Source organism: Phaseolus vulgaris, chromosome 9, assembly GCF_000499845.2.
Source record: "Phaseolus vulgaris cultivar G19833 chromosome 9, P. vulgaris v2.0, whole genome shotgun sequence".
NCBI classification, from domain to species: Eukaryota; Viridiplantae; Streptophyta; class Magnoliopsida; order Fabales; family Fabaceae; genus Phaseolus; species Phaseolus vulgaris.
Window position 1 is genome coordinate 31170107 of NC_023751.2, and position 72089 is coordinate 31242195.

General features: G+C 32.5%; 4 protein-coding genes and 1 non-coding gene across 11 annotated transcripts; 2 read left to right on the forward strand and 3 right to left on the reverse strand.

Annotated features, from left to right (window-relative positions):
• Positions 1–981: 981 nt before the first annotated feature.
• On the reverse strand, positions 982–24538 carry LOC137820687 (phosphatase IMPL1, chloroplastic). The gene is made up of 10 exons (XM_068624871.1): positions 24099–24538; positions 22639–22706; positions 16859–16992; positions 15232–15320; positions 13189–13246; positions 12807–12859; positions 12559–12657; positions 12370–12483; positions 8060–8161; positions 982–1214 (listed from the first exon to the last, which is right to left on the reverse strand). Exons 1-10 carry the CDS (start codon positions 24360–24362, stop codon positions 1116–1118), a joined length of 1080 nt encoding a protein of 359 aa, XP_068480972.1. The 5' UTR covers positions 24363–24538; the 3' UTR covers positions 982–1115.
• A 4748-nt stretch (positions 24539–29286) lies between these two features.
• On the reverse strand, positions 29287–41452 carry LOC137822884 (UDP-N-acetylglucosamine transporter UGNT1-like). The gene is made up of 10 exons (XM_068627901.1): positions 41209–41452; positions 37681–37757; positions 37427–37588; positions 37218–37351; positions 30921–31051; positions 30780–30824; positions 30585–30682; positions 30256–30363; positions 29583–29639; positions 29287–29495 (listed from the first exon to the last, which is right to left on the reverse strand). Exons 1-10 carry the CDS (start codon positions 41339–41341, stop codon positions 29421–29423), a joined length of 1020 nt encoding a protein of 339 aa, XP_068484002.1. The 5' UTR covers positions 41342–41452; the 3' UTR covers positions 29287–29420.
• A 7173-nt stretch (positions 41453–48625) lies between these two features.
• Positions 48626–52838, forward strand: LOC137822856 (zinc finger BED domain-containing protein DAYSLEEPER). Of its 6 annotated transcripts, none has more exons than XM_068627867.1 (4): positions 48736–48913; positions 49006–49055; positions 49471–49932; positions 50024–52838. In XM_068627867.1, exon 4 carries the CDS (start codon positions 50044–50046, stop codon positions 52612–52614), a length of 2571 nt encoding a protein of 856 aa, XP_068483968.1. In that variant the 5' UTR covers positions 48736–48913; positions 49006–49055; positions 49471–49932; positions 50024–50043; the 3' UTR covers positions 52615–52838. The 6 variants fall into 6 exon arrangements, with proteins under 6 accessions (XP_068483963.1, XP_068483967.1, XP_068483965.1 ...); XM_068627868.1 differs by having other exon boundaries at positions 48829–48937; XM_068627866.1 differs by lacking the exon at positions 49006–49055 and having other exon boundaries at positions 48631–48937.
• Positions 52839–53739: 901 nt separating this feature from the next.
• Positions 53740–53899, reverse strand: LOC137823251 (U1 spliceosomal RNA). Its single transcript, XR_011083104.1, has one exon. It is a non-coding gene; the product is annotated as a U1 spliceosomal RNA (small nuclear RNA).
• Positions 53900–57373: 3474 nt separating this feature from the next.
• LOC137822857 (uncharacterized) lies at positions 57374–71276 on the forward strand. Of its 2 annotated transcripts, none has more exons than XM_068627870.1 (11): positions 57374–58025; positions 58951–59018; positions 59456–59526; positions 59672–59950; positions 60886–61049; positions 61137–61192; positions 61465–61517; positions 61602–61719; positions 69724–69821; positions 70631–70710; positions 71011–71276. In XM_068627870.1, the coding sequence occupies exons 1-10, from the start codon at positions 57721–57723 to the stop codon at positions 70700–70702; spliced, it is 1284 nt and encodes a 427-aa protein (XP_068483971.1). In that variant the 5' UTR covers positions 57374–57720; the 3' UTR covers positions 70703–70710; positions 71011–71276. The 2 variants fall into 2 exon arrangements, with proteins under 2 accessions (XP_068483971.1, XP_068483970.1); XM_068627869.1 differs by having other exon boundaries at positions 57473–58025; positions 71014–71276.
• The last annotated feature ends 813 nt before the right edge of the window (positions 71277–72089 follow it).

The following is a 72089-nucleotide window of genomic DNA, read 5'->3' on the forward strand; positions in this document are numbered from 1 at the left end:
CACTCTACTCATTGTATCAAAATTCTATAACATATGAGTGGAGTGATTAAACCCTCTCAAATATAGTTTTTTTTTTTTTTGTTTATCTCTACTTAGACTTTTTCTCCTTTAACAAGATATCTTTAGTTGAGCTAAACTCTCCCTGTTCCCTTTTAAACTTTAAATATATCTCCCCCTTAAGGACCATCAAAAGATGAACTCAGATGAACTCTTCATCAACTGAAAGAAAGAATTACAGGAGCTTTTGAGGATGACGAGAGGCTTAGATCGCAAACCCAAAAGTTAGGCAGTCATATCGTGCCACTTGTTAGCTTCTCGTAATGTTTGATCAAGTACTGGACCAATACCAGTATATATTATTTTTCAAATATAGATATTTAATAAGGTACTGTTATACTTTTTCAGACGCTATCCAAACATTTTGAGTAGTGGGACCATAAACAAATTTGTAACATTAAAAGTATAACATAAACAATCATAATTTTTATCTCCGAATTTTCATACATATTCACCTCTCTTTGCAATTTTAAACGACTCAATGTTTATCATTGTCTGAATTTATTTTTAATTCAAATTACTCTCACACTGTTCTTCCCTTTCATTTTATTACAACAAAAGTCATTTTTTTTTATTCTCACGTAATTCTGTCATAATTATGTATGCCAGCTTTTCTTTTTCAATTTTGACAATGAGTACGGTTTTATTTTGAAAGTGCAGTTCTTTTTCTTTTCCATTATGTTTTAGAGGGTTCAACGAATTAATAGTGAACAGTTTTTCTCACCTTTAAATTCATTTTTCGTTAGTAAAGTGTTTGATAAAGAGAATAGTATTTATATATTTATAATAGAATGGAGTGGTAAAATAGTACATAAACGTATCATAGGACTTTGTGTAGAAGTAGTAATGAAGACGTAAAAGTAAGCTTGAAATGTAATAGTAGCAGGGTCAAACAATAAACCGTGGTGGAGACAATAACATCCGTACCTAAATATCATCTTTATTACCACAAACGTAAATGAATGTTATCATACAGATTTAGTGTATTTTGGATTTTACGCAAAATACAAAACAAAAGTCTGTGGCGGTTCCTGTGAACAAAAGCAATTATTGGTGCCTCAAACGTCTGCTCTGTAGTTCTCCGGTTTATACCACAATGAAAAATCAATTCCCTTGTTTTTTAATTTCTCTGTTGCAGGTCCAATTCTGTCCAGAAGCTGCGGGGTAGGCACATAAAATTGTATTTTCATTTGAGTTAGCAACAGTCTGTGAAATTCGTTCACTTCATTCAAGCTATTTTATATTCTATGCAAACAAATAAAAAAAAATAAGTGTGAAGAAAACTAATAACTGTGAAACTAGAAGGGACTTCAATATTATGGGAAGCCTAAATCTTAGATCAATTTGCATGAGATGTTGCTTTACTTATTTAGTTAGTTACAACCCCTTACTAGTTGTAGTTCTTGTTAAATTTACCGGTCTCTTATATCAATCTTAAGGACGTGAATATATTGACCATCTCACCGTGAACATCATCAATTAATAAAAAAGATCGTTATCGTTGATCAAAAGTTAATGTCTAATTTTGTAGTGTTCTTAAGTCAACTATCCATCCTTTCCCAAAGCAGATCTTTTGCGCCCCGACGGGTTTTGGAGCAGGTCTGGTTACTATACACCGATGATATTCAACATCTATGTGTTTGCTAGAATCTTATAAGTATCATTCTCCCTCAACGCCTTGATAGCCCCATAACTTCAATAAACTATTGCCTCATGCTATCACTCCTGCCCAAACACTCTCAAGCAACGTGAAACCTTTTTTATGTTGATGGTATTTGTATGGTTTTCCTAATGAGTTTTAACAGTTCGTGATTAGATTTTGAGGTCTCCAACCATGCCCACATTGAACTCTACTTCATCCATTGCATGTGCAGTGCAAGTTATCACTTGACATACCTACTTTTGTCCCTCGTGGTAATTCATCTGCCTTAGTATCTCAGTTTGATGACCACAACCACTCGCGCAAACTTGGCAGAGATCATTCTAGTGTAATCATTGTCACAAACTTTATCACACCATTGACCGATGTTATGTCTTACACAGTTGCTTTTTCAGTCGACTATTGTTGTTGCTGCTCAGGCCACCCTCCCTGTTCCACCTGATTTTTAGGCTCCTCCATTTCATGGTTCAGGACCTCCTTCCATGACTTCCTAAAATGGTGTGTGAAATGTCAAGCCTCCAATTTCTCTATTTCCATTGTACATACAGGCACCTTATCTGTTGGTCTGACACACTCTACTTCTCTTGGCCCTTAAGTCCTTCACTTTGATGCCATTAATCATACATCTAGTAATAAGTCTCTTTTCTCATCTCTTTCCAATTCTGGTATTTTATCCTTTGTCACTATGGTTAATGGCTCCCACACCCCCTCTTAAGGTATTGGTGTTGTCAATCTTCTTTCTTCTTTCTTCTTTCTTAAGGAATTTCATGAGAGGACCAAACATATTGAGTAGATTGCCACTTCATTGGAGAAAAGATTGTATATGGAGACATTACTACTTAGTTGTTAATTCCAATGATCAGTTGGAAAATGTCTTCACCAAATCATTATGAGATCTTAGAATTGACTATATTTGTAATAAGCTTGGTGCATATTCTACACACCAGCTTGAGGGGAGTGCTAAATGTATTTTTAATATATGGGCCCATCTCCTTGTATTGCATTGTACCATCTATATATAGACTATAGTATGCTCCATGGTTGTGATCATTCACAAGGATTCATCCATACGAATAGCCATCCTATATTCTCACAATTCTAACTCTAAGTTGTGAGTCACTACAGCTAGCTATATGGCTATCTCTTTGTATCTGAAAACAAGTTCAATAGAATTCACTTCTTCCTCTTTCATTCATGTATGTGTTCTTTTCCCTCTTATTTCAAATATGATACGAGAGCTTGTTGTGTAGGGGAGTGTATGGAAATGTATTAGAGATAAAGGAATTTGAGACATCATTTTCTAGTTTACTGCCCCTATATTTCTGGTTTCGGGCTGTAGTAAATAGTGAGGGCCTAATAAGTTAGCTGGTCAACTATCAGTTTGAGTCATCTATATATAGATATATGAGTCACCTCTCTTGTAACTAACTTTCCAATCCCAATCAATTCAGTTATATTTCAGCTTATTCAAATTTAAGTTTGTCTCTCTTGAAACTCAACAAAGTGATGCTTGAAATATAAGGATTGTAGTATTGTCTTATTTTCTTACAAACAAGAAAAGACATTTGTAATTTATACACTATTGGAACTCAGATTAGGGGGACGAATATTTTTGATAATTGTAGAGAGTGTTTTCTCTACTAGGGTTTTTCCCTGTATCTTGCGATCTTATCAAGAATCCACCAATTCTTGTGGTGATCATCCTTAGGCTTATCAAACTTTGTTTGTGACGCCTTCCTTTATTCAGGTTTTTATTGTTACTGTTTTGAATTTATTCCGTTCCGTAATCCTAAATTCCCAATTTTATTGTCATGTCTATTTGGATTCATATCCGTTGGTATTCAAAGCAAAGGTTTTAGTCATAATATAATTGTGCATCCTGAATTATTTTTTTTTTCCCTCATTACTGTTCACGACACTGTTCACGGTACTGTTCATTTTTTTTTATTTTGTTATTTTTTTTAAAAAAAAAAAGCAGAAACAGAAAGAAAAAAAAAAAGAAATAGAAAAAAAGAAAAGAAGAGAAAAAAAAAAGGAAGAAGAAGAGGAAAACAGAAATAGAAAAAAAAAAAACGAGGAAAACAGAAAAAAAAAATAGTTCTTATTCAGTGCATACTTGGTGTTTGTTAAAAGTTCTAAAAGTGTCCTGTCTACATATTTTATTTTCTCTATATATTGTTTTTGCTTGCTGTTTTTTTTAATTGTCTTGCTTGTTTGTTGATAGTGAAATTGTTCTTCACTATTTTGTTCTTTACTATTATTTTTAATTGATTCTGATTGCTACTTTTGAAAGTGATTCTGCATTGATTGCTTGATTCTTGTAAGAACCTTAAGTAGAGAAAGAGTGGTAAAAGGCAGTGTGATCATTAGAAAAAAAGCCTTATTGTGTGAAACACGAGTGTTGAGTGTAAACACGTGAGAAAGTGGTGTGAGGCCCAAACTTATTGTTATTTGTAATCTGTTTACTTGAGCATGGCAGGGGAACCGTCAGATAGTGGACTGTCTCAACTACAGATGCAAGCCTTAACACAACACTTGGAAAGGATAATGAAACAACAAAGTGATGGACTCCATGAGAGGTTGGATCAAATGGAGCAAGCACAACAAGTAAATCCAGAAAATAGAGGAGTAGATAGGAAGAGGAGAAGAGAAAATGATGGAGAACAAAGAACTCTGAGAATTGATGAATAAAATTAAATATTCCCACATTCAATGGGAAAAGTGATCCTGATGCTTACTTGGAGTGGGAAGTTAAAGTGGAGCATGTGTTTGCTTGCAATGAGTACAATGAGGAGCAGAAGATGAAGTTGGTAGCAGCTGAATTTTCAGCTTATGCTTTAACTTGGTGGAATAAATACCAAAGGGACAGAACTAGATATGAAGAACCCATGGTAGAATCTTGGACAGAAATGAAAAGGATTATGAGGAATCCAGCAAGCTACAATAGGGAATTGCAACTCAAACTCCAGAGAATGACTCAAGGAAATAAAAGTGTGGAAGAGTATTTTAAAGAGATGGAGGTGACCATGCTTAGAGCTGGAAAGAATGAAGAAAATGAAGCAATCATGGCAAGATTTTTGAATGGATTGAATCATGATATTAGGGATGTTGTGGAGCTGCAAGAGTATGTTGACATGAAAGAGTTGTTGCACAAGGCTAACCAAGTAGAACAACAACTCAAGAGGAAGGGAATCATGAGGAGTTCTAACAATAATAAAAATTTCAATTGGAAGGATAAGGCGATGAAGGATAAAGGAGTTCCCTCAAGTTCAGTCACATCTTCAAGTGGGAAGTCACCTCATAGATATAGTAACTCACCACCTAAAAGGAAAACAAGTGAGGTAAAATGTTTCAAATGCTTGGGAAGAGGACATTATGCTTCAGAATGTCCAACAAAAAAGAATATGATCAGTTTATCAAAGACACAAATAGTCAGTGAACCTTCAAATGAAGAAGAGAAGGAAGAGGTAGAGGTGGAGTTGGATACATCGGAGGGTGATTTGTTGATGATTCGAAGGCTTATGGGAAGCAAAATGCAAGCTTTGGACCAAACCCAAAGGGAAAATATTTTCCATACTAGATGTTCCATTCAAGGGAAAATATGTTCACTCATAGTTGATGGAGGAAGTTGCACCAATGTAGCTAGCTCAAGACTAGTTACCAAATTGAATTTGGAGACAAAACCGCACCCAAGGCCATACAAGCTTCAATGGCTTAGTGAAGATGGAGAGATGACAGTGAGTAAACAAGTGGAGGTGAACCTATCCATAGGACAATATAATGACATGTCTTGTGTGATGTGGTTCCAATGGAGGCAACTCACATTTTGTTAGGGAGGCCGTGGCAGTTTGACACAAAGGCTATTCATGATGGTTTCACCAATAAAATATCTTTCATGCAGAATAATAAGAAGATCATTCTCAAACCCTTATCTCCTAAAGAGGTGTGTGAGGATCAAATCAAATTGAGAGAAAAGAGAGTCCAAGAGAAAAGAGAGATGAGTGAAACACCTAAACAGAGCAAGAGTGAAACACATGAGAGAAAAATGAGTGGATTACTGAAAGTGAATGAACTGAAGAAGTTGCTACTTTCTAGCAAACCTCTTTATTTACCTTATTGCAAAGACAACACTTTGGTTGCTGACCATTCTAACCAAATTAATTTTCTTCCTAGTGTTGATTCTGTTTTGCAGGAAATCCAAACTCAAGTTGAAGAATTGATGAACAAAGGATGGGTACAAGAGACCATGAGCCCATGTGTTGTTCCAGTAATTTTGGTGCCTAAAAATGATGGTTATTGGAAGATGTGCACAGATTGCAGAGCACTCAATAACATTACCATTACGTATAAACACCATATTCCCAGGTTAGATGATTTAATGGATGAATTGTATGGTGGTTGTATATTTTCAAAAATTGACTTAAGGAGTGGTTGCCATCAAATTAGGATTAGGAATGAGAATGAATGGAAAACTGTCTTTACATCAAAATATGGATTGTATGACTGGCGTGTGTTGCTATTTGGGCTAACAAATGCCTCAAGCACTTTTATGAGATTAATGAACCATGTTTTGAGAGAATTTTTGGGCAAATTTGTTGTGGTGTATTTTGATGACATCTTGATCTATAGCACTAGTTTGGAATTACATGAGGAACATTTGTGTGCTGTTTTGAATGTTTTTAGAAAAGAAAAGTTGTATGGTAATCTTGATAAATGCAGATTTTGTACTGAACAAATTGCGTTCTTGTGTTTTGTGGTAAGTACCAAAGGAGTTCATGTAGATTATGAAAAGGTGATGGCTATCCAAGAATTATGTTTACATCATGTTGAGTTTGCTTACAATATGCTTGTTGACAGCACATTGAATTGTGATCCATTTGAAATTTTGTATGGATTAATCCTTTAACTCCAATATATTTGTTAACTATGCCTAACATTTCTGTTTTAAAGCATAAAGATACACAGGCTAAGATTGACTATGTGAGAAAGCAACATGAAAAGGTTGAAGCACAAGTTGAAGAAAAAGGTGAAGGTTATTATAAACAAGTTAACAAAGGAAGAAAGAAAGTAATCTTTGATCCTGGAGATGGGGTCTGGGTACACATGGGGAAAGAAATTTTAAATAGACAGAGAAAATCCAAGCTCCAATCTAGACGGGATGGACCTTTTCAAGTGTTAGAAATTATTAATGACAATCCCTACAAGATTGATCTTTCAAGTAAGTACAATATGAGTAGCACTTTTAATGTGTCTGATTTGTCTCCTTTTATTTCAGGTGATGAAGCTTTGGATTTAACTTCAAGTCTTTCTCAAGAAGGAGGGAATGATGCGGACATCGTCCAAGGTCTTTCTCAAGAGGGAGGGAATGATGCGGACATCCTCCAAGGTCTTTCTCAAGAGGGAGGGAATGATGCGGACATCCAAGCCCAAGGGCCACGCACAACAAGATTGAAGTATTAAAATAAAATAATATTATTATTTTATCTGGAATTAGGATTTGGACTCAGGACCAAGTACAGAGTATCAACCTAACCACTGGGACAAATGATCATGCTTGAAATATAAGGATTGTAGTATTGTCTTATTTTCTTACAAACAAGAAAAGACCTTTGTAATTTATACACTATTGGAACTCAGATTAGGGGGACGAATATTTTTGATAATTTTAGAGAGTGTTTTCTCCGCTAGGGTTTTTCCCTGTATCTTGCGATCTTATCAAGAATCCACCAATTCTTGTGGCGATCTTCCTTAGGCTTATCAAACTTTGTTTGTGGCGCCTTCCTTTATCCAAGTTTTTATTGTTACTATTTTGAATTTATTTCGTTCCGTAACCCTAAATTCCCAATTTTATTGTCATGTATATTTGGATTCATATCACAAAGTGATTACTTTCTAAACAAATATACTTGAGTGGTGGTATTAAAATACTAACTTCCTCCATTAATTTTAAATGTGATTAGTGAATTATGAATATAACACATTGTTTTTAGCCAAATGGTGCTAATTGTTTGACAAAGTTGATGGATAGTTGAATATGTTCTTTTCTTATACCCTTTGTTTGTGGGCAAAGATCTATCTTGCTTGCACTATGAAATACGATAGGGTGGGCTGTATATAAGGAAGCTTTAGCAGCACTAAGTTCTGTCCCTTTAAGACAACATTTGATAAACCATCCACAAGGATGGGAAACTAACATGAAAATAAATAGATTACTTGTCATAAACATCTCTCTTCAAATGATGATGAAACTTATTAGAGCACTTAATGTTTAAGGGCAACCTGTTCATCCTATCCAAAAGATACAACATAATATGTCTCCCATAAAGCAGACTCAGAACTAACCTCTGTATGGAGCACGCCATTTGAAACCAAAACAGATCTATCAAAAACACAAAATTTTCCTCCATCCATCCGAGAAACTGTGCCACCAGCTTCCTCAACCATCTACAGGTGAATTGAACAAAACTTAGTAGACAACATTCTCATAATTAAATGATTCTGTTAAGAAACTGGAATGATAAAACTGAATTTATTCAAGGTATTATTAGTAAATAAAAAATTATATACTTAAAAAGGGAGATAAAGGAAACAGAGTTCAGTTAATCCTATAAATTGAATACAGGTGCTAATTCCTTTTATTCTATATGATTCTTATGCTAGAAGAGAGCAGTTAGCACACAAGCCACCACCAATAACACATTTAAGAAAGGTGTTAGAAAGGAACCATGTAAAGCAACTGCTAGGTTTTTCAACAAAAACACTATATTTTTTAATGTGACAGTGTGAGGAATCCAATGCTATGTTCGATTTTCTTTTAAGGCATGACCTTGGATTTAAACCTCCATCCTATCATAAGTAGAGTCAAATATTTGAAGGAAGAAGTAAAAAATACATCACTTGCTTTACAAGCACATAAGGATGAATGGGATAATACAGGATGCACAATTATGACTGATGGCTGGACTGGTAAGAAAAGAAGAACAATAAACTTTCTAGAGAATATCCCAAAAGGTAACCGTGATTTTGAAGACCATAGATGCATTTGCAATATCCAAAACAGCTTAAAAGGTTTTTGAGATGATGAATAGAACTCTTGAAGTGATAGAGGAAGACAATGTTGTTCAAATTGTAGCAGATAATGCAGCAAACTATAAAGTTGTTGGTAAAATGTTGATGACAAAGTGGAAAGGCTACTTTGGAGACATTGTTCTGCACAATGCTGACTTAATAATGGAGGGTTATGAGAAGAAGATCCCAATTCATGAGGAGACAATTCCTAAAGATAAAACAATTACAACCTTTATATTAAGAACTTCTCTAATTTCTCTACTACAACTTTTCACAAAAGGAGGAGATTTGATTAGGTCGAGTATTACTCGTTTTGCCACATCTTACTTGACATTAGAGTGCCTTCATGAGATCAGGGGAGTTTTAATCAAAATATTATGGACAGAAAAAAAATTAAGGATGTGGTTTTGGATAAGGATTTTTTTTAGGAATATCATGATTTGTTTAAAAGATGCGATAAGTTCTTCGAGTGGTTGATTTGGTTCAAAATCTAGCCATGAGGTTCATTTATGAAGCAATGGACAAAGGTAAGGAGAAGATACAAAAGGCTTTTAATGTTGTCAAAAAAGGGGACGAATACATGGGTAGGACATGATAAAAGACCAAGAAGGAGGCTTGAGGCAATGATAGAAATCATGTATGTTCTCTAATTTTTTGTAAAAGTAGTCCAACAACGATTCTTTGCCTTTCTCTTAAGTGTTTCACTCTTTTTGGCGTCTTCTCTTCTGACTTGAGGTCAACAAAGGATTTGTTCCACCTAAGCTTCCACAACTCCTTAGAGGCTACCTTAGAAAGAGGTGAGTTGTCAAAGAAACACCGGTTAAACCAAATCACTTCCACTTAAGAATATGAAGAATACTTCAAAGAGAAGAGAGATGATGACAATACTTCAAAGAATTCCAAGAAAACAATAAACTAGACTTAAAAGGCAAATTTTAGAAACTAGCACACGAAATGAAGTCCTAAGGAATGGTTCTAGACTTGATTAGAAAAAGAAAATGCAAGTAGAATTAAAAAACAAAATACAACACAAATTGCAAATTCAATTTGAAATTAAACAAATTTTAAACTCTTAAGATACAATGATTGCCACTAGATATGATGTTAAGCCAAAGGATTAACTAAGTGTGAAGGTTTGTAGCGAAGAGTATTCTTTTGCTTTTAGTTGCTTGTTTTTCTTTTCTTTGCATCTTATATGTCTCGACTCTTTCTAGTACTTTTCCTTCTTTTTTCTGCTTTTCTTTCTTTTGTTTGTGAGACTATGCTTTGTTTTTCTCAATTATAACTCAAGAAGCAACTCAAATTGTTTTACTAATTCAATTCCAAAATCAACAAACAATTGTGTTTTTTCATGTTCTAAGCAAAATTATTCAACTACGTTTATCAAAATTGAATGTAGATCTGTCGACACACAATAAAACAAATAGGAACCAAATTCTAGAAACTTGTTAATGATCTAGTAGCAAATTATGAACTCAAACATGATGAACAAGCACATATATGTCTTGGTTTTATGGTTTGGATATGAGAAAAGATAACAAAAAATTTAGAGTACTTCTAATGGAACTAGGAACATGTAAAGGAACTAAACATGACTCTGGACAAACTATGATAATTTAAAAAACTCAAAAGCAAATTCCTAAGTGCTTGACCAAATAAAATTAGAATAAAAAACACAAGTGAAAACATGTATAAAGTCTTAAACAACATATAGATTGTTTCAAGAAAGATAAGCAAATGATTTAAACCAATCAAAGGCAATACTAATCTTGGCACAAGTAAAGAAAAAAAGGCTCAAAGCAATCAATGAAAACAAGACAAGAACAAACAAGACAATTAAGAACATAAGGAAAACCACAAACTAGTTACTAACCTCGAGTGGGATTGTTTTCATCAATTTCCACCAAAGGATAAAGAAAATAGAAAAAGTGGAAGAGATCAGAAAGAAGAAACCACTAACTTAATTGATAAGTTTGAGATGCCACAATCAAAAGAAATTGATGAGTCAAGGAAGATACTTTGAATTGAAAAATTCCAAAGATAAGAATTAAAAGTTTTATTTAAGAACCCAGACAGAATTCCTCACTCAGATGATTCAACTTCCAAAATGAGCAATTATGAGTACAAGAGTCTACAAAAAGTCTTTTATACTATGGACCTTGTACTCCTAGGCCCAATCACTAATGAGGCCCAACTAACAAACCTCTTAAAAAAACTAATGTCTAAAAAGTCTCTAACTACAAAGAATCATAGAAAACAATTACAAGGCCCAAAAGTGGCTCAATACAAAAATTACAAAACATACAAGATTTCTATCTTAGCCTCAAGCCTCCTTGGTCCTTTATCATGTCATATCCAAGTATTCATCAAAATGTATCTAATCAAATTGTGTGTGTATATATATTTACTGGATTTGAAACTACAACAGGAAATAACTCAATGTAATATATTTTGGTTTGTTACTTTCCTTTCCTGATCATCATTGATGAAAGGTGAGACAAGCAACTTCATAGGTCTTTGCATGTTGCAAACTATTTCCTTAACCCTCAAATGCATTATTGTCTTGGATTTAAAGTTGGTTTGGAAGTGAAACAAGGTCTAATGGAATCTCTAACAAGCATGGTGAAGGATACGAATGAACAAACTTTGATTGATATTCAAATTGATGATTTCAAAAGATGGGCTAAATACTTTGGTCGTCCCTTGGCCACTAGGTCAATTAATTTAAAGACCCTAATAGTTTGGTGGGAGTCTCATGGTCATGAACATCTAAATTACCAAAATTTGTCATTCATGCATTGAGCTTGGCTTGTAGCTCCATTGATGTGAGCGTAATTAGAGTTCCTTTGAGATAGTAAGTTAATATTAATTAAAAATATATCTCTACAATAGAATTACTAGTCTACTACTTCCGTAACATATTTTCCTTTACATTTGTTTAGGTCGACACAAAGAGAAGGACTAGGCACAATGAATGATTTTGTTTTTGTTATGACTATTCAAAATTAGCTAAGAAGAAGCAAACAAGAAAACTAGTTCAAATTAATATTGATGATGAATGGATTATGTAAAATGTGTGCATATAGGTGAATTTCATAAATCTTGTAGAATACATATATAAGGTAATGTGTAAGGTTGTCAAACTCGAGAGTGTCCATGGACATATCTACATTGTATCCCAAAGCTGACAACCAAGGAGTAATATTGCTTGTTGGGTGTGCCTTTCACTCGCCAAGTACTATTTTAACATTGTGGTAATCGATTTTGGAACCACTAGGTTGACCACCCTGTCCCAAGATTTTACAATTAAGTTAGTCAAAATCGAGATCTTACTCAAGATCGAAAAGGGAAGTATAGTTTGTATATTGAGAAGATCGTATTATGAAATTGAGCCTGTTCTTACTGAAGTTTTTGTTAAAAGATTTCCTTAATCAGTATTTGATTGACCATCATAATAACTAGAAGAGTAATTCTTTAATAAAAATTACTCTTTCCACGCAAATCCCAGACATGAATTTAGTCTCAAAGATGCAAGACTTACTAACTTTTCAGAATAACTTTCTATGATATAAAACTTAGCATACCAAAACACCAGCAGCCATATCCCATGGTTTTAGACGATATTCCCAATAAGCTTCTACAATTCCCAATGCTACATGACACATGTCCACAGCAGCTGCACCAAGCCGTCTTACACCCTAAACATCAAAGTCAATAAATTCAAGTGAAAGGCAGAGAAATGAGGTGCAATTTAATAGATTTCAGATGAATACCCTGCTGACATCCGTAAATTCTTTGAACAAATCAATGTTAGTAGCCCATGCATCATCATGATCATACCCAAAGCCTGTCACTAAAAGAGATTGTTCCACCTAAAACAAAGGGAGAAGATTAGTTATACAACAATCATAAAGCACCAGACAATTAGTATTTCAAATTGTTGCATAAAGGGTTGAAATCAAGTTGACCCAGGATCACTGTTCGCTTTCCATAATCAACATATCATTTTGTCAATAATCACCTTATTAGTTGCACTCACTTGGATCCTTTGGCCATTACAGAATGCTCCACCACCTAGAAGAAAACTATATCAGCAGAAAAAATTAAAATCGTTGAAAAAATTAGCATAACCCTTTCTGTTGAAATATGTTGGAAATTAGCAAATAAAATATAATGTAATAGATATAGAATATAGGCACATTATTTCTAATTTATAGGAAACAGTATATCCTCCATTTATGAGTATTTATTTCTATAGATCTGTATAATCCTTAGCTGTACCCTGCAGTATTTAGACATAAGGTTTCAGTCTATCTATGTCTCTTTTCTTTACTCTTAATAAAAATAAACTATTAAACTTAATTTTTATTGAGGGACTGATGAAAGTTAGGAAAATTCTTCACCTGCAGTTGCAGAGAATAGGCGAGTATTCCAACACATTGGACCTCCAACAAACTCAACCTGAAAAAAAAAAAACATCATGTTGGCATATCTTCTCTTGTCTAAGATTGTTAAACTCCATTTTAGGTACACTTGATGAGTTTTCATGAACTCAACTAGTAAGCTTCGCTCAAACTCATAAAAGTTAACTTTACAAAAAGTAATAATGTTGTTAAGGTATGGACGCATTATTATGATAACACGCAAGTCTTAATCCAAATGCCAAGCCTAGAACACTCATGGTTTGATAATAACAAATAATTACATGTTTTAAATTAACTTAGAGTATGAAAATAGCTATTGGAAATAGTCTAAACAAGCATGAGATGCTCGGTTAAAAAGCTTAGATGAAGATCTTGAATTATGAACAAAAATTCTAAATGCATGTCAAGACAAAACATTGTCTTCACAGCAAGAAGCTAAAAAAGGCTAAAATGTTGTCCTTAAGTCTAAGACTCAATATGCTCAAAGTGCAAGATGCACACCTGTATTTACACAAAAACTTTTGAGACACAAGGTGAAGACAACAACTAGACGCGATCAACAGAGTCTGAGGGAAAGCACATGCCCAATTTGAAGAATCAGAAAACACAATCACTTTGAACCTTGGATGCAACATTAGACGTCTTACATAATGTGAGATGTCCAAGAGTTGTAAAACTGGTGACGTAGTGCATCAACCATCTAAGAATGTATGTTCAAAATGGTGCTGTTAGAACAGCAAATAAGTTTCAGAAAGAAAAGGCATGTCCTTAACACAACACTTTCAGTGTAGCAGTAAAAGGTGTTAACTAAAAGTCAAGCATGTTCTGAAAAAGTGCTAACACAAAGACAAAGCTACAGCACACAAGCTTCACTGATCCAGCTAATATTATCTAGAGGGGATCAATATAATTTTACATTTATCTTTGTAATTTTTATTACGTTTTTCTTGAAGTGGACTAAACTGTCACAAGCACGGGCTAATCGAAAGTCACAAGAAAAGGTTGACCATTCATGTTCTCATGGTGAGAAATAAAATTGCTTATCATGGAAATTAATAAAAGTAAGAATTAAATGCAGCACTAGTAGAAGTTCATTGCTAGTTGACATTAAAGACTATTCAGTGGGAAATAATTGGAAACATAGTGGGGGCATTATTATGGCTGTCAAGATTGACACATAATTTTTTCTTATAAAACGGTGTACTAGATATACAAATTTTGAAAGAAAATTATGTTTTCTTTTTGTGAAGTTCATTGCTAGTTGACATTAAAGACTATTAAGTGGGAATTAATTCGAAACATAGACGGCATTATTATGGCTGTCAAGATTGACACATAAATTTTTCTTATAAAATGGTGTACTTGTAAAGCAATGAGAAAGATATGCGAATTTTGAAAGAAAATTATGTTTTCTTTTCATGAAAGCATTATTGAATTTTGAATTATAAGATGCATTGATTTGCCATAAAGCAATAAGCTTATGGTCAATCTCTTTCAACCATAACTATCTTTCATAAGTCCCGCAGCTAAGCCTCCCCTATTATGTAACCCACCCCACCCCCAAAAATCTAGAACACGTAACTAATAATTTCCACTTCACCAAATAGAACACCTACATTACTACATTACTACATTTACCCATATCACTAATAATTCAACACTACTAAGATTTCCAAGTTCCCCGTCAAGCCCGGTTAATAATTTCCACTTCGTCAAATAGAACACCTACATTACTACATTTACCCATATCACTAATAATTCAACACTACTAAGATTTCCAAGTTCCCTGTCAAGCCCGGTATTAAGGGGTCTATCAGTTATTCCTTTGGCAAATACACATTATAGCTATATCTTAATGCAATATATTAATATATTAGTAATATATTTATGCTAAGTATGGGCACATATCATAATACGGAGATACAGAGACAATTTATATGAAGCAGTTCTTGTTTATTTTCCCCATGTTCACATAAACAGCTACGCATCTAACAAAAAAAAGTAAATGTATGGTTAAATTACCACTGCAGCAGCAGCAGGATTCCCTTGATATAGAACTCCAACAGAGACAGCAAAGCTGGGATAACCATGTGCAAAGTTTGTTGTTCCGTCTGCAAATTTATCCAAGTTTTGTAATTAAATTATCCAAATAATATTATAATATGCAGAAAAATAAATGGATGAGGAACATGCACTCTGAGAAAATCATTCAAAGAGGAAAAATATATTTAAGGCTTAAATTTATTTTTGGTGCCAAAAAGTATGACACTAGATAAAAAATTTATTCATCTTTAGTTCCTAAAAATTACAAAAAGGAATACTTTTTGAATCCCTAGTAGGGAACTTAATCCACATTATTTTGGTAAACGCAATAACTAGATAATCAGATTCTTACACAGCAACCTACTTTGATTGAAGTTAAACAAGCTGTCTTCAACCTTTCCACTGACAGGGCTCCTATTCCATTTGGTTTTTCTGGTGTTTTATATCAAACTTTTTGGGATATCATTCAGCATGATGCATACAATTCGATTTGCAGTTTTTTTAGAGATAAATGCAAGCTTCCTAATTATACCTCCAAACACATTATTTTTCTTAGAAAGTGGACTTTAAACTAACTTTATCTATCAGTTTTGTATTCATTCATATACTATAATTTGACATACCTCTAGTCGATATGGGATCTTCATTCCCTCACACCAAGAACTAGACATCTCGAGCGTGGAACATATATTTATAGGTGGTTCAATAATGAGTGACACAATAAACCTAACAAACCTCACTAGGACATACTTTGATACCATTTTAGGGAGTGATCGTAACTCTTGCTCAACCTCCCAAAATCAGTTTGCAAGGTGAGGTTTACACTAACTTATATATTATAATTAGGTTATATCTCTAGTTGATATGGAATCTCCAACAATGTTAATTCCTAAGGAATTTGGTGCAAGTGAAATTGGAATATTTAGGCATATTGCTTTAGCTAATATGAAATATAAGATTATTTCATAAGAATTTAACTGACAGATTAGAGAATGTGGCCCTAATGTGATATCATTTTGTCCTCATTACCCTAATACCTATGAAACTGCTAATCATTTGTTTCTCACCTGTCCATCTGTGGCTAGGTTGTGGAAATGGCTTCAAAGCGTTACTTAAAGCGAGACACTACTAGCATTATGACAATTATGCAACTTAATAGAATTTGGAGTAATTTGGTGTTAATAATGATGTTTTTTGCTCTTACAATATTATAGCAGAGATTTAACATACTAGGTGTAGAATTAAGTTTGAGGAACAGCAGACTCAATACTAGCATATCAGAAACAGAACTTTCACTATTGTGAATCTTTCTGGTTCTTTTGCACAGGTAACATGCATACTACTATTGATGAGATCAAAACTACTGCATGCCAAGCAAATCAGATAAGATTATTAAATTCAATTGGACTCCCCGTGAAACAAGGTGGATAAATGCAGTACTAGTTAGGTTTGCAACTTGTATAGAGGTGCTATAGCATTCTTTCCTTTTATTTAAAAACAAATAAAATCTTTATAAGGACTTAAACCATAAATACTTGTCTGCTTTAAGTCATAGGCATCCCTTAGAAAATTGGTTTGAAAGGAAGTGTAAACTGAAATCCCAGACCTAAAGGATCAATGCACCAGAGATAATCAGATGTTGTATCTCCTATAATTCCTCCTTCTTCCCCAAGAATAAGATGACCTTCAAAATTCTTTTTCACCACTTCTAATATGGCAGCTTCACTCATTTTATCAGTCCTGCACATTTATTCAAAAGCACATGAAAATAAGGTTAAGAAAATGACTCTTATTTGGTTAGAGAAAGATAAAAACAAAACATGCAAACAAGTAGTTAAAAGTTATTGTTTGTTATCTCGTTAGTTCCATTATCATTCTGTAGAAGTCAAGATTATGCAATTTCCCTTTGTGCAGTTCAGTTGAGAAAAAATAGTTCTATACAATAAGCTGCAGATCAAAGACAAACGAAACCAGGAACGTGTTTGGATCAGCTATTATTTTAACTTTAAGTTTTGATTTACTTTTTTAATTATTTTTGTTTTAAATCTTAATATCTTTACCCTAAAGTTATTTTATTTTCAACTTTTTAAATTATTTTTTCTAAAGTTCAAATTACTTGTATTTTTTAGTTCAATTAAAATAATTATTCATATAATATATACTTCTTTAGTGTTTATGTGAATCAATTTATGCGTATTATGAAAAAATTTAATAGCAATAAGCAATGTTTAAAAATATTATAACAATAAAAATATTTTATATGAATAATACCAGCATTGACATTATAATAATTATAATTATTTTACATGTTCAATTATATATCTTATTATATTAATTATATGTCATACTGATTTAATTAGGTATATGAGCATTTATAGGCATAATGAAACATATATTACTCACAAAAACTTAATACTTTTCAAAAAAAAATATAAAAGAACTGGATTGTTTAAATCAATACAAACTACTTTTTAAATAGATTGAACTAAATTTTAGATTTAATATATTGCATTTAAATAATTCTTAAAATTGTTCTATTTAAATAATATAAATATATATTTGTGAGAAATATTAATTAAATTATAGATGTGGATGTGGAAAATGGTGGATAATATAATACTCATACCGAAACCCAACCCCCTCAAATTTTATGGGTAAATCTCCATCTAAATTGAGGGAGTATTTACCCAACGCATTTCACTTATTTTCTTTGAGTATCCTCAAGGTCTATGTAAAATTGTCATCTCTCTTGCTATATGTAATACTATCATAGCATTTTTGGTGCTAGCTTCTACGTACCATGGAGATAAAAAATTATGACAATAAAATGATAAACCAACAACAATTTGGGATGATAGAAGCATATCCAAACACTATTAAGACTTGAGAATAGTCACAAACTAGCCAGATGCACAGCCAAGCGAAGTACAGGACGTAGGCACATAGAAGAACTACACATGGTAGTAAAAATCGAGATCTTACGCAAGATTGGAAAGAGAAATATAAATCGTAAATTAGAAGATCATAACACGGATTGTAAAATCCTACAAATTTCATAAAAATTTATATACACATAAAATCATTATATCTAACTCAAAATTATTCCCATTTTCTTAGGAGCTTATGGGGAAAGTAGTGAGTCACAATTATGGCAGCTTAGGGGGAAAAGAGTGAGTCAAAATTATGGGAGAGGGATTCGTGAAATCATGAAATAAATCAGTTGTGATTATCTGAATCCAGACACAATGCAATGGTGGAACTTGGAAGTTGGAAGAGAAGGAGTCAAGTGAAATGGAAACCATGGCAATTGACTTTAAAAAACTACCAATTGGGCTTTACTTAATTGGGTCATGCAGCATAACCCATGCCTCCCATCCTAACCCAATAAAGTTATTATTTATAAACCCTAAAAAGAAAGGATGTTGGGCACCACAAGAGAGGAGTGTTAGGAGCACCCACCTCAAGTGCCACAAGACAGTTAGAGGCGCCACCGCGCCGCTATGAGAAGCGACACTACAAGGTATGGAGAAAAGGCACAAGAACCAGCACTGTGAGAAAGTCGCGAGAGGCAGCGCCGTAAGAACTGCAACGAGAGGCGCCAACGCGAGAACCGTCGTTACATGAACCGCTGAAGAGGCGGTTTGCAACATTGCGGGACTCGCCGCTCCCACGCATGTTGCGATTTGCAACGATGATCCGACACGATCTGTCGAAATCACACTTTCTAGGTGATCGGAGATCAAAGATGGAGAAGATCATTGAGTCATACGATTTTACGACTTGCATCGCAATTTTGACTACCATGATTACACATGCACACAAAAAATGAGACCAACTCTTAATGGTCCTAAGATTTTAGGGACAGGTAGATCAGCAGACAACAATTTTGATTATAATGGTAGCGGCCTTCCGTTATCATCAACTTTCCACCATACATTATACTTGTTTGTCCTTGTTATCTTTTGTTCCTATTCCCAAATCTCCAGTTAAGCTTTATCTCACCTAGAGTAGCAACATGCCATGATTGATGAGATGTGTGGCCTTAAAAGTAGTGGTACTTGGGAATTGGTTCATCTTCCAATTGGCAAATCAATTGTTGGATGTTAGTGGTTGCAAACTTTTAGAACAAGACCTAATAGTAAAATAATCAAATTGATTGCTATAAAGCTCATCAAATCGCCCAAGGATACAAACAAATCTATGAACAAGATTATTCTTATACTTTCTCTCATGTTGCCAAAATGACATCTATCTGACTTCTCTTTTCCATTACACTTATTCATCAGTGGAATTTGTTTCAATTTGACATCAAGAATGTATTTCTACATGGTGATCTTGATGAGGAAATCAACATGGAACAACCTCCTTGATTTGTTGCTAAGGGGGAGACATTTGACATGGAATGTCATCTTCACAGATTCTTGTATGGCCTCAAGCAAGGCACTCGTGCATGGTTTTGGCATTTTCATATTGTAATCCAACAATTTCAATAATACGAGGTGTATGTTAATCATTTTCTATTTTATCGTCTCCTCGAGGATGTATCTACCCCATTGTATATGTGAACGACATTGTTATCACAGGTTGTGATAAAGAGGCTATGTCCAACTGAAACAATATCTTGTTCAACAGTTTCAGACAAAAGATCTTGGACAATCGAGGTTCTCCCTTCCTTGGTATACAAGTTAAACAGGTCAAAGATGGTTTGGTCATATCTCAAAGAAAAAGCTCTAACCATTTGAGAAGAAATGAGGATGTTAAATGCTAAGCTTGTGGATACACTAATGGATGAGTGTCAAACTTGTACCTAACCAAGGGTAATTGTATTCTAACTTTAGGCGATACAAACAGTTAATTGGTAAGCTAACTTACTTCATTGTGACTCATCCTAACATCACCTTTGCAGTGAGCATAAGTCAAATTTTAAACTTTTTCCAAATAACATTGGGGTGCAGTCACACGAATCCTAAAGTCTATTAAGAATGCTCCTGGCAAAGGCCTTATTTATGAAGATAAGGAAAATACTAAAATCGTTAGGTAAATTAGGCAAGATCACCAAGCAATAGATGCTCCACTTTAGGGTATTATGTTCTTGTTGGAGGTAATTTAATACCACGAAAAAGTAAAAAAAAAATATAGTGGCAAGATCAAGTGCAAAAGCAAAAGTATAAGACAATAACACTAGTCACTTACGAGCTCATATGGCTAAAGCAACTTCTCAAAGAGCTTAAATTTTTGAAGAAAAATCTCAAATGCACTTATATGGGACCAAACATATTGAGGTAGATTATCAAAAAACTTGGATTTTGGAAACATCATGTCAACTCTGGTAGCAAGTTTAGCACATATGACATAAATTCTTCAACTTAAGGGGGAATGTTATAATAATATAAATACGACACACATCTTTTATAATATTTTAGGATCAAGAATATCTAGATTATATATGTATTATTAGGAATGTTTTTTATTTATTTCCATATCATATCTTTATTATTTGGGGATACTATATCTCTTATATTTATTGTACTGATTATATTTTCTAAAAACAAATAAAGCACATGTGTTGTCCTAGGAATACATGGTTTCAACTTAATAATGTCCTTCTATTTCTGACACTTTAACAGCTATATCATCAATATAGACAATCAAACAAACACAATTATCGGTGAAGTGTGACAATAGACGATTGAATGATCTACTTAACAAAAATTTTGCAAACAAAATTGAACTTTTCAAACCAAACTTGTGGAAATTACTTGATGCCACAAACCGATCAATGAAGTTTGCAAACCAATTTGTACTCCCCTTGAGCAACAAACCTAGAAAATTGCTCCAGATTTCTTTTAACAAATGAACTCAACTTGGTCAAGGGAGAAAGGTGTTGCCAAAATTAAGACCATAGATTTGCATGTACCCTTTGGCCACCAATCTAGCGTTGAAACCATGTGTGAGAAAGGAGACCGTCAAATCGTAAATCGTAAGACGATCGAAACTCGAGGATCGTACATCAACTCATAAGAGTTACTAAGATATGAAAAATAATATTCAATACATAATACAACTCATAAAATGTTCATACATAAAAGAACTAATAAGTTGAAGCCATTATAAAAGGCACCAATGAAAGAGAAAAGACTCTGATGGAATAAAAAAGAGAATAAGAGAAACAGAATAGCGAAAAAGAGGAGAACAAAAAGAATAGTGGTGCGTGCGTGTTAAAAAAGGAGAACACCAAGGTTGGCATAGCAGTGCGATTGGCGAATAGCGGCGAGCGCAAGAGACTACAACCAGCAGCAAGAGCAAGTACGACGATGACGGCAACAATGGCCAGCAGTGGTTGCCAACGTGGCGAGAGCGAGTGCAAGAGAGGACAACAACCGCGACAAGGAGGGCAGCGAGCACGAGTGTTGCGATGACGATGGTGGCAAGCGCAACAGCAAAGGTGGCTAGCGCAAGCGACGACATGTGGGTTTTAACTAGGGCAACCAAATTCCATTTTTTTCTTGGCAAAAAATGTTCACGCACGAGTCACAATCCAGGATCGACAAGCTCTGTTGATCCACCGAGTCGCGCAACGCCTCACTCTGATCCCAATCCGTCGGCCGAGTCAACTCGGTTGGCCCTCCAAACTCATTGACTCGTGCAAGTATGCGAGTAAACTCGCGATCTTGACAACATTGATAGATGCACAAAGGAAAGGTTGGGGGAGAGGGGAGCAAGGCAAGTTGTTTAGTGCTAACAATAGCCAGAGACAAAAACCAATTTGAAGAATTATAAAACTAAAATACAAATCCAAATTTGGGAATTTGGTAGTTGACAATGGAATAGTGAAAGACGAGTAACGTAGGAGGGTACTACAATATCATGTTTAAATAATGGGCTTTCAGCTATTGATGGAGATAAGATCGTAAAGACATTTTTTGAATAATATCTTGAATATTGTAATATATTACAATGAGAAGGTATGTTCTTAAAAGCTAGAGCACTAACCTTTATGTATAGTAATCATAATTCAAACTAAATATGAAGACAAATCATGGTCTAAGGAAATATTCTAACTAATCTCAAAGGGATAATGGAAAAAAGGGAAACTAGTCCTAAAGAATAATCTAAGATTTATTTTATATATCCCAATACTGATCCAACATAGGCCTAGAAGTTCAGATATTAGTACTTAATACACATCAAGGGCATGATACAAGCATCATATAACAACTTTAAAAGAAAAGTATTGGGCAACTCAAAGGATTACCCAAATTCTTTGTATTATCCAACTAAATGAGAACAAGGAAGATACTAGAGGAGAGAGCATATTGTTTGTTTCGATAAATTGATTTGGACATAGTAAGATAAACATCAATTATAGTTACAATGAGACCTTACTCGGTCACCAAATCAGACGATCCTTTATATGTAATATTCCGAGGTTTATTAACTGCTTCCATCACAACCTGGAAATAACAAAGGTGTAATATCCATATTAAGATAGTGGCATGCCAAAACCTTATTTAATTATAAAAGCAATATAAAAACATTGTACTTAACTAAAACACTTCAAATTTGCAGAAAAATAATTAGTGTATCTAGATAAACTATCTACACATTTCTACATATAAATTCAAAGTATTTAAAAAATACTTGTATCCTAAAACTAAGATATGAAAGAAAAGCTTACTAACCAATCATTCGACTATGCTTACAAAAGAAAATTGCTACCTAGTAAATACAAAAGATATAGAATAAATAAGAACCATAATAAAATTATCTTAACAGAATTTTATTAAGGATTAGGTAAATGAAATAAGTAACAATGATAAACTAATAAATTGGCAAAGACTTACCTTCAGAGGAATAAAGTAGCATGCCCACACTAATATTTTATTAGTAAATTTTATCTTTAAAACAAGTTTACTAACCAGTTAAAGTTATGTGGTCCAAGTTCATAGCAATGAAAATGCATCTTTAGTCATTCAACATTTTCTACAATGTGTGCTTACTTTCTCATGTTGTGTTCAAACATGGGTCTCCTATACATGAAAAGATTTTATGGAAACATGTCAAATATTTTGCAACCTAGCCCATGTGTTTCATCAAATATCTTATTTTGGTCATGGGAATATCCCCTACTACTATGATAGCAAAGTACTTTGAAAGTTGTGAGGACCTAAGTAAGCATAGTTTTAACCAATCATCCTTTTGACCATAATGCATAAATTAGTTGTATTTCTCCATATGTGCCTTTACTAAATGCCCTGAAAACACCCTAGTGTGTGTGAATTATTACAATGTAATCTTAGTGGGAAAAGGTTTTTGCTGTTCAGCTGTTGTAACATTGTCGTTGTCATAAATCCCTAAAATCTCATTGCAATTTATAAATTTCTGACAAACAATATGTCAAAGTCAAACAAATGCACAAACCTTTTCCATGTCCATGTCACATTTTCACTTTCATAATCCTCAAAGACCATCTTCTTTTTCTCCACTTTGCTAATAATAATAAAGGTGACTATGTGATGTCTAAATTAAGCCTTCAACTTAAGGCAAAGCTTCCATACTTAACAATCTAAATGACAAGATGGACTGTTCAGCATCACATTCTTACAAGTTACAAACAACACAGTGATAGCACAGCGGCAAATGAAAATGAGAGAGTCTCATCCAAGTTCCACAGAAATACAATAGCACTTCGAAATTCGAGTCTGGAAAGAAACCTAAGTAGCTAAAAGGGGAATAAATTAAACACAAACAGTTATCGTGAAATTCTAGAACTCGATGCATAACAAAACCGCAGAGAATATCAAATGAGAGTGAAAATAATAATGCAAAAGTGGAAATGTGAAAACCTGAGCGCCAGTGTGTGCTGCAGTTTTAACCACTTCAATGAGATGAGAGGGTGGAATGGGCCCCGTTGATCGGGCACCCACCGTCGGAAACTTATCAGATAGCAAAGAGTTGGCAATGAGGGGTTGTGCCCTGGATTTGGAGAGAATTGGAAGCAACCGATTTCGATGAAATTTGAGAGGGTAAATATCAGAAAATTTATGAGTAGAGGATAACCAGCGTGGAGGGGAAAGGGTTCCAGCAGTGGAGAAGACGGTTGACATCATTAGTTTCGAATTGCAGAATGTGAAGTTGTTGTATTCTGACTCTTCGTTTCCTCTGCAACCCTTTCTATGGAACTCCACTAATTTCAGCAAAACAATGGATAGTTGGATAGCCAAACGAAGGGAAGAAGAAAAACACAACTCTTTTATATATATTTCTTACCAGACGAAACACCTATGTGCAAAATATTAGCATTTTTATTATATATACTAAGCGAAAAAACACCGCCCTTTTAATTTTTCTTATTTTTTTATTTATATATAATTATGTTTAATATTAAAAAATTAAATAAAAAATGTGATTATTTTTACATTTATATTATCACTACCAATAATCAAAAGCTATAAAAAATTAATATAAAATAAAATATCGTGTTTTGACAAGAATTTGTAATATAAATACATATATAATAATTAAAAAAAATACGAATACACCTATCTTAATTTTTAAAAAATCAACTTATATATTTAAATATCATTCTTTATTTGATCATTCATTTAAAAAAAACACAACTCTTTACATATAAATATATATATATATAATTTTGTAAGAATATTATTATATATTTATATATATATATATATATATGATTGTATAATTTTATAATTTTTAAAATTTTATTATTTTATGTAATTTTATTTAATTAAAAATAAAAAAATAATATAATTTAAAATATATATAATTATGTAAAAGTTGTATTAAAAAATTATGTAACGGTTATATTAAAAAAATGTTTAATTATTTTAAATTAAAGAAAAATTATTTAATTACATGTTCTATTAAATAAGTAAATTATTTTTTATTTATTAAAGTAAAATTATCCAATTGAAAGATAATACTAGAAAGAAGTTATCAAATAGTATATCTCTTTTATACGTATAAATGTAAAATAGCGTATAAATGTAAAATAGGTACAATAAAAAATATAACAAAGAAGTTATTAAATAGTATATCTCTTTTATACTTATAAATGTACAATAGGTACAATAAGAAATATAACTTCCATATCAGAAACTATTATTAAATCAATCAACAATTTAAATTTTCCATGGTTAATGTTTTTCTTTTCTTTTTTTCTTTTTCAGAATGTCTTCTGACTGTTTTATTTTTTTTCTTTTAGAAATTTTTTATACATTTATACCCATACATAAAGGGATTTCCCCTCTTTCAATTATTTTTCTATTTTATCCTTATAACAATATTTGATTTTATTTCACTATCAATGTATAAGAGAGGTGAGAAGGTTTTTTTTGGATATTTAAGTCATTTTATTTTTTTTAAATATTTACTAAATAACTAATTATTTTTATAATTAGTTGAAAACTACTTTTTAAAAAGAACTAATATATTGTTAGTAAATATGGAGTAGTTTGTCAACCGTGAAACAAAACAGTCTACGTGAAATAATTTTTTTTCATATCTTTATCTCTTAAAAATTATAATTTTTATCTAATCTTATTATTTGATTTAATTGACAACTTTTATTTAATTTTTAATATTAAATATAATTATGTATAAATGATAAAAATAAAAAAGTGGATGCACAAGTCCTATTGTGTCTGTGTTCCCACTAATAAAAATAAATGTTGTTCACTATGATAGATTTTTCGTTATGGGATTAGAAGTTAATTTTTTAAAAATGAAATGTTATAAATACCTTTAGAAATAAGAGGAATCCAAAAATTTCTCACTAAAATTAAATATTATTTGAAACAAATTTAATTATGAGTAAGGTTAAGTATTCTTTTTTTAATTAAGTTTGAAAAACAACTATTATTATTGATTAAAATTGAGTATTTTTTTTATGTGGTCACTCTTAGTTAAGATCGAATATTCTTCGAAATACAATCACTTCTAGTTAAAACTGAGTATTTTTTAGAATGCAACCACGACTAAACAATAGAAGTCATTTAAGCCTACTAAGAGAAGTTGCTTAAAGATACCAAGTTTGCCTCCTCTTCTCAGTCATGTCATATTGAGGACAACAAACGAAAAGGTTTGAACAAGTTACCTCAACCTTTGATACATAGATTCAAAGCTCATTTGCGTCTAATGTCCAACCATTTACCCAAGTCACACCTCAATAGCCACCTTCTTTACCTTCTATGAAATCATGACATGCCTTATACCCTTTTTTATGTCAAAAGAGAAAATATGTTTATCAACTTTAATACTCCTTATTGTCTTTAAATGTGTTACATTCAAGATAATATAGAATGAGATTTTTCTTGTTTCAAAGTTGTGCATAACATTTGATATTCATGTTAATCATTGTATATATTCTTTTATCTATTTGTGTTATTTTTTCCATTATAAAAAAATGGGAGATTGTTGAGATTGAGATCGTAGACAGTCTAATCTCGATGTAGCTTCTTCAAAAGAGTTTTTAGGATAAAAAAAATATTATATGAAGTTATTCTAATACATCATGTTATATTTCCATGACATTTTTAATGTGTGTATTATGCTAGTTAAAGATCATCATATCCTCTGTCTACAGTACATTAGACGAAGTACATCAAATCGTCAAGTACATCGAACAAAGTACATTAAATCGTTTTAAGTACATTAGATCCTTTGTAGTACATTAGATGATGTACACCAGATCGTCTAAAATATATTAGATATAGTACATCAAATTGTAAAGTACATTAGATCGTCTTAAGTACATCAAACTAAGAAGTACATTAGACCATCCAATGGACCCTTCAACATCAGATTGTCTATATAGAAGTAGTTATTTACTTATGGTTAAATCAAAACACGCAATCAAAGTCATAAGCACAAATGTTTTGAAAGATAAAATGTAAAACATACTTAGTAATAATGAAATTATATATTATGTTTAATTGAAATAAGTTTTATATAGAAAATTATATATTACAATGTTCATATTATAGCATTAGAAAGTAAACAAATGAATCACCATATGCTATTAAAATGTAATTTTATCTTATATTTGTTTGTGTTTGATTGTTTCCTTACTAAGAGAAGTCAGAAGCTCCAACATATCCAAGCTTTTCTAATCAACTTATAGTTACCACTAATTAAGGAAGGCAAAGCTAGCTAATAAAGCTTATTCAAGAAGATCATATCATAACAAATGTGAGGAAGTAGTGACCATTTCAAAGTCTTATATAAAGGAGACCAAGTTGAAGAAAAAGAACAAACACAAACACAACAAGTGCTATACAAATTACTCGTATTCATAAATGTTTAAGTGTTTTTCGTGGATGAGCAAAACTTTTGTAATACTTTACTACATGAAGCAACCCAATAAGCTTAAATTGTCCTCTCTTTGATAGTGCTTGTTACTTGCTTTGAGGTATTAGTCTCATAGAAAGATTAAGATAAGGAACAATTTATATACTCGTGATAACCAATAGTAGTTTATATAGTTGTTGTAATCAAGAGTGGTTTGTGTACTTAATGTAATCATTCATTTGATTAGTGGAACCTCTTAAGAAATTATCTTGACACAATCCACAAATTTGGATGAACCAATATAAATTTGTTATGTATTATTGGACCTCTTTGTCTACAAAACAATGTAATCTAATTGTTCAAAAAGAAGTCTAGAACTCTATTCAATTTCCTTTTAGAATAAGATATTCCAAAAGATATCAACTTGCATACCAAATTGAACTTGCTTGACTCTAGCGGGAATACTAGAAAGTTGTCAAGATTAGATTGAGAACGCCTACTAGTATAATCGACCTAGATATCATTATTCTTTTGACCAACACCGTCCATTTTAAGAGCTTTTCGAATTTTTTTAGTCTTCTACAATTATGAATAACATGTCGTATCATTTGACATTGATGACAAGAAATCAAATTCTCTTTCATTTTTTTTATCAGCAATAAACAATAAATAAATGAGAATCACTCAATGGATGGTTCAACTCTTATACAAAATTATACAATAACCAATTTCTAATTAGAACCGTCTACTTGACTAACGAAAACACTAACCAAACTAACATTAATTCTCTTTCATACTCAACATTAATTCTCAAAGTAGATTTTTGCCTCTCAATCATTATTTGTTTTGGTAAGTCATGCTGCAAATCAACATCCACTAAAATTCGAACAAAAAAATACTAGATCAAGATAAAGTACATTCATCCAAAGACAAAAGGATACTAATCTCTCAAGCAATGAAGAACAAAGTGCAGGGTTGCCAATACTCCATGGGTAAAAGCCTTTCAGTCTTATCCAACATTAGGTCTTCGTGATTTTGACTATGAATAGCACAAAAGTCACAAGGAAAGACTAAAAATTCTCGAAGAAATATTAACCCGTAACAACAGTTTAATAAAAAACTTGATTAGATATATCAATCAAGATCCCATGAAAGTTTTTTATTAGATATATTAATCAAAAACTTGTGCAAAGGATTTCTTTGGATCATTCCCTGCATTTTTCTGTGCAAAGACCTTAGGCACCACCATGGATACTCCCTCGGCATATATATAAATTTCAATATATTTTATTCAATATAATTAGAATTATTCAATTAATCTCATTTGAATATTATTATAAAGTTGAAATGGAAGAAGACTTTCAAATCTTCTTTATTGTGTGGATAGATATAATATAATTTTTTATGAACATTTCATTTATAAATATTATTGAGAATAAATTATGGGCACACGTTTTCTTATTCTATCATTTCAAAAAAAATGAAAAAGTAATAAACCAAGACTTACTTAAATTCGGTAATTTATTTAAAATCTACCTATTTTGATAAAATACCTTTAAAAAGTAATGTGTATGCTATCCATGTGTGACCAATCACATTCTGGATTACTAGTTGACCATTTATTATATAAAAGCTACATTTAAAGCTTTTTAATTTCTAATGTATATTTAATATGTAGCAGAAATTAGTTCTTTTTCGATTTTCATCCCCTGAGGTATACTATTTGCAGACAAAAACAATTTATACTGTAAATATTCATAAAGATGGTTTAATATTTGACTTTTTCTTCCTTTCCACTATGTAAAATCTACAAAACTTGTGGGGGGCACAATACGATGCTTGCCAAGAATATTTCCCTATTTCCCTTGCAGTTTACAATAGGCATACAAACAAGACCCAAGGAAGCCAAGAACTTGACCAAGAATATTGAACTGTGAACAAATAAAGCATAAGAAGAAAGTTTAGAGAACTTGATGACAGATCAAGAAATTCAAAAATCCAAAGGAATTTGTTCTTACCAAATCATAGGGAAGTCCTCCGAATAGTAACCAACCAAAGCCACTTGTAAAAACATCCTGGACCAGATACAGATCAGGTAACAGTGAAGTTAGGCATCATGAGAAGCACCAAATTGTATTTTTCAAAACTAAATTGGTATATCTATCATGCATGCATTACTTAAATGAGTTGTCTAGCTCAACTTTTTGTGTTATGAAGTAATGATGCTTGTATAAGTAGAAAAACATGTATAAGCAAAGTCAGTTCATATACTTCAACACTCTCAACCTTATAAATCATATACTTTAATAGTGAATATTTTTATTACGAAGTCTACTCTTAAGTTTAACTCAACCTTATAAATTCGGCGACTTATAAAATGAGGTTTACAACACATCATGTTGAGGCTATCATCTAGCTCGTACGTGTGACTGTATATTTATGAGTGGTCCAATAACACTCAAACTTAACTTAATTTAATCTTATAAAACCGACTTATAAGATGAGATTTGCACCCACTTATAAATTATGAAATGTGCTAATCTTTAGTCGATGTAAGATCTTCAACAAACTTTGCTCATTAAAGAACCTTCATAATTACTCCCATAAGAGATAAAATAAGAGTCCATAGCTATTCAAAGAGAAGTAAATTATTTTCATGTTTAAACTAACAATTTGATGGGAAAAACTGACCTTTAAATTACCACAAATTGCCTGTGTAAGTGCCGAGTTGATAGTTGTATTCAAAACTACTATGTAGTTTATAAAGAAAGTGAAAGCACAAGAAAGAAGCATCACAACCTGCCCAAGATTCCAATTTCATAAATGCCTCCAAAAACTATATATCATAATAGACCGACATAATGAAAATGAATGACAGGCCTATTATATAACAGGAAATGAATGACAGAAACATATGCTGCAGTTCTATTAAAAACCTATGAATATTAGATTAGAAAGAAGTTTGTGATGGAAGTATCAAAGTTCAATTTGTACAAGAAGTGAAGAAAAGAAAGAAGCACCTGAAATCCAGGGTAGAAGAAGTATGGGAAGTTTAGTGTTGTTTGGAGGTCTCCTCTGAGTAAGGACCAGAGAAACAAGATTGGTCCACAAATCACCACTGAATAGAAAACAAGAATTGAGAAAAGTGCAATGATTATGCTAAGAACAAATGAAGTGGAAGAATAAACAAAACTCCAAAAATCACTAAATCTTACCGTTGCACCACACAATACCAAAAATGTTAAGGCCGCTGGATTTACCTATGAAAAGTTGTAAATTTGTGAAAAATCAATGAAGAAAAAATGGGTAAAAGAATGAAAAGAATGGCGTAAAAGAAGAAAATGATGAGATCTTACCAATACGAGAAACAGAAGCAAGGTATAATGCCTTACACATGTTTTCTATAAATACAACTGAATAGGAATAAGAATCAAATGTGAAGTCGCGAGCTCCAGCAACAAAAGCCCCAGCTATGATTATCCCAACACTGATAAATCCCTTAGTTTGTTAGGCAAAGTAACATAATCTCTCAATAATTGAATCAATGTAGCTAGGAAAAACTTATTTATTTTAGAACAAAGATAGTTACAAAAATGTTTTTTTTTTCTTTTATTACATGATAAGATTCTCAAATAACAACGCACTAAAGAATGTTAGAAAAAATGGAATTCCTTTATATAATCATATATATATATATAATTTATTAATTAAAAAGTATAAAATAATCACCTTTATTCTCCCCTATTTCAACACTCACATGTTAAACTTTCTCTATCTCACAACATCCACAATCTTGATAAGTTTATTTTTCTTTCAGTTTCTTCCGACTTAAGTTTTTTAGTTTTTTTGGCAATGAAAACTCGGAGCACGGACACGAAAGGGAAGAGTATATGGTTACGAGAAGAAAAGAAGGGAATTCATTTTGAACCTCTTTTGAAATTCTGAAATTATCTCTCATTTTGAAATTGAAAAAAATTAAAAGATACATTTTAGAAATGAAATTATGGAATAGATTTGGAAAACTAAAATCTCATTCTGGACAAACAATTCCAGGATATAAGGAACAAAAGAATTCAGAAACATATTTCACAAAAAGAGACTCCAGAATCCAGAATATCAACTTTGGAATACATTTTGATATGCATACCTCACTCTTATTTAAAAACTACAAAAAATATTTTGGCCATTTGGTTTAGTGATAGAATACAAGAAAAGAGCTAGAAGCGGGCACTAGTGCAAAAATAACAATACAATTGATGGGAAAAACGCACGCGAAAGCAACACACAATCACGAATTAACTGCAAAAAATAACAATACAAGATTTAACTTTGCCAACTGCAACCTACATCCACACGGACAACTATTAGGTTTTCATTATGTCCTGTTGCACACCAATTACAAGTACAATGATCTCTTTAAATAAAGATTATAAAAGGGACACAATGATTAAGCTCATCCACTAAACATGGTGTCTAGTCAGCCCAACCCAATTGGTCATGGCTTCATACCCAATAATCTCCCACTTGAATCCACGGAACAATGTTCACTTGCGCTTCAACTGTGTACATGGTGTCTTGTCAGCCCAACCCAATTGGTCTTGACTTCATACTCAACAATATCCCACTTGAAGCCACGGAACAATGTTCACCTTCGCTTCAACTGTGTACATGTACTTCTGTAATCTCTCGACGAAACTCAATGTTCCACCTCTAGTTTCCACCAGTCTTCTTAATCATTTTGAAGACTTTGTTAAAACTCCCCTGAGTTTCAACACGTCAGTCACTGACCCGTTCTCTGTTCCTGCCGACTCTCACTTACAGGAACTGCCGGATCCTGGAACAACCTGAGAACAAACACTCTCCATATTCAACAAGAAATTTTCTGGAGAAGTTTCAACAGCTGGAATACTGGTTCTCCTAACCCACTGTCGTCTAGAAACCTTAGCTGAAGCACAACCCATGCTCCCACTGCCATAAGTACCTCTGACTAGTCTACCTGAACCTTTCCATGCTCGTTCATCCTGAATCTGACATGTGGCTCTAGGTTTCTCTCTTGTAAAGACAACCCTCTTCTGCCCACGGGATTCTATGAACCGGACTTTGTTTATCTTCTGAACTAGGATGGTCACTCCCTCAGACGCGGTAATCCGACCATATACAACGAACCTCTCTTTCTTCCGCAGGCCGATTTCCCTTGACAACCTTCCACTACTGATTTCCGAACTTCACTTCATGTCCCTATTCGTCCAACTGCCTAACAGAAATCACACTTTTCGTTAAGCTTGGAACAACTCTAACATCCTTCAAAGTCCAGAAACCAATTGGTGTCTTCAACACTATGTCACCCATGCCCGTAACCTTAAGAGTTCTATTGTCCGCTAGTCTTACCTTTCCAAAGTCCCCAATAACTAGATTCTACAATGCTTCACTGTTGTGGGTAGCGTGAAATGAAGCACCAGAATCCATGACCCATGAATCCACACTGTTATTCGCACAACAGACTAAGAGGTCCTCGTCCGCGGAATCTTCTGCAATGTTGACTAGTTTATCATTTGGGCATTGATTCCTGAAATGCCCCACCTCCTTGCAGTTCCAACATGTTACACTTGGGCAATCCCGAGTCTTTGACTGACTCCTTCCTTTGTTCTTGCTCCCACTATCTCTGTATTTTTTTGACCTCTGATGACATATAGCGATTCACTAGCGATTCACAAGATTTAACGTGGTTCGGTCGCCAACTGCAACCTACATCCACACGGGCAACTATTAGGTTTTCATTATATCCTGTTGCACACCAATTACAAGTACGATGATCTCTTTAAATAGAGATTATAAAAGGGACACAATGATTAAGTCCACCCACTAAACATGGTGCCTAGTCAGCCCAACCCAATTGGTCCTGACTTCATACCCAACAACAATGACATCCCATAGACGACAAACAACGAATATGAGTCGTCTAACAAAACAAATTTGAACATATAGACGACAGTTGACACAGAAATTGTTGTCTATATGAAATTTGATATATAAATGATGATTGTTAAGCATAACCGTTGTCTAAAAGTTTGACATAAACAACGATTTTAATGACAAATGTAGTCTAAAGTGTAAATTTTTTACATAGATGATGATTTTACCTAATAATCGTCGTCTATATGTATGTTTATGAGCCCTCACAGCACCTCACTTATGCGTTTTTCTCTTTCACAACTTTATCTTCTTCACTGCTCCCTCGTTCTATTTTGCCCTTGCTGCTTTGCCTTCTCCATTGCTTGCTAGACCTCAAGACTCACTTGTTCCACATCATTGCTTGTTCTACTGCTTTTAGAGATTTCTCATTACATTCCAGTAGTTATAGTGTCGTGTTCTTGGCTGCCTCTGCTTCTTCAGCGACTCTGCTCCTTCGCACCTTGAAAGCCACCACCACCAAGTTTCCTTTGGCTCTCCCGCGCCTCTAGAGCCACTACCCACCACCAGATTAGTAACTTTTATTTTTTTATTGTTATTTATTTATTTGTTTTTGTTGTTGCGGTTATTACTTTTCATGACCTTAATATATGTTAAATTATAAGTATAATTTATTTTAGTTAGAATTGTTAATTTGGAATTGTTAAGTTAGAATTGTTAGGTTATAATTGTATAATATTGATGAATTGTATAATATTGATACCGGTGATGATGAATCAAGATGTTGATGATGTACATGCAATCTGTAAAGATCACAATGAGGAAATATACTTATGAACATTGAACCCACGATGCATGAATTTAGTAATTCTGATAATTTTTTATATTTGTTTTGTATGAACTTCTTCCCTTCCCTTTTATTAATGTTTGTTACCTTGTTTTTTTACATAGATATGACTGACGATCAGACTCCATTTACTTCTGACCTCACCTTCGATAGATCTACCAAATGAGTTTCTAGACTCAAGCATCTCTCATTGATACGTGCTAATGGTAACAGGACACCACTCACTATAGATGTCACTACTCATGTGACATTTGGTGATAATGTTGATATGTTCAACAACTATCTTGGAGTCGTGGCACATGAGAAGATCTTCAGCTTAATGCCTTCATGGGATCATGTGCTTGAGATCTACTGGACCATGATTTGGCAAGATATCCTAGTAATGTATACATTATTATTGTTATCATATATTTCTTTTTTTATATTAATTCATCAAATATAAGTTCATGGTATTTTTTTGCATATGCATTTTGATATCCTTAATGTGGAGACTTTGAGATCATAGATTCTCTCTTCGGTCGCCATTAAATTCTGTCAGTTTAAGTAAAAGATGACATTGAAATACTTTTATGGACCTTATAAAAGGTCAAAATCATTGTACAAGGTATGCCAATATTAACGAATAGACTTGGAATTTATTTTTTGAAAACCATGAAGTTGAGCAGTGGACGGTTAGTACAATTACTTATTCATTTTATATATTCTTCATAAATAAATTTATTATTATTTGGTTCAATTTGTTTGTTCCATTTCTTAGAGGGTATTAGGAAAAGAACTCAGACAATAGCAGCATAAAATGTTACCCCGCACCTGCTGTCTCATGGTTGTTATCGTAAGCTTGAAGAAGTTATGATAAGGGAGAAGGAGAAAACAAGACCTGTTGTTACTTCTGAGGATGGTATATCCATCACATCTACCCATCACAAAAAATGGAAGCAAACCCTAATGGAAAAAATCGAGTGCATATAGTTTTGAGCAATCACGAAAAGTCTCAGAAAAAATTATAAGTTAATTTCTTCTCGTCATATTTTTCGGTATTGATTATATGAAAAACATATATAATTTTGGGGTCTTGCAAGATTCCTTGGTTGAGTAAAGCTCCTAAGGTAATTTTTTCCATCATAGTGGTCAAGATGTACTTGTTGCAGCTATTGGACAACCTGAGCACCCTAGTCGTGTGTGTGTTGCAAAATCAGGGGTTGTATTCGTCAGTTTTTCGGAGTTGCACCACGAAATTCCTTCTCCGAGGCAACCGGCCAGGAAGTTATTAGTTAATTAAGGCAGCATATCACCAACAAGTGACAGAGAATGTTACTCAGAAGGTTATTCATAAGTTGAGGCAGGATTTTCATAACAGTTCTAGACCTTAGGTATATCATAGGAGACAACTCCTACCCACCAAATCTTTGTGGCTCCCATTGTTAGATTGAGCATAAAGGGGAGTTGTGTAGTTGATGCACCAATGTGAGCTATTTGTAGAGGACGATTTCACCCCTCGGTTGGTGACCCTAGGGAAAGTCTTTGAAGGGACCACCACTTTACATAATGTGGATCTTCCCCTGATGTGGTGAAGTTCACAGTGGAGAAAGTACGAGTTGTTGATGTTGCAGTTCTTGTGCTAATAGATGAGGTAACTATTATGACACATGCATTTTATACATTCATCGTCTGGCTTAAACACTTCATTCAGTCTATTCCTGAAATCCCGACACGAAAATAAATTGTAATTATTAATTTTTATTTATTTATGAGTACACCGGCATATTTAATTTAATGAAAATGTTGTTTATTTTGTAGCAAGAGCGTCAAAACCCAAGTTTGCAGAGATCCACGATCCTATAGCGTCATTATTAGATATTGATGTGGTTATAGGTACAAACTCAATAGAGGTTATGTGGAATGGTACTGTTTTTGGAAGAAACAATGGCATCCCCTTGTATATACACATGTCTAATGTGTTAGAGGTTCCATTTGGCAACCAAGAGTTGAATATATAGTCATTCAATTTTGGATGATATAAGTCTCTTAAACTTTATTTCATTTTACTTTATATAATTTAAATCATTGATTATGTTTTAATTAATTATATTTGTAGGTATTTCTCTAGAATATGGTTTAATAACTGGAAATATGATGTCTATGGATTTATGGATCCCCAATTAGTTAATCCTATAAGAAATAGGAAAGCTAAAACCCAGACATACATCACAAACTCTCTGGTTCAAGGAGAAAAAAGATATATTTTGTCCTTATACTAATAAGTACAACTTTTAATTCAACAATTATTAGTATTAATAAGTTGTATTTATATTAATGATTTTTTTCAATGCAAACGTTAATTTCACAAACACTAATTCATATGTTCTCGATTTTACATAGAATAGACCATATTATGTCAATTTATAAATAAAGATAATCCTATTTTATAATAAACTGATTTAATTATAACAAATTAAATTTAAATTTATTTTTTAATATGGTATTTCAGAGTTTATTTGAACAAGTTTGATATACATATTGTGTCATATGCTATCATTATCGGATTACACCACCAATATGTAATCCTACACACAAAATTGTACATATTTTAGTGTGTAAAGTGTGTTGAAAATCTTGTATTGATTAAAGATTGGATCAATCTAGAATATATAAATCTAGAATATATAAGTAAAGATAATTTTAACTTTAGAAATAGATAAGAATGAAATAAACTTAAAATATCTTCTTAATATAATATAATAATTTTAAAAGTTATAATAAGATTTAAAAGTTTGTGATTGTTATTTTGGTTTCAAGACAAAAATAGCAACAAGTAGAGAATAATAAACAAAAGAGATGGTTGAAATGCTCATGGTAAATTATCTCCAAGTGGGATAAGAGTAGTGAGAGGGCGTACCTTCCAACAACAAATCTTGAATGTATCTGCCCTGACAGAAAATACTCCGTAACCATTGTGAAGGCCACTACAGTTCTTCTGAGGGTGGTGTACATAGGAATGTTTATGCCTCGCACTGCTTCCATTGTCACTACCTATTATCAGAATAAAGAATTGTTGGTGGTTCTTTTGTCGACAAAAATAAGGCTCAAAAGTTTACAAGTTCTTACCATGAAAAGCAAATAAGTTAAAGCAAGAGGAAGTGTTTGGACTAATGTCCTAAAGGACACAAACACTGCTGAATTGTTAGAACTGCTCAGCGATTCACTAGTTGTGAAAGAAATCATCTTCAAGGACTTCATCGCATAGAGAATAATAAATGAGAAAACCATCTGAAACCAACATGGAACATAACTTTTCAGCAGGATAAACAGTTATTGAGGATGAAATGAGGTTGGTGAACAAGAAACAAAGAGCAATTAACCTGTGAAAGTGTGATCACATTTGCAAATGGGAAATTGTAAGAGGAGAGTACTGCTTTGTTGAACATCACCAAGAGAACTGCACAAGAATCAGTCGTTACAATGGCACATGCAGCAAAATTCTACCAGGAACAAACTCAATATACAAAAACAACATCATTTTCTTATACTATTTAAAATTCCAATTGCGTCACATAAAGAAGTAAAAGACTACAGGGAAAATTTTCATCCTAAAAATCCACAATTTATCAACTCTGAAGTTACTTCTCAAAGTATATATATTTTTCAAAGGAGATTTCACGTTATAAGAATAAAATTATTTTTAAAGGAGAAATTTTAGATTTTTTGAGATATTTTCTTGACTCAATTGAATATTTGGTCTTTGATCACGTATAAGTTCTCATTAGTTTGCTTTTTTTTTTTTTAATTGATGTCTCAATCATCTGATATGTCTTTACTTGCTTTAGTTTCGTGATGTGTGATGAAGTTCATTTTTGTCAGGAGTAATATTTTTATCCGTGATTTGGAAGGTGTTAAGGAGTCAGGTCGTTCTTACTTCTTTGTATAAGAATTGAATCACCCCTCAAGTTATTCATATGTATATAATTTTTATTATTGATAAAAAAAATTCAGTTATAATAATAAAAAATATTTAAAATGTCCCACAATAGTTAGAAATATAGTCACAATATTCCTAGACCATTGAGTCACTTGCTTCAGAGAAAAAAAAAATAGTATATAGAATAATTTTATGATTAATAAAATTTATATACTAATTTTTAAATTAATAATTTAATTAGCTAGTGTTTTAGCTATTATTTTTATATTTAATTAAATTTATTTAAACTATAAACTCAAATAAAATTTATTTCAAAGTATAAATCATATAAAATTACATCATAAAATTAGTTTTTTAAATAAATTAAAATAAGTTACACCATTAATAAATTTAAATAAAATTAATTTCTTTAAAAGCTAATTTAATTTAATCTAAATGAAAAACATATATTTATAAAATAAAATTATAAAAACTCATTTAATTATTATTTTTTTTCTCACCATTAACTTTACCTTACTCACTTTTATTCTAAAAAAATATGTATCAAAATAAAAATAATTAATAACGGGTAGATGGGAGTTTTTTTTACCATTTTTAATTTTATTTTTAGTTTACACTTATTTTCTTTTGATGGGTTTACTTATTTTTAGTCAGCTTATACTTGTGTTTGGCAGAGGAGAAGATTTTAACTATGAAGATACAAATTTTTGGAAGGACTTTTTCATAAGTTATAATCTGTATAAGAGGAGATGTTTAAAAAAAGTTTCTATATTACGTTCTTATAAAGAAAGGGAAATTGGAAGGAAGAAAATCAAAATATAAAGGGAAAAACTTGGTCAAACCAAGACAACAAAGAAACACCTGAACCTGCAATTGGGTCACACACTTCTTATAGCAACCAACACAGAGTACCACTGCCCCAAGATCATCTCATTTTTACAAAAGCCAAAACTATATATTTTCCACATAATAGGGCCCACATTTTCTCCCAAAAATTCTATTTCACAGAAAAAATTAATAGATTAGGTTTGAACAGAAAATTCACTAGAAAAATAATTTAGCATAACTTTTAATCAAAATTGAAAATTGATTTCAATATTGTAATTAAAATTCAATCACGCCAATAAATGAATTCTTAAAGTAGAGTAGCACGCATGATTTTTTTTGGAGTGAGACAAAGCTACTAGACTGGTGATAGGTTTAAATCAATACTAAAATAGAATATAAAGTCACTCTAATATCATATTAATTTTTTAAAATATATAGTAAAAAACATACTAAAAATAATGAGTTAGTAAATTTTTTTTCCAATTTATCATTAATGTGAAGTGTGAATCAGAAGAACTTATAAAATTTGGATTAATAAAGTTAGGTTTGTACTCTTATGTATTATGAAATTTTCTTAGTCGATATTCATCTTTCACGTTAAAACATGTCAATTTTTGTGTAAATTTATATATTTTATGAATTATCTAATTTAACACATTCTTAAACCTGTCAACTTCAATAAAAAATTATATATTTGTATATTTATGTAAGCGAGATAGCAAATCTGATGTGAATGACCAAATAAAATCAACTAAAACTAATAAATTTTTATTAAAACAAATTGTATGTGATTCTGATATTATTAAAAAGTGAAATTTAAGTATAATTCAAAAAAATTATTTTTAAGATTTGTCATCACTTAGGAATTAGTTAGGAATTCAAATTTGCATCGGTGAAATTGACACTTGTAAAGTTTTTATTTAATGGAGCACTGGATAGCATGATATGGACTTCAATCTTCTCACTGTTAACTTTTTTTCCTATCATCATAAGAACATTGCCCCGGTGCTTCATGTCAATCCTACAATGTTCCACATGAGATGTGGTCCCCGTCCACCACCTTCTTCTCAATGACTTAATATATACTTTCATCCTTCAAAAAAAACTTCTTAAAAGTATGCAGATAAATTGGTCTCTAACAGTGACATTTTGTTTTATCCCATTTTATCTTTTACTATCAAGTAGTACATCAATTCTATTTGAGTTATTTGCTAATAAAAAAAGTTCTATGAGTTATTATAACTGAAACATGAAACAAAATCTGTTTAGAATCATACATTAATTCTCCTTTTGCTCACTACATTTCACTCTCTTTACATTGAGTCTATCTGGAACCATATGCAACTAAGTTGCAGGTCACACTCACTAAATTATTTATCAAATTTACCTTTTCATAGAAGTATAAGAACCTAAGAGGATTTCTCTGGTTGATGAAAACTTTAAAAAACTATTTTTTATGAGTTAAAGGTATTCTTAAATACTTTTTACCGGTATGAGTAGTTTTTAGTGTATGTCGTGTCGGCTCTATACGGTTTTTTATATTTGTGATAATTGTGTTAGTTAAGCTGCGCTTTGTTAGTAGACTGTTTGTGTTCTCATGTTCTGTTAGAGTTAGTAGACTGTTTGTGTTCTCGCGTTCTGTTAGGGTGAAGGTGTCTTCTAGTATTTTGTATAAAGGTTGAAATATCCCTCAAATATCTCTATTTAATTATTTTTTTTTGCTGATAATATTTTTTAAATACTTTTATTTATATAAATTACTCTTTGTTGATAAAAAAAATTATAAATTTAAATTCTTAATCAGTTTAAACTGTAATTTTTTATCAAGAAAAATAATTAATATAATGGGATCCTAACATATAATAATTTATAATTTTCTTGTTCAAATGAAAGGATTCCTAGATCTAAAACAAATATGAACATTATATTTTCATTCTATGCCCATTAGAAAATTATGAAACCATCCCATCTCACATCTTCAAGTAATTTAGAAACAAAGAAAAATTAGAAAAAGCAAGTTACGTTCCAGACGATGAGGGAGCACTTAGAAAACTAAAAGATTTGATGCCAATATACGGTAAAAAAATGGTAAATAGTAATGTACATAATCAAAAATTCTTAAAGTGGTAAGAAGAAAACAAACCAGAAGAGGCCATATAAGATAAAGCAACGAAGACTCCTTTTTTTGTCATGGCTGAAACTTTTCGTTGGCTCTCTCCATTTTGTTTAGAAACATCATGAGAGAGTGGCAACCTCAAATTCTTCTCAGACTCCATTGATGTCGTATATGTACTTCCACTAATTCGTTTTTATCTGTTTTTGCCTGAGGATTTGTGTGAGAAAGTTATTTTAAAAAGAGAAAGAGAAAGAAAGAGAGAGAGTGATAAAGGGAAGTGAGGGGACATATATGAATTTATATAGCATGATCCTCACTATTTCTATGACAAACAAAATGCCCAATAATTGACTCATAAATGGCTTTTGGTCAAGGTTGGGTCAAAAATGTTAATTGCTAAATTACATACGTTTTTTCTTCTTTTTCTATGATTTCTTTAATAGCTACATCCAAAGTATCCCCTGGAACAACAAAAGAATATCATTTATAAAAAGAACATTAATTAACAGTATACTATAATTAATTCCAGAAAAATAAGAAAAAAGTTCCATGTTTGAAATCTATTAAATGTTTTGCAGATGTTAGCTCTTTCCACATAAATTTCTTTTATTTTTTGTGGAAAGGAATCTTGTTTGAACATGGAAAAATAAACGGTCGCTGTTTTTGATTATTTTGTGAATGAGGTAGGAATAAGTAAGATTGGTGGTCTGAAAGACATAAATATTTTTTCTTTTTTGTAAAAATCGAAACATCCTTCAAATATTTTCATTAATTTTTTTTTTCGAGATTTACATGAGTCTAAGTGTCCTTGGACATATCTCCACCATATAGTACATTTTTATAATATATTTTCTTCTCCCACTACAATTGTATAATTTGTTATACTTTTTTTTCTGTTCTTTTCTTTTGTTATAGATACAAATCCTACAATTATTTGCTCATAAAAAAAGAGATACTATTACTTTTCACAATTAGGTAATCAGTGACATACGAAAAAGAAAGTAAAATGCGAAATCGAAGAATGATGCATATGATGAAGAAAAAAAATAGCTTTTATAATAATTATTAATTAACTGTATTCTCTTGTATCAAAATAATATTCTCTTGTATCCAAATAATCAAGTGGAAATCAAGTGAAGAATTAACCTTAAACAATTCAAGAAGGAAGATCTTCTTGGAGAATATATGGGTGTCAAAATATCAATAATTTGACGACACATAATTAAGTTATTTTATATTTTTACTTAATGAATTTATATTTTATACAACCACAATTGATTTTTAAAAATCAATAAAAATATATAAAAATTATAATAATCTAAGAATGAAGTAAAACAATACATCATATAAACTCTCTCTATATATTTTCATTTTTTTTATTCATATGGAACATGTATATCTTTACATTTTTCTTTCAATTTTTTTCTTCTATTTTACATCAAACTAAAAAAAAAATCTCCTTTTCCATTTATTTCTCTCTTATTCTTTTTTCAACACAAAATTAGTGAGGTTTTTTTTTTCAAAAATTACAATTTTAGGTAAAAAAAATTACAAAAATATATGGTCAATTTTAAAGTGAAAGTTGTACTCTCATGCATGCGACTTTAGGTGAAAAAAACTCAACGTAAAAGTCGTACCTCATCACTACGATTTTGTCGTCAATTTCATTAAACAAAAACCGTATAACATACTAACGACTTGTTGAAATTAACTTCAAGTGAAGTGTAAAATAATACAAATGAAGTCGTATCAATACTAAAGTCGTATGAGTCATGTACAACTTTCACTCTAAAGTCGTCAACATGTGTATGATTTACCCAATTTTATAAAAAAATATATATTTATTCAAAATTGTAATTTACTGAAAGAAATTACAATAATTTTGTGGAAGAACCTCTTTTTCTCGTGTATGAAAGAGACTTAAATGGAAGAAAATTTAGGAAAAGTTTTTAGGGTTGATAGATTAAAGATATGTTTGTGAGGAAGTGAGGCATGTGAGAGACGTAGGAACTGTGGAGCAAAAACTAAGGCACAGTGGTGACTTACCCTTATGCACGCGCGACAACAATAGACCTCGTGGGGTCTTTTCAAAAAGGTGAAGGATGGAAGCAATATGAAGCGTTGGAACAACAAGTATGAATTAACTACCATTCAATAATACCAATTTTGCATTCCTGAAGTTGACACTTGTAAATTTTATTCAATGGACCACTACTTACCATGATATCGACTTCATTCCTTCAACTGTTCACTTTTTCTCCTATTATCCTAACAACACCTCACAATACTCTTTCACATCACATGTGCTCCCCACCCACCACCTTATTTTCAACCACTCTTCATTCAAAACAACAACTCATTGCTCTTCTTCTCCCACATTTTAATTAGGTCACAATTTTACTTTATCCCATTTCATCCTTCTATTTCGATTATTGTTTCACTAATTTAACATTGATTTTTCCATACCTAATATGCACCACAAAGAACAATGTATATATGACTTTCAGATACTTTCTCTCTGAGTAAACATGAAACAAAATATATCTAGAATCAGATATTCATTGTCATTTCCCTGACATTTTGCTCACTCCCTTTATATTTGGAGTCTGATATATAACTAAATCGCATGTCGTCCTGCATGACTATTTCAATAGAACTACACAGAAGCTATCATGTACTCGCTAGGCCTAGAGACCGAAAGATCGAGAGGTTGTCAGCATGATGAAAAATTAAACTAAAATAAATAAGGAAACACTGTATCAAAGCCCAATAAAAAGCCTAAAATATTTACTGTATATTTAATAATTGTTAGGTGCAAAGAGTAAAAACTCAATTAAGTCAAAAGTCCAACAATTGAACACTATAAATAGATTATTTGATTAAGAGGTAAGTAAAGTGATTCTAACTTTATTATCGGAGTCCCTTGTAGGTACACCCACCCACCCGAGAGCAACCACAAGCCCAGAAGTCGATAGTGGATTCCGATCTAGTAGAAAAGTGAAAGTCCATATCTAGTAACCAAGAACCAGTCCAAGTCCAATCCAGTAGACCTTGTAGTCGAAAGCTCAAGATAGCAGTAAGAGACCGAGAAGAGAAGAAGAAACTAGTTGTTTTATAGGCCTTGTATGTACATATCAGATTTGAATCCAAAAAAAGCAATACATGGCAAGTATAAACATCAAGTTAAATAAAAAATAGAGTGGAGAATAACATTCTTAAGGATGAGGGAACATGCTTATAAAACTTAAAGATGTATGCAATATACTTCAGAAATACAAAATAGTAATGTACATACTTAGTCAAAGTGGTAAAAAAAAACTAAAATAAGATAAAAATAACGAAGCAAAAATAATTTATAAATGTGGAATTACTTAACCTACTCTAATCCTTTTACATAAACTAAACTATAAAAAAGTAATTAAAATTTCTTATGCTAGTTCTGCATAAAATCTCAGCTCCATTCCCTAGGTAAATCAAAAAATGGTGTACCCATTCTAATCTAAGTATTAAAATTAAAGTTGTTAGTGTCTAGTTCACTTGTGTCGCATCTAACATGAATGTATGGTATTATCCACCTAAAGGAGTCCTTCTCTATTAACTGAGAAAATATCACCAACTTTACTTCGATCTCTTAACTTTGTAAAATTGGTTAATAAGGTGAAGTTTACACTCAGTATCCTCTTCACACTGAGATTTGTTAACTAGTACGTGAGACTATATGTTATAGGGGGTTTTTGACCATGATGGGGTTATTTTTTTTGCTTTTTACTAAAATGGGGTCCGTTTATAAAAAAATTACAAATTTAGGCAAGTCGTGTCAATTCGGCACGACTTCATATGCACAAATCGTCCCAATTAGGCACAACTTTTGTCTTGATACTGAAGTCGTGCCAACTTGGCACGATTTCTGCCCTGTCATACTGAAGTCGTGCCAACTTGTCACGACTTCTGCCACATCATAATTTTTTTTATTTTATTGTTTATATATTGGGTAGTAAGTTATGTAATGTTAAAAATTAATTTGATACATAATTTTCTAAAAGTGTTAGTTTTAAGGAACAAAAAATTAGATATTCGTGTATGGATCATGTTTGACGGTAATGTAATAGAATAACTTGATTATTTGATTAATTAAAAAATGAAGAAATTTTTTACTGAATTTGGAAATAACACTCTTAGAAAATTATGTATCAAATTAATTTTTAACATTACATAACTTACTACCCAATATATAAACAATAAAATAAAAAAATAAAAAAAATTATGACATGGCAGGAGTCGTGCCAAGTTGGCACGACTTCAGTATGACAGGGCAAAAGTCGTGCCAAGTTGGCACGATTTCAGTATGACAGGGCAAAAGTCATGCCAAGTTGGCACAACTTCAGTATGACAAGGCAGAAGTCGTGCCATGTTGGCACGACTTCAGTATGACAAGGTAAAAGTCGTGCCTAATTGGGACGACTTGTGCATATGAAGTCGTGCCGAATTGGCACGACTTGCCTAAATTTGTAATTTTTTTTAAACGGACACCATTTTGGTAAAAAGAAAAATAAATAACCCCATCATGGTCAAAAAACCTATTATAGGAGTCTAATGAATGTAACCTGATAAGCCCAACAACATATTATCAGTGGGATAGATTCTAAACCGATCTCATTTATTAATTTACATATATATGGATTATATATATTTGGATGTGGTTATTCAACTAACTAAGAAGTTTCCTAATAGTTAATATTACCTTAGTCTAATTTTCAAGAAGAAAATAAAATACTTTCTTTGACCTTATCATGTTAATTATAATAAGTTATTTATTATATTTTGATTTCAGAGACTTGTAAGTTTGAGCTGCTAGTTGAATGGATGTAGAGTATAATTGAAATGCTTTTAAGATTAATCATTATTCAAGAAATGATGGAATCCATCAACTTAATGATAGAATCCATCAACTTTAGGTAATAAGTTTTAGCTCTATGATAAAATTAAAACCTTGAGCGTAGTAAATTGAATGAAGGAAGAATGAAGTTTTTATTTATGAATTAATTTACTGGAGTTTGACAATTTTACCATACTCTAGAGTTAATTCACAGCTTACAAGATGGGAGAAATATTTACATTTTATTTTACATCGTGCTTGGTGCTTGAAGTAAAAGATGTATTGCTTAATTCTATCTAGACGTTAAGAAGTATTGTTAGATGTCTACCTTGATTAATATATTAATTTAATTAATGTATTACTATTTTACTATTTTAGTTTTGAATCTATAAAATTACACACAAATGAGTGTTTGGTATTTGTTAAATATATTAACATATGATTGTTAAATTAAAGGATATAATGTATGAAATAAATATTAATTCTAAATGAAATGTTATTATATTATTTGCTAGCAGATGAAATATAATTTATATAAAATAAATATTTTGGTTGAGAGATTTGATATATGTTAGGAAGAGAAAATAACAAATGTGGTGATATATATGTATAATATAATATTGTAATTTTTATTAATTTATCAACATTAGAAAATAATAAATATTTTTATATTTTAAAAAAAAGATATATTGTGATTTTTCTGACAGGAAATAATAAATGTTGTTACAATATTTATTGTATTTTTTTATTATGATAAAAATTATTTTTCTTCAAAACATTATAAATAATCTATGGTTACATTTCATATACACAGTATCACTCTCTCCTTCAAATGTATATGATGAGTATAAAAATATTTTAAGTGAATTGTTTCTATTCTTGTTCCATAGATAAAAGTAGGTGATAACAAAGATTATTTTAGGTGTGGATGCACTTCGAGTATTCACATGGTCGAATAAGTTTTTTCTTCAAAAGTTCATCAACTAACAAAATTCATATGTTTATCTTTTATTTTATATAATTTAGATAGATTTTTTTTTTATGTGTTATGAATTTTTTTTATAATATTCCTTTGACACAACACAATTGTATACATCGTGCACTATGATAATTTATTTTATAATTGTTGAATGAAAACAATATGACATTATGAAATTATAATCAATCTACTACAAGAAGTTTTTTCAATTTCCAACAATTTGTACAAGTTACATAAAATTGATATTAAAGGATGAATTAATTGGTAATGCATCATAAAATATTTGCAATAAATAATAATATACGTGAACTAACATTGAGGGTAATATATAATTCTTAGAGCAAATATACGTACATACATACACACGCACGTCCACACATATATTATGCTATAGATAATGTTTCTTTTGATAATTTTATAAAAAGATTTTGTGAAAAAATATTTGAATCAAAACTCGAAAAACATGTTAAAGTTGTTCTACACCAATAATTATTTAAAAAAAAAAAATATTTCATTAATCTTATACGATCTTGGTTCTTAAGATAAAAAATATTTAACCAAAATCTTATAAACAATGTCATGTATCAAAATATTATATGAAAAATATGCATACATTAATGTTGATAAAAATTATTTAATATATCACTATATTTAATCTATCTATTCATAATAAATAATGATTGTGATTTGAATAAAAGAGGATTCACTGATTTTATTCCTTAATTTTATAATATCACTATCTTATTCTGTGATACATGATTATGTAATTTAAAAGTGATATAGTTAATTAAAAGATTATTTTTACATCTTTAAGAAAAAAACACATACTTAAAAATTATTTTCATAATATAATTATATATATATATATATATATTAGTGATTTAAATTAAAAAGATAAAAAAATCTTAACATATTACAAATAGGTTATCAAATAATATTTTATTTTTAATATGTTGCCCAAATATCAATCATTTAATTAAAAATATACAATATCACTCCCCCTGAAAAATAATAATAATGCTTTATAGATATAAAAAAAAAGGGAAAAATAAACTATGAGCTAATCCTACCTATTACAGGAAAGAGATAAAAAAATTCCCTAATTACAAAATAATCTGTTTTCACTAGAATATTTATAATAAAAACAAAATATTTACAATAAATGGAGAGATAAAAATAGACTTTAAACATTATGATTTATATTTTGAGTGTCAATCTACTTTCGTAAAATATTTTAAAAAATACGCAATGTAAGAAGAACGGTTTAAAAAAACTACCTCGAGTTTTAAATAGAATTAATTAAGCATAAGTTTTTACAATTACTGGGCAAGAGAATTAATATGTTTGAGAAAAATAATTAAAGAATATATTTAATAATTAAAACAGATATAATAATATTATTATTTAACAAAGAAAAGCAAAGAAGCAGGGTATGCAGAAATGCAGTGGGCCATCGTGAGAAGCATTGATTGGGCTATTCAACTATTATAAAGTCCCAAAAATATAATTAAATAAGGGTGGGCTAAGCCTTAGAAATAAGGGATGGGAAACATAGACCTAAAAATCAACCTAAATATTTTCTTAGAAATAAAATAAATAGAATTAATAAGAAAACAATAAGAATGGACCTGGGAGTCCAAATACAAATCCAAAAGTGAAACCCTATTTTTTTCAGAACCCTATTTCGCGAACCAGTCCCAACCAAACCCTTCTCTCGATCAAAAATCTTGTCCAAGGTCCAATTGCCTTCTCGGGTTGGTTCGAAGCCCAAACCTCTATCTCTCTTTCTCTGCAAAACCCAAGATCTCACTTCTTCCGGCCCTGAAGCTCGGTTTCCGGGCTTCCGGCTTCCAACGCCGTCCATCGGCGTCTTCACCGTTAGTCTTCCAATCTAAAACCTGGTAAATTCATTTTCCCCTTATTGTTTTTCTTTGGATTTACATGATTCCATTGTTGCTGTTATCCACAGGCTCTGAGTATTTTGAGATCATCCTCGATGTTCGCTAGATCGATCCTGAGGTTGCACTTATTGATATAGTTTATGTTTTTTTTTTAAAAAAAAATTGTGCTTTGGGTTCTACCCCCTTACTGCTAGAGTAGTTTTATGTGTGGGCTCTGTCACTCTGTTGGTAGTGCTGCAAGTGAATTTGTTGGGTAGTTTTATTGTTATTTGCTAATAACATGACAATTCGCATTTTTTGTACTTACGTGAATGAATGGTTTAATTTAATATTTCAAATGTAAAAACATAGAGTAGGGTGAAAAGATAAGTGAAAATAGGTTTTGATACTAGGGGAGTATTTTATTAATTAATTGTTAGTATAGAAATCATATATGTAAGTGTTTTTTCTAATTTATAGTAATGTAATTGTATATCTGGAAAATTATGCTTGATTGTAATTCACCATTAATTAGTATCTTCTTCGTCTTCCAGGTGTTAGGCAGGATGGTTGATACCCTGGAAGGAGACCAGGTGGTGTCAGTTGTTGGTGATGATGCTCGGCCCAGCAATGATTTAGCAGAGTCTGAAACACTGCTTGACAGTAGTGTGGAAAAGTCTGATATTGAGGCGAATAAAGATCTGTCCAGTTTGCAAACACAGCCTCACAAGGAACTTCCAGCTTCTGAAACACTGGCTACTAATGATGAAGCAGTGGCATTGCCCAATCAACATTTGAGTGGCTCTGAAGAACACTTGATTGACCATTCTAACAATGCTGAGGCCTCACAAAGCAGTCAGACAGTTAACACTGAGGCACCACCACCCACTGACGCCAACTCTGAAGTTTTATTTGAGTGTCAGTTGGTTAGTTCTGAAGCCCCAGCAGGTCTTGATGAGAAGGCTTCGCAATGCAGTAACCAGCAGGTGGATACTGAGGCATTGCTAAACCATAATGTGGGTAATTCTGAAACATATACTAGTAATAGTAATGGTGAGCTTGTATATGAAATACAGCACAGTGATGAGGTGGTTATGTCTGAAACAGTGCAAGGCCATGAGGGGATCATGTCCGAGACTCAGCAAAGCAATGAGGTGATCATGTTTGAGACACACTTCAACAATGGTGCCAACATGCCTGAAAGTCAGACATGCAATGACGAGGTCATGTTGGAATCTCTGCCTGAAAATGAGTTGGCTGCTGCAGCAGATCCAATCAATCAGCCTTCCCATTGTGAAACTAGTCCTGGTAATCAGTTCACAAATCTCCATATGATTCCTGAAGATCAGCTGCCTCAACCTGAATCTCTGCCTCACTCAGAACTCCTACCCAATTCCCAAATGCCTCACTCTGAATCATTGGTAGATGATCATCTCACAGACATCAAAGTATTATATCACAATCATCTGACCCATTATGAAACACACAATCATCCTAACCATTCCGAGGCTTTATCCCACAATCAACTTTCTAACACTGACGTATTCTCCCATGATCAGCTGGTCAATTCCCAAATGCTATCTCATTATGAGCTGGAAAATAGTGAAACAATGCACCACAATCAGTTAGTCAATTCTCAAGCAAACTATGAAATAGCTATTTCTGATGCCATACCCAGCTACGAGATAATAAGTGCCGAGACACCACTGAACAATGAGGATCATATCTCAGAAACACAGACTCCTAAGCGGAGGAAAAAAAAGTCTATAGTCTGGGAGCACTTCACAATAGAAACAGTAAGTCCTGGATGTAGAAGGGCACGGTGCAAGCAATGTGCTCAAACTTTTGCGTATAGTACAGGTTCAAAAGTTGCTGGCACCAGCCATCTCAAACGCCACATAGCCAAAGGGACCTGCTCAGCTCTTCTACGCAACCATGACCATAATCAATTGGCCTCATATACTGTACGAAATAGGGGAAGTGGGGCTGGAAATGCTAGCAATACACCTAAAAAACGATATAGAACCCCCAGTACCCCTTATGTCATTTTTGATCAAGATCAATGCCGCCATGAGATTGCTAGAATGATTATTATGCATGATTACCCCCTTCACATGGTTGAGCATCCGGGATTTGTTGCATTTGTTCAAAATCTGCAGCCACAGTTCAACATGGTGACCTTTAACTCTATTCAAGGAGATTGTGTTGCAGCTTACCTGATTGAAAAGCATCATCTTTTGAAGTATATTGTGGGATTACCTGGGCGTGTTTGTTTGACACTGGACGTCTGGACATCAAGTCAATCTTTAGGTTATGTATTTATCACAGGATATTTTGTGGATCATGATTGGAAGTTGCAAAGGCGAATTCTCAATGTTGTATTGGAACCATATCCTTATTCAGATTCTGCACTTACCCATGCTGTTGCTGTTTGCCTTTCTGATTGGGGGTTGGAGGGTAGGCTATTTTCTGTCACTTGTAATCAGGCTCTGAGTAATGTTGCCCTTGAAAATCTCAGGCCATTACTTTCTGTGAAGAATCCACATATCCTCAATGGTCAGTTGCTAGTTGGTAATTGCATTGCCCAGACTATAAGCAGTGTTGCAAAGGATTTGTTGGGTTCAGCACAAGACTTGATCAATAAAATCCGTGATAGTGTTAAGTATGTGAAGACGTCAGAATTACATGAGGAAAAATTCTTGGAGCTGAAACAGCATCTTCAGGTTCCTAGTGAAAGGAGCCTTTTTATTGATGACCAAATTAATTGGAATACATCATATCAAATGCTTGTGGCAGCTTCTGAGCTAAAGGAAGTTTTTTCGTGTTTGGACACTTCTGATCCTGATTACAAGGGAGCCCCTTCAATGCAGGACTGGAAGCTGGTTGAAACCCTCTGTAGCTACCTGAAGCCACTTTTTGATGCAGCAAATATTCTTACTTCAACAACTCATCCCACTGTTATCACCTTTTTTCACGAAGTTTGGAAATTGCAACTAGACGCAGCTCGTGCGGTTACGAGTGAAGACCCCTTCATTAACAGCCTTAATAAAATTATGCATGAAAAGATTGATATTTACTGGAGAGAGTGTAGTCTGGTTTTGGCGCTTGCAGTAGTTCTGGATCCCCGTTTTAAGATGAAGCTTGTTGAGTTCAGTTTCACAAAAATCTATGGTGATGATGCTCATTTATATATCAAGACTGTGGAAGATGGAATTCATGAGATGTTTCATGAGTATGTAGCCCTTCCACTGCCACTAACACCTGCATACACTGAAGATGGATGTTCTGGAAACCGTAGTAAGATGGAGGAATCTCAAGGAGATGCAATGTTGTCTGACAATGGTCTGACAGATTTCGATGCCTACATCATGGAAACTTCTAGCCAACAGATGAAATCTGAGCTAGATCAGTACCTTGAAGAATCACTGTTACCGCGTGTTCCAGACTTTGATGTATTAGGTTGGTGGAAGCTAAACAAACTCAAGTACCCTACTCTTTCCAAGATGGCCCGGGATATATTATCTGTTCCGGTTTCTACTGTTGCTCCCGATTCTGTGTTTTATTCAAAAACCAAAGAGATGGATCAGTATAGGAGTTCCTTGAGGCCAGAGACAGTGGAGGCCATTGTATGTTCTAAGGACTGGATGCAGTATGGAACAGCTGAAGCTTCTAATGCGCTTGTGAAAATGGTATTCTAGTATTCTAGAGTTTTTTTTAGGTTATACCCCCGTACTATATATAGTATCTGGTGGAATTTTTATCTGAGTTCATAATTCTACATTATTAAATGTTAATTTGGATAACTGGACGCAAATATGCAGTTTGTAACGCAGTTTCAGATTTAGAACTAGTGCCCATTTGGTTGATACATGTATCTATAATTTTAGTCTCTTAAGTTGTAGTAATAATTTCTTCCTTCTTAGATCGTGGCTTTTGGTTGAACAACCCGATAATCTAAATCAATTAAATTGGTTTGAAATTCTAGTTTAATTAAATCTAATTTGAATGAAACTAATTTTGATTGATTCGGGTATTAGATTTGTAATTTATAAATTTAGTGAACCAAACAAAATTATGTATTATTCTTTTATAATGTTTTTATTATTATTTAATTTATGTGAAAGTTGTTTGGTTCTATATTTTTTTTTCAAATCTTAAACACTTGAGAAGCAGTGCATGGGCATGGGGTGTTAGAAATGTCTAAAATGTTAATGAATCCCCATGGGTATGGGGTGTTATAAATGTCTAAAATGTTCATGTTTTGAATTTTAGATTGGGAGATTTGGAAACAAAATGAAATGTAGTCCTAGTAATCTAGAATGTATTTTTGAATGGTGTAATTTGAAAATTGTATGTTTGAATTGCTTATTTGGAAAATATTTTTGGATTGTGTACTTTAGATCTGGAAATGTATATGTATTTTTGAATTATCCAATTTAGAATTATCCAATTTGAAAACATATTTTGAATTAGACAATTGGTAATGTATGTTTGGATTATACAATGTGGAAACATATTTTAGATAGTGCATGCTTAGATCACAGAATCCATAAACATATATTTTATTGTATAATTCCGAATACATTTAGGATGGTTTAATCTAAATTAGATTTTTGGATCCAGAAAAATATATCGTACAATTTGTATTTCTATATTGTAAAACTTATAATATATTTTTTAACTGGATTTCACAATTCATAGTAGATTTTCAGGTTTTGCAATTCATGATATGTTTTTTTTTTCTTTCCGGGGGTTGCGCATATGCTTTACAACAAAATTATGATGTAAACTCTATCATTTGGATAGACCTAGAACAATGCATATAAGAACAACGCATATGCAGGCCCTCTCTACAACAAAATTATGATGTAAACTCTACCATTTGGATAGACCTAGAACAACACCCCTTCAAAGTGTAATGAAGGTCACTGTTGTAGGTCATGGTCCTTTATGATCAACCATAGACCTCATCCAGATAATTCATAATATTTCTACCCACGGATAATTTGTATAAAGATGCAAAACAAAGGTATGAAGTTCCTACAAGAGATATACTATTAAAATATAAAAATAAATAATTTGGATCCATTCTCACCATTCAACACCAAATAGTGAACATTTGTGAGGCAAATTCTGCACCTTTATTGGTTCTTCTTGCAACTCCATATAATTTTAAAATTTCAAAACATATCCTTTGAGCAATATGTAATATCTTTCATTTGAAATGTAAATATTGAATTGTACATATACAATCTAGTGAGCAACTCTATATCTAATTTATCTTTCGATTGTAAAATCCGGTATTTACATTTTAAGGTGGAGGTGCTATATTGAATTGTACAACTCTATATCTAGTTTATCTTTCAATTTGTAAAATTCGGTATTTACATTTTAAGGTGGAGGTGCTAAATTTGTTAGTTTGTGACATGAACATAAAGCATGATACAACTAGTTCATCTTTATCAAAGCCCAACTTCCTCATGATTTAAAGAAAAATCTAACAACATGATCATAATAAGCCTTGTTAATGTTGATATTAAAACCAACTTCTATAGTTTTCTTATCAAGCATTGTATTATGCATTTTCATATTTTTAAATCTAAAACTTGTCCCTGAAAAAATATATTATGGATTGTATATTTCGGTATATACTTTTGGATATTGAAAATATATTTTGGAATGTACAAATCCAAAATGTATTAATATATTTTAGATTGCACAATTTGGTATGTTTATAGAATCGAAAATACCTTCTAGAATGAATTAATGCATTTTGAATTGTACATACCAAAAGGTATTTCTAGATTTGGAAACATATACTAGATTGTGCAATTCAGAATGCATTGGATTATACATTTTGAATGGTTTGTCTTTTCGAAAAATAAGTTTATAAATAATGAAATTGAATACAAATGCATCTACTAAAATTAATCATGTGTATGAATAAAGTCATATACACAAATAAAATGAACAGTCTGCATGATAAAGTCAATCATCTACAAGACTAATATATAATATATGTATGTAATTTCTAACATAGGAGAAACACTTGCATCCTTTAACATGACCATAGACGTAGCCTCCACATAACAATATGTAGATCACATTATGTCTACAATTGGTATGGGACAATCATCTTGCAATTTCACGTGCATTATCGATAAGTAGCTGATGATATAATATAAAACATGACCACACATTACAAAGTTTTTGAACAAAATGTGAATTGTGCATATGTCTTATGCAGAGTGATTTCTGTGGGATACTTACTTCGTAACGATATTCAACAATAAATACACTAAAACATTGTATTTACTAGCAATCACGTAGGCACTAACTTCCAAAGATATTAATGTTAGTTAGAGAATCATCAATAATGACGTTGTTGGTTATGTAAGTCCTCCATACTATTTTGAAGTACTCTCTTCACGCTACAATGAGCTTACACATGTCAAATAACTTATCTACTTTGTCAAATATTTTGCTTTATTGTTGGAATTTCATCTTTATGTTAACAACCACTACTAAATAAATCAATTTTTGAATTAGAAACAAAAATACAAGAAATTATAATAAATGTTAAAATTCAGTACATCTCAATTTCAGGACGTGGAATTTGGAATACAAAACACGTTTCCAAAATAGAAAAATGCTTTTAGAATGTAGAAACATATGTTTTTCATATTCTACATTTTGGAATACATATGGATTGTACAATCCAAAATGTCATCACATTGTACATTCTAAAATTAAACATGAAACATTAACTCAAATGACTACAACAACCACTACACAGCTCAACCAATGTCATTACCAAATACTACCAACAACCACTAAGCACAATAATCACCGCATCTAATCACTACTAGCCACCACATACACTACAAATGTTAAAAATTTCCTTTTTACTCATATCTGATCATTTATTTCTAAAAGAGCAAAGTTAACTTTTAAAATTATATAGGGTGAATTTTTTTTAAGATAGTTTGGAGTTATTTACAAGAACTTTTGGACAAGATCATGTAACCAAGTTACAAGGAATTATTGGTCACAAATCTTTCAGAAGGAAAATCAAATTTAGAAAAAAAAGTAGATTTGTATAGTAATTATAGATGAAAATAATATAAAATCCATCCGAGAGGATAAGCTCAAAGATATCATTATGAATCTCTTAAAAATGCTGATAATTTTTTTTTAAAGCTCTATTGGACCTTTTCCTAAAACTAACGTATTTCTTTTCATATGCATCATCTTATACATTTAAAAATTTCTTAGGTGTAATAAACTTTAATTTAATTAAATTTTTCCTTCTAATAAAATTCATGCAATAATCTATACCATCTATGCATAATTTATTCTAGTTTTGTTTATTGTATTTGAAGTATTCTCTTATATTATACCTTGCACAATTGGATATATTAATAATATAACCTCATAAAAGTATAAATCATGAAACTAAAAAGTATTCAACACACAATTTACTTTAGACAAATAACTATATAACCATGATTTTCTACAACCATGATTAAAATACATTAGAAATAAGATCAAAACCTTTTTATATGTTTTAACATAAACAATTAACACGTAGTTTAATTTTTTTCTTTAAATATTTTTAAAAGTCTATATTATTTTTTCAAATTTAGTTAAAGATATTGCCTTATAATTTACTTTGTAAGGTGTTAATATTTTTTTCATGTGTAACTGACTCCCAAATAATTTGGTTTTAAAAACTATTTTTTTTCTATAATTTCTTATCTATTATTTTGAACAATTTTCTCCATTTTGTTGTCACGATGACACATATATATGATTCTTATATAAATTCATTTTATTATTTAGTACTTAAGAAAGTTCAATCATTTTAGTTTTGATAATATAAAGCTTTATTTTTTTTTATCATGGTTATCATGGTTTTGTCATGAGGAAATAATATATGAAATATCATGTAATTTTGCAATATAAAAAACATTTTAGAGATAGAAAGATAAAATGAAAATATTAGACAAATTACTAACGTATTTATGCCATATTTTTTTTTCACATTTTACAAAACAGAGTATTGTTTGTAAGAAGCACACAATATTTTTTAGCAAAAGGCAAAAGAAGTAGTTCACTTATTTTTTTTTGTTTTTTATGACTAGTTATGCTACCATGATGATACCACTACAAGCTAAAACTTTTCCAATTACAAATCTTTACATGAACTTTGTTTATTTGTGCATATCCTCATGGTTGATAGTTATTTTGGGAAACATTTTAAACCTTTGTGTTGTGAAAATCTAGAGACACTTAATGCTAAAAAAAAAACTTAGATGCAAGTGTTGTAAGGTTTAAAGAAACTGATAAAATAATTAGTTGTAACTAAGATTTAGCCTCTAGAAATCTTTTTGTACAAGGAGACAAAGTTTGGGACAAAATAGTATAAAAGTTTAGGTGCACATGCCAAAGTGTTGTAACTAATTTTAGTTTGTGCATGAAATGAAGAAAAAAGAAGTAGTAGAATGAGGAAGAGTTTGTATTATTTGTAGATAGAAAATACTCAAAATAATTTGTTTTTTCTTTGAATGTGTGTTATCTAAAGAGGTTGGGCATGAGTTGAAATGGTCACATGTGCAGGGTTGAAGTTGCAATAAAACAATGGTGTGAGCATTGACCAATGAAGCAGCAGGTGAGGTGAGGAGAGGAGAGGGAACCATTCAACTAACTGCTCCAGCAACCTTCAACCTCAAGCCAAAAGCTTCACAGAATCAAATCATAACAACTAACTTTCTGTTTTCTTTCTGCAACATTAAACCTCTTTCATGCTGGCCTCAGACTCCGGCTCTGTGCTCCGACCCAAACCCCCTATACCCACTCGCCACCCGACCTGGTTACTGTTCGGCCCTTGCTGCTTCGATCCAGGATCCAGACCCGCCGCCCCCAATCTCACCCTTAAAATGGAACTGCTCCGCCGAATGGGCCGCGGCTGCTTCAAGGCCGACGCTGACGCCGGCGGCCGCAACTTAGTCGAAGTCGGCAGCCGAGACTTATTCGACGCTGCCGCCGCCGCTTCGCCCAATTCGGTCCCTCGTCACCTTGTTATTATGGTTAACGGAATTATTGGGAGGTAACGTTTTACATTTACCTCTTTCCATGTCTATGGAATTTCATTCTCACTGTAGCATGCTTTGCGTACAATTCAACATGGGAATATTTTTTAAAATCCAAATGATGAAAAACTTAAGAGTGAGAAACTCCAAGTTACCCCGTTAGGTTCTGTAATAGTAAGTAGCTTCTAAGGGCATAACCACACTAGTGGACATTAACCAAGTCTTAAAAATTCAAAAGCTATCTCTTATTAAAGAAGTGCTAAAAGTTTTAAATTTAGAATTGGGATCTTGTATAAGAATCCGAACTTAATAGAATTATTTAATTGTATAATTAAAGTACTCTTTTAAGTGGTAAAAAATTGAAATATAATTAAAAATTATGAAAGTAGAAGTTTTATGAGTTCTCACAATCGCAACAGAATCTGAAGAAGAGTGTTAAAAATGATACAACGTGGTGATGTCAATTTAAAGTTTAAGTAAAATAAGAAGTCTTACAAAAATGCTAGAGATGCAAGGAAAGTAGGTGTAATTAGTGGATAGAGAACGATGGTAGTGTAGTTAAAGCTGATAGGTCAATGTAATCATTCCTAGTATTTAACTGCTTTTTAGGGCTTTGCTCTAATCTGGTGTCCTGATTTCTTTTTCTGTTCCAAAATAGGAATCCATTATAATTGTTGTAGTTTATTTTTATATTTTACTTGTATCGTTTTTTATATTCAAACTTCACTTTTAGATCAATAATGGATTGATCCAGCAGAATTCTATCTCTCTACTTGTAAGTTATGGATGATTGGATTCTGTGTTCATTAGATATAATTCAGTTTCATTATCTTGTTTGTTTTCTGTGCATGGACGTTCATTAGATTTTTGGTAATGAATTCTGTGGGTGATAATATTCTATGTTGAGTGGATATTAAGGTAAAATGTACCTTGATATTTCAGTGCCTCTGATTGGAGATATGCAGCAGAGCAGTTTGTGAAGAAGCTTCCAGATAAAGTAATTGTACACCGTAAGCATTCCCATCTCCTGTCAAAATTTAGTCTTTTGTTTTCCTCTGCATCTAAAAATTTAACTTTTTGGGGAAATTGAAATGCATTATATCACTGCATTGTTAATTTTCTAGTTAGATTTTTGATCAATTTGTAAATCAGTGGTTGTGGGACGACAAATGGATGGTTTCAAAGGTATAGTTTTGTTGGTCGAATGAATTCTCTCAGTCTTTCTCTTTGATCTAGGTCTAAAATATCTTAAACAAACTAAAGATGTTTGGTTGAGGAAATTTGTCAACTTTTTTTTTTCTTATTTTCTTGAATGTTAAACCATCATGCTTATTCTTCTGATTCTATCCCTGGGGTTGTCAAGTCCCCCAATCCTTCACTTTTATTAATTTTTGCATTGTTTATAAAGAAAAACATTAATTGCATTTGTTTGATAATTTGTGGACAGGCAGTGAATGCAATTCTTCAAAATTGACATTTGATGGCGTTGATACAATGGGTGAGAGGCTAGCCGAAGAGGTACTTTGTAATATGATGATTTTTGTTGTCTCTACACATCTTAATCTTGCATTCATACTTCACTTAATTTTCATGGACTGTGATGGCTTTGCAATGAATGACTCAGTCATTTCTAAATTTTTGGTTTTAATTCATAATTCTGCAGGTATTATCTGTTGTTAGACGTTGGCCAGAGGTGCAGAAGATATCTTTTGTGGCACATTCTCTAGGAGGCTTGGTGGCAAGATATGCTATTGGGAGACTTTATGATTATTCTTCAACATTGACACTTGTTGGTACCAGCCGAGACTGTTTCAGTGAAGAGAAGTCAGAATATTCAAAGCAATGCCTTGAACAGAGTTATGAAGCCAAAATTGCTGGGTTAGAGCCCATGAACTTTATAACATTTGCAACACCACATCTTGGTTCAAGAGGAAACAAACAGGTAGCTTAAGTTTGTTATGAACTGTAGCTGCAATATTCTGTGTCTTGTTACCAGACTTAAATCTTTTGGCATTTCAACTTTATTTTCCGAAATAGGTGCACGTAGATGGCATTTGAGTTCAATTAGTGAAATCATTACATTTAGTTCCTTCTTTTTTCTTGAAAGCCACGTAATTTAAACTCCAAAATTGATTTGGTCCATGTGATTTCAGTGCTTCCACTGGAGATTATTATTATCCTAGGTATGTCACTTAGCATTTAGTGTTAGTTTATAACTGATGTGTGGCAAGAAAGATATTTTTCCACTGAATTTGTATTGGCTGTAATTGTATATATTTTCCATTAGATATTGATGAGCACTCAAGCACTCCTTCAAATGTTCTACTAATGTAGCAGAGCCAAGCCACTTAAGTATTTTACTGAGCAACCCATACTTTTTGATGAGGAACCTAAGCACCTGATAATATCCATTTCCTTCTTAACTATCTTCAAATGTCTATGTGGTGGAAGGGTATTGAATATGGATATATGAAAACATACCAAAGACCAATTACTTCTTTTTGCAATTGATATAGAATCTTATGCAAACCAGTGTGTTTATTTCTGTTTATTGCCTTTTCCATGAAGTAGTGAATAAATTTGTGTTCAAAATGTAAAAGTATTGAATTAGTAATGTAAGAGAAAAAAGAGTTTTCACATTTTTCCCTAACTCACTTGCCTTGATTAGTGGTGCTATGAATTTTCCTAAATATTTGTGTGTGAACAATCATAAAACATTGAGTTGCAGTGAATCTTTTTAATTTTTTGTGAAATAGAGCTGTTGTGAAACACCATTGTGTTGTTTTGTTAGTTCGATCATTGATTCAATGTTGGACATGAAGTACATACTCGGCTTGCAATATGGTCTCTTACTGCTTTATCATTTGGTTCTTGTAGCTTCCTTTCCTTTGCGGCCTTTCTTTCCTTGAGAGAAGAGCATCCGAAACTGCACATCTAGTTGCTGGAAGATCTGGGAAACATCTCTTCCTCATGGACAATGATGATGGAAAACGTCCTCTGCTACTGCGAATGGTTAATGACTCTGATGATTTAAAGTTTATGTTAGTATTAAAGTATCAATTAAACTCATCAAAATGCTAATATTCGTTTTTGTATTAGTTACAATCTAATTGTTTGTGATGATATAGGTCAGCTTTACGTGCATTTAAGCGTCGAGTGGCGTATGCAAATGCAAATTTTGATCGTATCCTCTTTAAAATTTAGGTTTTAAATAATAATTCATCTTTGACAATATATGATTATGCCTGATGGATCTGTAGTCAACCACTTATGTCAAAGTTAGTGGCAGCAGTTTGCATGTGCTATTATAAAGAACTTGTAGACAGCTAGCTTCGTTATCATCTTGGCTGCAAAATTAGTAATTTACCTGAAACAGTATTGGCACAATGTTGCAGACAGTTGTTTAGCATAAAGAAATGCTTTTCTTCTTCTGATATTTCTTGACCTGTCTTTAAGATATGGTAGGATGGCGCACCTCATCAATTCGCCGTCAACATGAACTTCCAAAGGTATAGCCAAACCATTTGATAATAGGTTACTTTAATTCTTTAATTGATCTCAGGGACTAAATCTTGCTCCTTGTGTTGTGCTAGTCCAATCTTCTTGTCATTGATGAGAGATACCCACACATTGTTTATGTTGAAGGAGAGACTGCTCATGACATTCACAATAAAGCATCTAATATTGGAGGCCAAATAATTGACTTAGAAGGTTATTCCCTTATTTTAAAAAGGCTTTATCAATTTGGTAATATAACATTGACGCTGATTCATGTTGTCTTTCTGTATTGCTCCTGCTGAACGATTTAGTATCATATCATTTGGAAGATGATGACTTTTATCTTAGATTTGATGTTTAGGATTGTATGTGTTCTTCTGATTGATATATAGTAATAGTGTTGACAAAAAACTTTGGAAGAACCACACCACAAAAGCTAGCCATTGTGGTTGGAAAGTTTTACTCCTTTACAAACCCCACAGTTAAATCCCATTCGATGTGGTACCCTAGTCTTATACATTTCAATTGAATCTTAACATTCCACCCACATGTGCTATTGCCCTAGTGCCAACCCAAGTTGGGTGTGCATTAGCCCTTTCATTAATCCCGGACAAATACTGCAATGCTAGTGTATATCAGTGCTGCTCAGTTGCAGTTCAGAAACATTGTGAAAAGGCTCTAATACCAGTTGATAATAATAACCTTGGGAAGATACATAATAAAGCTAGCCAATGAAGTTGAGAGCCTAAACCCCAAACCCCACACTAGAATCCATGACTTATGTCCGGTACTTGAAATTGGTTCCTAAAAGGTGCCTATCGTGAATCAATGGAGAGATGGATTGCCTGAAAAGGAACAGTGGAAAATTGGGAGCGGAATCCCTAATTTCCTCTTGGAGAACGAGGTGTAACTTCAAGGAGGTGGATACTAATAGGACCGTAGACGCTTTAAAATTAGTTACAAAGTAGTTAAAGTTGTTTAGGTTGTTATAGTAGCAAGGGCAAGAGCCTAACTTATATAGTTAGAGAGAGGACAAGGATTATTGTCTTTAATTGTTGCTTTAAGGAATTGAGAAGTTGCTCATTGTGGAAAGAGGAAACCCCTTGGAAGAAGAATTAACTCCCTGTTCTGTTCAGATTTGATTTGATTTCCTTCATCAATAAATTAATAGATTCATTATTTTTCTTTCTACATCTCATACTACTGTTCAAATCTTCTCAGTGGGTTTGTAGCAGAAAAAAGGGGAAGGGAGAACCATAGCGCTTACGAACACCCTGGAGTTTATAATGTCATACCTTTTTTTTTCTGTTTCAGGATTTCATTTGTAAATTCATCTCTGATTTTGTACCCATATTTTTCAAGATGCAGATGGTGGAATTCTAGAAATAAAATTTTCATTCTTTTCCTAATTTCTGCTTCTGTTGTATTAAAATATCATTATTTTTCATTATGGTCACATTTTTTCTATTAACTTTACACACCTTGGTCAAACATATGCCTAGCATTCACTTTATTTAATATTTTCATTCTACATTTGTCTCAGTGGATACACTCGTCTTAGTTGCACCAAATATACCATAGTATACTGTTGGGCTGCCAACCCACATGAGTATGAGGCCCAAACGTGTGACTATAAAGCCTCACGGGTTTAAGGAATATTATAGACTGTAGGACACCTGTGACCAAATTATGTTCATGCTTTCCTGGAAGGGACTTGTCTGAGCCAATTTTCCTTAGGTTACTCTATTTAAGATGTATCTATATGAGAAAGGCAATGAATGAAAAACGAGTTTCGTAAATTTATCTTTTATTTTCAATCTGTCTTCTATTTTGCAACCCTGGACCTAGCTTCCTATTTCTCCCATACATTTTGGTGCTTTTATTGCCACCACCATGTATCCAATAGCACAGCTAAGGATATGGAGGAAGCGTTGCAAGCTATCACCGTAGGCCCGCTCAGTTGCAAACCCATATCAACAATCAAACAACAACTAAATGATAGTCAACACTCCCATATTCAACAACGCCATCAGTCCTTCTAGTCTTTTCTCACGGACTTCAACGACCATATCCACCTCATTTTCCCATTATCATGATTACCACACCTCTTTCCATCTCATTGTCTTCAACCATTTGCCTAACCTCACATGTCACACTTCAAAACCAACGCCTAGCACCACCACCATCCCATCCACCACCGGGAACGTATCACTCTTACCAAGGCCTACACCACAACTTCCCTTTTACCCCTTTTCAGCCATACACATGTTTCACTCGTCGTTTTCCTCTTCACCACCGCTACTTCGACCACCAAAATTCTTGGCTATATTTTCGGTGTAATCGTCATTACCCTTATTGATACTAGAAGCTCCCACAACATCCTTCAACCACGTATTGCTACCCATCTCAACCTTTCCACCATACCCACTAAATCCTTCTCCTTGATGGTTGGTAAATGGTGCCCACATAATGTTCTGGGTTTGCCCCAAAGGGCACCTCCAAACTACAACAAACCTCACCATCCTTGTTTCCTACTACCTATTGAAGGTGAAGGTGTTGACATTGTATTGGGATTGGAGTGTTTGTCCACTTTGAACAACATATTTGCCAACTTTGCCAAACCTAGCTCTTTTTTTTTTTCTCATAACAACACCCTCTTCACGATTCTTGGCCAACATACACCCAATCCCACCCCTTCCACAAACTACTAAATGACATTTACTACACTCTAACTTAGTTGCATACCTCTACTACCTCACCTTCCAACCCATATTCTTTTTATTCCTCATCCACACAGTTCCCACTACTCTTAAGTCAAAGACCTCGAAATGCAAACCATTCTCCATTCGTACCCCACCCTTTTCCAACAACCCATGACCTACCACCTTGTTGCCCTTGCAATCACCATATCCCTTTAACCCTACTTGACTTTGGATGCGATGAAAAATAAGTGGGTTCTTGGCTCTTGATGTATACTTTATATATTTCGAAAAAAAAGGAAGAGTATACATTACAAGGAAAAATATATCCTATAACACTCAACTCTAGACTAGGTACACACACCCAAAAAACAACTCTATGAAAGTTGCATAATACAATAATAGTCTTAATTTTAATACTCTCCCTCAAGTTGGAGCATAAAAATTGTATGCGCCAAGCTTGGAACATGTAAAATGAATTCTAGGCCCTATCAAGGACTTAGTGAAAAAGTTTGCAAGTTGGTTGTTAAAGTTGATAAATCTTGGTTGTTAGGATTGGTAAATCCAATACAACGTTCCTTGGACATTGGCTTGTTTGTTCCTGATAAAATGACAATCAATCTCTATGTATTTGGTCCTTTCATGAAACACAGGGTTGAAAGCTATATGAAGGTTTCCTTGATTCTTGCAATTCAATTTCGTTTGTTCAACTTCACAAAATTTCAACTCTTGAAGGAGTTGTTTATTCCACACAAGTTCACAAGACATAGTCCTTGTCTTGGAGTCTTTTTGATTTCCAATGATCAATGTGAGGATTCTGCATGAATTGACAATGACTCCAATTGCATAAGAAATATCAGGTTATTATATTGCCATGAATGAGTTTTTCCATCAACCACTTGTACCTTTCTAGATTTGAAAAAGTTTCACCTTGGTCCACCATCAACTTTTGATTGCATCCATAGGCCTACAAGCTTGCAATTTTCCAACCTTGTCTCGTCTAGAATGACAAAAGTACATTTTTTGTGTGAAATAACAACACCTTCCTGTGATTGAGTCGCTTCCATACCCAAAAAATATTTCAGATAACCAAGATCTTTAGTTTGAAAAATGATTGAATAAGTGCTCCTTTAGTTGAAAAGATCCTAGTAACATCATTCCCTATGATAACTATATCATCAACATAGACCATTAGATAAACACTTCCTAGGAGAAATATGACAATAGAAAACTCAATGATTTGCCTCAAATTGTTTTAATCCAAAACCTTGATTGAGTTTACCAAAATCAAACTCGGGGTGACTACTTCAAACCATAAAGAGAGCGATGTAATTTACACACTAAACCAGACTCTCCTTGAGTAAAAATTCCAAGAGGTTGCTCCATTTAAATTTCCTCCTCAAGATCACCATGAAGGAAAACATTTTTATGTCAAGCTTGTGAAGTGGTCAATGGAGAATAACAACCACTGCAAGAAAAAGCCTAGTTGTGTTGGTCTTGGTCACAAGAGAAAAAATATCATAATAGTTAAGTCCATAAATTTGTGTATATCCTTTGACCACCAACCGGTCATTAAGGAAATCCACTTCACCACAAGGCTCAATTTTAACAACATAGACCCATCATCATCTAATTGTCTTCTTTCCATAAGGAAGAGGAAACAAACTCTCATGTGCCATTGCTTGCAAGAGCTTTTCATCAATCATGACTTGTCACCATCTAGGATGATCAAGTGCCTCATGAGCAGTTTAGGAACACTGATGGCAAATGTAGAAAAAACAAAAGAAGAATAAGGTGGAGACAAACAATGATAATTCATAAAATTATAAATAGTATATGGTTACGAGTACACTGGATACCTTTCCGAAGAGCAATAGGCCAATTTGAAGTGGAGTTCTCTATGTCTTACGTTTGTATGTAAGGAGAGGTGGTGGAGCAATGTAAAACTGGTTTTCATTTCTGTTGGAGTTAAAAGAAGCCGAAATCATTAGAGGACAAAAAGTTAGAACAAGGAGAACTTGTTGAATGGACAAGAGTTTCCATGGAGGACGAGAAAAAGGGTGTGCCTTAAAAAACGTGACATCAACTAACATATAGTAGTTTTTGGTAGTTGGAGAATAGCATTTGTATCATTTTTTAAGGCGAGAACATCTCATAAAAACACATTTAATAGCCTTTGTAGAGAAGTTTTCTAAATCTAGAGACAATTATGAACAAAACAAGTACAACCAAATACTTTGGGAGAGACATGAAATAAGGGATCATTTTGGAAAAATAACGGATCGAGGAATTTGATTTTCATGAAAGGAAGACATTATATTTATTAAAAAGCAAGCAACGAGAAATGAATTACCCCAATGATGTACAACAACATTTGTATTCAACATTAGAGAGCGTACAATTCAACATTTGTAGTGTGAGGACAGGTTGACTAATGTAAAATACTTTGTGAGGATAAGAAGGAGAAAGTTAAGTAGAAAAATATTTTTTAGCATTGCACTCTAAAAGACTTTAATTTTTTCCAAACTGGTTTTTAATCTTATTGAAGAAGGACATGAATATGGACATAAGTTCATATATGTCTTTCATTAAATAAACCCAAGTACAATGAAAAGTTCATCAACAAAGCTTAAAAAGTATTTAAGGCCAAAACATGTGACACAATTGAGTCCCCAAATATCTGAATGAATGGTGGAGAAAATTAAGTTACATCTTTTTTCTGTTTGATTTGGAATTGATGACCTAGCATGCTTTCCTAGTACATGATTCACATTCTAACCCTTGAAGTTGCTCAATCCTAAGAGCTATCATCTTCAACTTCGCTAGACACGATCATGCAAATGCTTTGGGGTTGAGGTAGCAAAATAAGACATAGGTAGGCTCGTTTTCAAATAGTAAAGTCCTTGTGATTCATGCCCTTTACCAATCAGACGATTCATACCAAGTTCCTGTATGACAAAGGAATCAAAATTTAAAGAATGAGTTAATTGGCTTAGAGACACAATATAGGGACAATGTGGAATGTACAAGATACAATCTAGATTTAAAGGAGATAAAGGGACTTGACTAATTCCTTGAGATGCAACTTTGGATCCATTAGCTACAATAACAAGGTGGGGAATTGTTGGAGAAGAGAAAAAAATATATTGAAGAGCTATTTCCAGAAATATGATTTGAGGCACCTAAGTTAAGTATACATGGACCTAGACCTTGTACATATTGAGAAATACAAGTATCAAATTGATGGTGAAATACTTGGTACTAAAGAAGATTGACCTTGATGGTGAAACTCTTCAAATTAAGTGTCAAATACTCTTGGTACTCCTCATTAGAAAGTTTGGACTCTCCTTTTCCACATTAGATTAATGGGCTGTCTTGTCTGAAGAACCATGCAAGGAATAGAAACTCTTTAAAGTACGGCCCATTCTTGTGCAATATGTGCATTGAGGACGTCCACTCCGACCACCATGTCCTCCTACTCAGTTGGTATGATCTCTCTTTCCTCGCAATGCTACCATTGTTGATGTTTTGACAACTCAACTTTTAACAAGGTAGGCACCCAAAGAAGTCTATTGACTACGCTGTCCATTGAAGGTATGTGATCCCTGGCTAAAATTTGGTCACATACATGATCAAAATCGGAGTGTAGACTTCTTAGAATTAAGATCATGTATAACATCAAGTTTTTTGTTGATATCCTCCAATGAATAAATCACAAGAAATCTCTTTAATTCTTCTATTGCAACCCAAGCCTATGTTACATGTGAGATCGTATCATGATTGGTTTGTGTGAGGGAGACCACTCTTTGAGTTGCATCAAAGAGATGTTGAATGTCATTAGCAAAATATCCTGAACCTTATTCTAAAAAGAAGAGCATGTCTAAGGATCTGAGTATTTGTAAGACATCATGTTCAATTGATTGCCATAAAACAACACATTACAGGAAGTCCAGATTTTTCCATTGAGGTTTATCTTCATTTAGAACAACATTGACTTCTTTTTCCAAATGGTCTTGGTATCCTTGACTAAGGAACCATAACTCCACAAACGTGGATCAAGATAAGTAGTTTTTCCAATTGAGTTTTGTCATGTAGTAGGAGTAACAAAAAAATAAGCATAAATATAGGTCATTCTAGAGACAAAAGCGACAAACAAATTTGAGGAGAAAGGGAAAAACCCTATGTTGTGAGAGGAGAACCTTGACCAGCTATTTAAGTGTAATGAACGAAGAGGACAAGGGTAGAAACACGCCTTGAAGAGCCTAACGAGACGAACGATGACGGTCTAATGTGATTGCAATACCAGGAAGGTGACACATGGGACACACGTGGCGCATTGTGCAGCTTTTGGTCATGCGACCTCCAAGGTTGGGTTGAGCTCCTCGAGGCTCACCAAATACTATCATCGCTAGACGAAATGATGGCATATGGCATCCAGAGATAGAGAACAGAGGTGGTCCGGCAACAAAGCTCTTGATATCAACTTGGATCTTGATTTGATGAAAAATCATTGAGTTCTTGGCTAAGCTAATGTATGTTTATATATATGGAAAAAGGAAAAGTACATTACAAGGAAAAATATATTCTATAACACTTAATCCCTAGACTAGGTACATAAGCCCAAAAAACAACTTTGCGAAAGTTGTACAATACAATAATAGTCATAACTTGAACAATCCTCAAACCTGTCTAGTCTTTGTGAAGCCTTGTTACCCTCACTCCCAAAAAGAGGCGATTGTGGGTTTCATCCTTGAAATGATAGAAGATAATCCCGTAATTATAGGGCATTAAACATAGTGATCATTAAGCATAAATTCCCTATACCCACAATTGACAAATTGTTAGTTGAATTAGGCGCAACAAAGGTCTTTACCAAAATAAATCTCAAATTAGGTCACCACCAAATCCATCTCAACCATACGGACTCACAAAATGGCTTTTACAACTTGTGATGGACACTATGAATTCCTAGCCATGCCTCTTATGCTTTAGTAATGTTCCATCAACATTTCAATTTGCATAGAATGATCTGTTGAGACCATTTCTAGTTGGTTTGTCCGTATTTGTTTGATGACATTCTTATTTAATATCCTTCTCGATTTGCTCATTTATCCCACTCATGCTTGAATTTAGATTTACTTGTTACTAACAAGTTAAATGTTAAATTATCTAATTGTATATTTGGTATTATGAAGTCTCCTACTTGTTCCACATCATATTCGATAGGGGTGTCTCCCCAAACCTGGAGAAAGTGCACTAGTATCATGTGGATTTTTCTCATAAAAGAAAAATCTGAAGTTTTTCCTTTATGTGTAAATTCTTTCATATGATACACACAATTTGGGAAATCAATTAAATGTTTGTGTTGTAATAATGGGAGGAAATTTGAATGAGATATTCTCTCTTCAAATACCTTAGTATTATTTTTTTCAAGTCTTGTTTAGTTCCTGTTATCTTTAATCCTTAGGCTACAGTGTAATTCCTATTGTTCTGACTTTTTTATATTTTCCTTATATAGAGGAGATGATAAGGGGGCTCAGTCAGGTATCTTGGGAGCGTGTGGATGTTAGCTTTCAGAAAAGTAAACAGCGCTACATTGCTCACAGTACAATTCAGGTAAGACTGATGGTAACTGTTATATCCAAAAATACAGGGTTACTAAAACTTATTGAAATTATAATGTCTTGAGCATATTTCAATTTTTTTCCCCTATTTTAAACAATAAACAGAGCACATACAATAGAGTATGAAAAACTTGATTGTCTAAAACTAAAGCTGAAAACTAGTAACACATCCTCTACTATGAATTGATACTTATTGAAACTTAAATCATGTAGGTCTCAATCCCTATTTAATGAGTCTCACATGTGATTTATGAGTAATAAATTTCAGCAAGTAGTTAACAGCGTCTTCTCGATTCCAAATATAAATCATGAGGGCATATGGACTGGGAAAGCAAAATGATCTGGTCTCTGGACTAAACCTGATGATCTTAAATAATTATAGTTTGGTTGGAATTCTTGTTTGGTAAAACCTATGAAATATCAAAATAGCACTCTGGTTTTTATGATATCACTGCTGTCCTTGGTTTATGATTCTCAGTTTCTGGACTGTTGCTTGTGCCACATGTCAGAGGCACGGGGAACTATTATGGTTACGAAAGTATTAACCATGGCATTAATACATCTGATCATAAAGACTCCAGTTTTATGAGTCTGCATGGTTGTGTATATAATTTTTTTTATACATGTTAATCACTTTTGGCTTTACATATTAGTTTTCCTGTAACAGATTTTAATATCTCCTCTCACAATTGTTGAGAACAGTTCTTTAAACCTACAAGTCATTATGTATGACGATACCTCGAGCTTGATGTTCCTTGTTTCTTTTTCTAATTTTTTCTAGTGTTTTTGCCTTGGTCCCAGGTGAAAACATATTGGTTGAATTCTGATGGTGCTGATGTGGTTTACCATATGATAGATAACTTCCTTCTTTAGCCTTTTTGGTGAGTAAATCAATGTTGTGAGCAATAGTTGTAATCTAATCATATATCCCCTCTATTATGTCTTGCAACGTAATGGATGAAGATTTGTTGTACATTGTATTGTGGCATCGGAAGTAATAGCTTCGTTTGAGAGCACCTTCATGTAAATGAGGACTCTTATTTAGTAATTTTTGTTTATATATTGATGTTATTGACAATGTGATATCAACACGATGCTTTATTTTATTCTCTCCATAGTCTATATTTTCTGTTTGATATCTAAACCCATAACCGTGATTTGATTTTAAAAGCTCTTAACAGCAGGCTTGGAGTTGGTAACTTGAAAAAGCTGTTAGATTGCTCTGTCTCCTGGTTGCCTTTTAATTCTGGGATGATATTTTATCAGGGGTAAACATTTCAACTCATTAAAGTTGTACACATTAATGTACCACATGCAGATTGAGTAAACTTAACCCAAACAGAAATAGTTCTAATATTTAATTTTAGTTTTATAATAACTTTTATATGTAATATGTTATTGATTTTAATATTCTTAATATATTTAATGAATAATTACATTGTTAAGATTAGTTCTATTTTTTCTTATTAGTGAATGGTGTTGCACGAATAGCAAACAATGTAAATTTTATCAACTGTGGATTCATAATTTGTGATGTTTTTCACCACCAACATTTAGTATTGTAATTTAATTTTAAATGATTAGGAAACTGACAAAACCAAGTAAAGTAAAAGTGAAATAAAAAAATTATAGTAATTCAAAAATATCAACTTAAACATAATATATATATATATATATATATATATATATATATGAATATAAATTTTTACAAGAGGAGAGTTGAAAATACAATTTTTATTCTTTTTCAAATCTTACTCCTTTACCTATATCTATATTTGACCATTTTCAAAGTAAATTCATCATAGCTCACAATACAAACGAGATATGTAAGGGTAAGTTATTGAAATACATTTTCAACATACAAATAGTATATAAAATAAGATATTTTAATCCACAAATATCAATTATTCATTTCCTTTAATTATAAACGTATAATAATATAAATCACACATGGATCTATATAGTTAAGGATGTTCAACAAGCAAAATATCAAGTGATGCTTTTCAGAAGATTGGTATTAAGTATGTTCTATCAAAGACTGACATTTGATTCAATACACAACCTAAGAGAATCGATCAGGGTAAGTTTATAACAACTCAAATTGTGAATCTACATATGGTTATGGGTAAGAACTCTTTCCATAACTTTTCATCACCTGATAGTCTATGTGACTTAGATCATCGGTAAAACAAAAGAATCTATGTTACAACATAAGTGTTAATATTTAATACACAAATCAAACAATAGTTCACATATTATC

Bases quoted from the DNA above. Each gene is read 5' to 3' on its own strand.
- LOC137822856 (XM_068627862.1), top strand. From the start codon at position 49,483: ATGGTTGATACCCTGGAAGGAGACCAGGTGGTGTCAGTTGTTGGTGAT.
- LOC137822857 (XM_068627870.1), top strand. From the start codon at position 57,721: ATGCTGGCCTCAGACTCCGGCTCTGTGCTCCGACCCAAACCCCCTATA. The intron at 59,019-59,455 runs GTAAGCATTCCC...ATTTGTGGACAG, and splicing joins AGATAAAGTAATTGTACACC to GCAGTGAATGCAATTCTTCA. The intron at 61,050-61,136 runs GTTAGTATTAAA...GTGATGATATAG, and splicing joins TCTGATGATTTAAAGTTTAT to GTCAGCTTTACGTGCATTTA.
- LOC137822884 (XM_068627901.1), bottom strand. From the start codon at position 41,341: ATGGAGTCTGAGAAGAATTTGAGGTTGCCACTCTCTCATGATGTTTCT. The intron at 37,758-41,208 runs GTTTGTTTTCTT...ATTCTTGTGCAG, and splicing joins ATCTTATATGGCCTCTTCTG to TTCTCTTGGTGATGTTCAAC. The intron at 31,052-37,217 runs GTACGCCCTCTC...GGGATTTATCAG, and splicing joins TCAAGATTTGTTGTTGGAAG to TGTTGGGATAATCATAGCTG.
- LOC137820687 (XM_068624871.1), bottom strand. From the start codon at position 24,362: ATGATGTCAACCGTCTTCTCCACTGCTGGAACCCTTTCCCCTCCACGC. The intron at 16,993-22,638 runs GTAAGGTCTCAT...ATAAATGTGCAG, and splicing joins TCGTCTGATTTGGTGACCGA to GACTGATAAAATGAGTGAAG. The intron at 8,162-12,369 runs GTATGCTAAGTT...ATTCACCTGTAG, and splicing joins ATATGGCTGCTGGTGTTTTG to ATGGTTGAGGAAGCTGGTGG.